At 41.3% G+C, this 62,877-nt stretch overlaps 5 protein-coding genes across 5 annotated transcripts; 3 read left to right on the top strand and 2 right to left on the bottom strand.

Annotated features, from left to right (window-relative positions):
• The first annotated feature begins 1,512 nt into the window (after positions 1 to 1,512).
• Positions 1,513 to 11,133, top strand: LOC141001543 (transcription factor 12-like). Its single transcript, XM_073472650.1, has 13 exons — positions 1,513 to 1,581; positions 3,819 to 3,918; positions 4,997 to 5,139; positions 5,227 to 5,350; positions 5,446 to 5,516; positions 5,890 to 5,986; positions 6,078 to 6,151; positions 7,254 to 7,430; positions 8,105 to 8,222; positions 8,361 to 8,514; positions 9,933 to 10,162; positions 10,811 to 10,988; positions 11,095 to 11,133. The coding sequence occupies exons 1-12, from the start codon at positions 1,513 to 1,515 to the stop codon at positions 10,951 to 10,953; spliced, it is 1,500 nt and encodes a 499-aa protein (XP_073328751.1). The 3' UTR covers positions 10,954 to 10,988; positions 11,095 to 11,133.
• Positions 11,134 to 13,786: 2,653 nt separating this feature from the next.
• On the top strand, positions 13,787 to 27,125 carry LOC141001096 (cingulin-like protein 1). Its single transcript, XM_073472053.1, has 19 exons — positions 13,787 to 13,806; positions 15,763 to 16,697; positions 16,771 to 16,865; positions 17,809 to 17,872; positions 18,020 to 18,115; positions 18,211 to 18,359; positions 19,455 to 19,596; positions 19,686 to 19,898; positions 20,822 to 21,028; positions 21,124 to 21,228; positions 21,440 to 21,592; positions 21,802 to 21,972; positions 22,264 to 22,416; positions 23,885 to 23,974; positions 25,143 to 25,226; positions 25,937 to 26,061; positions 26,304 to 26,412; positions 26,503 to 26,666; positions 26,760 to 27,125. Exons 2-19 carry the CDS (start codon positions 15,768 to 15,770, stop codon positions 26,827 to 26,829), a joined length of 3,120 nt encoding a protein of 1,039 aa, XP_073328154.1. The 5' UTR covers positions 13,787 to 13,806; positions 15,763 to 15,767; the 3' UTR covers positions 26,830 to 27,125.
• Positions 27,126 to 27,533: 408 nt separating this feature from the next.
• Positions 27,534 to 32,130, top strand: LOC141001119 (aquaporin-9-like). The gene is made up of 6 exons (XM_073472087.1): positions 27,534 to 27,611; positions 27,780 to 27,906; positions 29,325 to 29,462; positions 29,612 to 29,730; positions 30,663 to 30,880; positions 31,869 to 32,130. The coding sequence occupies exons 1-6, from the start codon at positions 27,534 to 27,536 to the stop codon at positions 32,074 to 32,076; spliced, it is 888 nt and encodes a 295-aa protein (XP_073328188.1). The 3' UTR covers positions 32,077 to 32,130.
• Positions 32,131 to 37,922: 5,792 nt separating this feature from the next.
• On the bottom strand, positions 37,923 to 53,480 carry LOC141000686 (disintegrin and metalloproteinase domain-containing protein 10-like). Its single transcript, XM_073471468.1, has 16 exons — positions 53,313 to 53,480; positions 50,935 to 51,085; positions 48,706 to 48,824; positions 48,417 to 48,575; positions 47,768 to 47,868; positions 46,800 to 46,949; positions 44,981 to 45,073; positions 44,715 to 44,898; positions 43,829 to 43,992; positions 43,528 to 43,711; positions 42,644 to 42,794; positions 42,368 to 42,551; positions 42,152 to 42,260; positions 41,844 to 42,064; positions 41,623 to 41,749; positions 37,923 to 40,985 (listed from the first exon to the last, which is right to left on the bottom strand). The coding sequence occupies exons 1-16, from the start codon at positions 53,377 to 53,379 to the stop codon at positions 40,762 to 40,764; spliced, it is 2,388 nt and encodes a 795-aa protein (XP_073327569.1). The 5' UTR covers positions 53,380 to 53,480; the 3' UTR covers positions 37,923 to 40,761.
• A 203-nt stretch (positions 53,481 to 53,683) lies between these two features.
• fan1 (FANCD2 and FANCI associated nuclease 1) lies at positions 53,684 to 59,786 on the bottom strand. The gene is made up of 13 exons (XM_073471466.1): positions 58,348 to 59,786; positions 58,125 to 58,265; positions 57,399 to 57,600; positions 57,082 to 57,315; positions 56,855 to 56,986; positions 56,654 to 56,762; positions 56,435 to 56,554; positions 56,161 to 56,325; positions 55,906 to 56,068; positions 55,718 to 55,821; positions 55,440 to 55,634; positions 54,871 to 54,999; positions 53,684 to 54,721 (listed from the first exon to the last, which is right to left on the bottom strand). The coding sequence occupies exons 1-13, from the start codon at positions 59,534 to 59,536 to the stop codon at positions 54,584 to 54,586; spliced, it is 3,021 nt and encodes a 1,006-aa protein (XP_073327567.1). The 5' UTR covers positions 59,537 to 59,786; the 3' UTR covers positions 53,684 to 54,583.
• Positions 59,787 to 62,877: the final 3,091 nt, after the last annotated feature.

Raw genomic sequence — 62,877 nt, forward strand, 5'->3', positions numbered from 1 at the left:
TTTGCTTATGTAGGTCATATAGAGGCATCAGTATTAAACCGAGACTGTTTCATGACCAGTTACAAACCTCTTGTAGTAGCTTTAATTTACTGTGTTTGTTCAGTTTGTTGTCCTTGTTCCTGACTGTACGTCTATTTTGTGTAAGTACACTGGGAGCAATGAAAAAGCGACATCAAAGTCCTTGTATGTTTGGCCAATAAATCCAATTCTGATTCTGATTCTGATGTCGTGGACAGATTCCAAAGTGTTGTTAGCTTGGCCACATTACGCTCAGTCCCATTTGGCTTGAGTGTAAACACTGAAGCTTACTGAGACAATGTGTTTAGGATAAAGACTTTAGTGCCGTCTAAGTGGGAATTATTTGATTGGATTCTTGTGAGGTCTCTCTGGGGCAACATGCCTTGCCAGGACAGTGTGGCACACTGCAGGTCGCAGCATCACGCCAACTGCAGTGTTGTTCTCCTCGCTGCTGAATTTATGTCACATACAGAGAACGTTGCAGAAAAATACAGCAGGTCAGCTCCTTGTGCTGTTTGAAACAGCCTCTATTCTGGCTGTTGAAGTGTATTTTAATTGCAGTTTTAGCTAGTTATAAAAGAGATTTGTAAAGAAGTCATTCTTTGATCATAAATCTGAGTGATTTGTTTGCACATGTAGGAGGTCACTGCCAGTGTGAGCACCAGGGCAGCAGACAGTGGATTTTACCTCACAGGATGTCTGGTTGTGAAGGTGTTTTACGTTCACCTAGACAGTCTACCGTATAAATAACCTGTAACCCAGCGGCTGGAGGAGCTCGCCACGCCACACGTGCCTACAACTTAAGACTTTGTTCTATTTGTAAATGTAGGCCAGACAGGGGTGTGGTGTCCTCTGTTTACTGGAAACCTCTACCTGTCTAACACAAGATAATCTTCATGGCGTCACCGGTGCACTCGGGTGCTTCTGAGGAGGGGTTTCTGAGCGTGCCTGTGTATGATTTTACACAAACAGAGGATGTCATAGGAAAAGGATGACAGCTGAACCACAAAATGAACAACCCACACTGAGGATTGCTTTTTTTACTCTTTGCTTTGGTGTGGTCAAGGTGGTTGGTCATGTGTGGGTGGGGAATTCCCTGATTATTACAAGTCTCTATTACTTTTCTTGATGCCATCGTGCACAGACAGACTCCTTACAAGTCAACACACACTAAACACAAAATAATACACTGGCTTGGTTTTTTATTCTGTAAGTGAATTTTCTCTAATAAAATAAATAAAAGGATGCTCATAATAGTCTGGACCAGGCTTGTAGTACAGTAATAGCATCAACCCTTGGCCACCCCTCTCTGCTCTCTGGAATGGTCCAGCCCTTATTTGCATAAGTTGTCTGCGGGTAGCTGCATGACCAGCAGGGGTAGGTTAGGGGAAGGAGTGCATGTGGACTACATACACATGAGTAGAGACACGAAGAGGCGAGCTGTGTGTGGACTGTATCGTGAGCTTGGAGTCTTGCACTGAACCAGACAGAGTTATGTACTGTGCTCATCCTGTGTCCGGCACAGGCAACAACTCATTGATGTATTGCTACAACATGAAACCAGTGAGTACATTTTCTTTATGTTTATCTCTCTTTGATTTTCCAAGAGGATGTATGGCACTGTGAGTGTGTTTGGTGAGGATGCTGTTGCACTCTTTAATTGTCTTCAGAGATGTTCTGATTGTTTGTTGACTCACATAATGAAGTTTCCAGCTCTGTCTGTGAGGTGATCGGTGTGATTTCAAAATGAAATTATGCAAGATTTCATGCAGCCTGTATAAAAGTTAAGAGTGTTATAATTAAATCTTTGGTGAGACGTTTCAGAGTTGATGCTCTGCACACATTTGTTGGGATGTAGGGTTGTTTCATCTGGCTGGTTTGCATGTGTGACTGTGAAACAGAAGGTGAGAGGAGGTTTGTTTTTTTTGTTTTTGAGAGGTCATGTCTGTAGTTTGTGATGAATGTGTGACTGATATGAAGCTTACCCTTCCTTACAAGGTTGCAACTTGAGTTTGTGTCACCTTACAAGTTAAAAATCTCTGAGTGTTTCCTGCTCATCTCTTGGTATATATTTGATTATTTTGGTTCCCCATTAAAATCCAAAATTAAAACCAAGTTCAACTGAGAATATCACACAATAAAAATCACAATTAGCCACAAATCACACACCATGCAAAGCACCTAAATTAATGCAAACATTCAGTTAGTTACCACTCCAACAGCTCACTCACTTGTGGTTTCATGTTGACAAACCCATGCTTAAAATGCACCGGTGAGACTTCCTGTCAAGCACCATGTAGTCAAGCCTCGCAGCAGCAAACATCTTGACATGAAGCAGATTGCTGTTATTTCTATTTGATTTAACCCCGCTATGTTGGAGCAGTCCCTCCACCACTGCAGCCATTATCAAAGGCAGCTTTGATCTCTGTGAGACTAACCATATCCAGACATCGTGGATCACAGAGGCAGAAAATTGGTTGCATGTGGCTGGAGTTGGCCATGGTGGAGCACAGCATAGGTCCTGAATAGCAAGTTGATATTTCACTCATCTGGCATGATAATGCTGTGTGTGTTTACAATAGGAAAACAGTACGGATGTTTGTTCTTTTTGTACATAGTTTTAGAGTAAAATAACTTAAGCACAGGAGGTAGTAGATTGTGAAAAAGAGCTCGATTATTTCAGGCAAAAGATGAAGATTTTATAGTGTTTGAATTCTCTTTTAGTGGAGGTTTTTATTTGCTCTTATCGTGTGTGATGCCATGATTGATGGTTCTTAAATCAATGCTATGCTAAAAGAGGATGCCATGGTGACGGCCCCTCTCCAGTGGGGGCCAGAGAGGGCGTGCTGGGGCGGGGGTGTGACCATTATTAACGGGTCGCCTGCTATGCTGATGGTAAGGAGGACAATTGGCTTTATCCTCCGCCATATGCTGCCCATGGCGGCTCAGACGGGCCCAGTGTCGGCAGGGGCTCCTCTGTTTGGCCTAGCCCACAATCACCATGGGACTCATGCCAGCCAGGGTCATGGCTGCGTGTGTGTGTGTGTGTATGTACTTAAGTGCGTGCGTGCGTGTGTGTGTGTGTGTGTGTGTGTGAGCGTACTCAAGAGAGTCTTTAATAGCCTGCTTTACAGAACTTGTCGTCCGGGTAACTGACACCCCATTGATGCTGCGCAGGGAGGTTTATTTTCATTTCCTGGGGCACATCAAAGCAATAGAGGGATGTGCAGGTGCAGCCCAGACCTCTTGGTGTGTTTGAGTGAGCGAGCATGTGTTGGCGTGTTTTGTGTGCATATGTGCAGTTTCCAGCCTTGAGCTTTACACTTAAAAAAAAAAGAAAAAAAAGAACCAAAGGTATCTTAAGTTTAATGTTAAATCTGTTTTCTATTTACTATATTTTGTTCACTACAGGAGGGGATCATTAGCCTGAGACTCAGCTCTCTGTTGGGTTTCTCTCTGAGGACAAAGTATGAGAAGGCCTGTAATTCAATTTTATTTGGAAATTGTATCCCAGTCTTCTGAAGCCAGGCGAACCTGATCACGATTAGAGCAGGGATTTCTCATGGTGAATGGTTCCTAAATCCGGATGAGGAGGTGCATGGATCTGCAGCTTATGGATTATCGCAATAGCTCTAAGTGTGCATCAGCTCTCTGCTTTGTTTTCGTAATACTGTTGCTTCAGCTCGCGCTCGCAGTATTCACGCTTGTGTCAGTAAGATTGGTCCGAGTGATACAGGCGCATGGAAAAATCACTGCTTGTGTTCATTATGTTTTGGTTCAAAGTTGTTTCTTCTCTTTAGGTTTATGGGCAGTCTCCCACTAATGACGACATCAACCAGAACTCATCTCCACATCCATCCATCAAGGCCCCCAGCAATGTCTTTGCAAGCACCTTCTTTGGTGAGCTCAAATAATCTAAAATGAACATCTATCGCCATAGGGTGGAAAGCACTTTAATGAGAACATTTTGCATTGGTTTCACACCCGTCGTCCCTTTGATGGTATAAAAAAAAAAACAGTCATCAAGTTCAAGTTCAACCAAAAAATGTACCCGGATCAGAACACAGATGAGCTGCTTCGCCTGATTAGATGTCTAAATGGGAAATTAACTCAGATCAGCTGCGTTGCCCTTTTCACAGTGTATTATTTTATTTTATTTGTATTTTATTTCTCCTTCACTTTACCAGTCACATTCCCTTTGAGATTCAGAATATCTTTTACAAGGTGAACACGCTGATGTTAAGCAGGTTTAACCATCTTAGTTTAGTGTGTTAGCATGCTGACACTGGCTAATTAGTTCAACTGAGGCTGATGGGAATGCCGTCAGTTTTGGAGAAATTTGGTAGGAAACCAAAGAAGGATCACCAAAGTTATTAAAAGATTACATTAAAATGAAAGTTAAGGAGACTTAAATGTGCTGATTAATAATGGTTTAAAGGCTCAGTGTGTAGGATTTAGGGAATCTATTGGCAAAAAATATAATTATATATTCATAATTATGTTTTCAGTAGTACATAATCACCTGAAACTAAGAATCATTGTGTTTTAATTATCTATAGAGGGAACAGAGTCCGCCATGTTGCACTGCCATGTTTCTACTGTAGCCAAGAATGGACAAACCAAATACTGACTCTGAAGAGCGTGCTTCAAGATTTTTAGCAGTCACTGTAGCGTCTCCTGCATGCTGGGAAGGGGAGGGTGAGGAGAGGGGTATTCAGTTGGTTGCAATCTGCAACCTCACCACTAGATGCCACTAAATCCTACACACTAGTCCTTTAATAAGCCTTCAAAAATGGTGCATTCCTCCTCACATAAGGGTTGTCACATCAGTTATGTATGAATTAACATCGCCCAGCCAGTGACTGAGTGATAGGGCTTTATTGTTTCCACATAGACCGCCGTAGAGCTTAATGACATGACAGGCTGCTTGAGATGCTGTTCCAGTGCAGGCTATAACATATCGTTAAATCCATTTTAGAGGGGACCAGCAATTCTCCCGACATCTGGAATGCTGTAAACGGGCTGAACCAGCAGGGCTATGAAGGTGCGTTGGGAGCAGCCACAACCCACCAAACACAGCCGGGGAGCTACAGCAACCTGCCGCCGCCACACAGTCACCTGGTGAGATTTACCTCCAGGACCTTGGATTTTGACAGCACAGCAGTTTTGAACCCCTGTGGATTAAATGTGTGTTTATTTACTGTGCAGGACTACTCCCCACACTCAGCGATGGCTGCTGATATGAACAGGGGCCTGCCACCCATGTCCACTTTTCACCGAAACAACTCAGCACCACGCACCCCGTCGATCAACACCTCAGAGAATTCAACAGGTGAGGACATGAAGAGACTAATCATCACTGTTTATTTTAGATCATATTTGTCTGTTTTTTGTTGTCATATTTTACAACTGGTGTTTTTCTTTCAGTCTCAGGGAGCCAGAGAAATGTGTCAGGAGGATCCCAGACAGGCGATACCTTGGGCAAAGCTCTGGCCTCTGTAAGTATGCACCACCTTAATCCCATTAGACCGGCTCATCTATGCCGTGCTATGTTCAAACAGTCAGACCAGAGCATAAAACCACGCCCTGAGAGCCCCAGAGCTATAATGCAAAAGGAAAATAGTTGTTCGCCCCTGGCAGTAACAGACTAGTGCATAATAACAAAGTGCTGCTGGACTTTTTTTTATTGGCTGTTGCTGACTAGTAAAATGACCAGAATTGATGAGTTTAGTTCAGGTTACGAGCCCTGCTCCAAAGGCTGTGGCAGCGGCTGTAAAACCTTACGCAGAAATGACAAGTTGTGCTTTTAAAATGATCCATGTCCTGCTCCCACTCATGCCCCTCCTCCCCTCTTTCCATGTCTGCCACCAGATTTACTCCCCCGATCACACCAGCAGCAGCTTCCCCTCCAGTTCGTCCACACCGGTGAGGTCTCCGTCCCCGCTGCCAAACGCAACTGAGCCTGCAGGTGAAATGACGTTACATGTCAGAGTGATTTTTTATTTACATTCTGTATTTTCCAATTCCTTCATGGACTAATATTATTTTTCTTCACTCAGGTACCAACATGTGGCCCCGGAGTTCAGCTCAGGCACCAGTCTCACCACACTATGAGTCTTCACTTATATCACTGGTAAAGACCTCATTTGATCACATGCCTGAAGTTAGTCGGATAGAGATAATGGATTTATGGACGGATATCTAAATAAATGATAAATTAGACTCATTGCAGCCGGCAGCAGCAAACATAATAAGGAAGAAAAAGTAGAATATATTCAATATTAAATATCCCAATGTATATTATATAAATCCATAGAAAGTATATTCAAATAAACAAACAGTCACATTTATAGGCTTAATGTGTTAGTTTGTATACAAACCTGGAGAAATTTGAACGCTTGTGAAAAAACAGTATAATAATAATAACGCTTGCTCAGCACAAGGTTTGCAGCAGAAGAGAGTTGCCACATCTGGAAGAACCTGTAAACGGCTCCAAATGAGGGGAAACATCAATAGGAATAGTCTGATATGTTTGGAAACAAGCTTATTAGACAGTTAGTTAAGAATATTGGTTTCATTCATGTTTGTCCTGTAAACATACAGCTACAGCCAGCAGCCGTTAGCGTAGCTTAGCATAATGGAATTGTGATTGGTTTGTCAAAACTGAGTTAAAAAAAATTGCAGATTTTTTGAAAGAAAAAAATTTAAAGCTGCAATTCGTAAAACAAAATGTCCCCTTTAAATGCATTTTATTTAAAGATATAATGGATATAATATGTAACATTTCTGCATTAAAACATCTTAAAATCACTATACCTGTTTTTTGAAGGGTTGTGTACAAACATTATCCCAAATGTTTCCAACAATGTTCAAACCCAGAGAAATCTGTATCTTTACTGAAGATAATGCTGCGATTCATTTGGTCACCTGTCGCTATAACTTCCGGAAGAGACTCAGAGAGTTAGGACAGCAAACGTAATGTGCATAAAACTTTCACTACCTCGTCCATTAAAAGTTCTCCCTGGATCACATAGACAGATTTTCGTCAGCATTGTTGGTTGTTTAATAATAAAGACAACAACTCCCATGATTCCACGCTACTTGCGTCTTTTGTTTTGTTTTGATTGAGAGACCCTGAGCGGCAGAAATTACATACACTGGGTTTAAGTCAGAAGATAAAAAAACTTTTGTTTTACATGCACCAATTTGAACTTTTTGTCTGTTGGTGTTTGCAGTCTCAGGTGGAGGACCGACTGGACAGACTGGACGATGTGATCCACGTCCTGAGGAACCACGCCGTGGGCCCCACAGCCGGTCTGCCAACTGACATCCACGGCCTGCTGAACCAGAACCACCACGGCCACCCGGGATCTGCCAGCACTCTGCCGCTCACCTGTCACACTCCAGCCATGGTTAACAACCATTTCTTTGAAGTATTTAATGAAGGACAGGGTAGCATGTGTGAATACCATGTGATGTGTGTGTGCGTGTGTGAGCTGGTATTCAGTTTCAGGAATTTTCCGTCATTATGACTGCATGTTTTCCTCATGTAAAGGTTGTTGTCCTTTAAATAGGAAACTGAGCACAATGGGAAAGCACGTCGGCCTTGTATGGAGAGCGTACAGTATGTGCCGACTCTAATTCCACAGTGGGGTGATGGGGGACGCCTGCATCGTGCACTCCCATCCCCAGCATGTTTCCCTTCCAGCAGACCGGGGGATTTTGGCCCAGCTGGAGTGGAAGTATATGCAGGGAAAAGGGTTTTTTAGTCTAATCCTTTGGGGGAGGGGGGTATTAAATTCTCTCACTTTTATTTTTCCAAATGATGTGTCTGTTAGACGTGAATCATTCCTAAAGAGAATTAGTGGTATGTTTAGGGAGTGTATAGTAGTTTTAAGGGAAGGATTAAGATTGTCCGAGATTAAATTAATTCTGTAGAGCGAGAGATCTACCCGAGAGGGCAGATGTTTGTGACTTATTTGCCACTGGTTGGATCTAAGAGTTGTATAATGTATACAACTAAGCCAGGCTCGCTGTCTTGTGAACACATGATCTAATTTTTTTTTTGTGTGTGTATGTCATAAAGGTTGAGGCTGTCAATATGAACAACAACCACTCAGCCTTCCAGAGCCGCACACAAAATGGCCACCCGTACCCAGCCAGACAGAGGGCCACGCTGCAGCCCATGCAAGCTGGAGGCAGAGGCGAGTTCTTCCTCTCATCTGTCCGCCGCTGCATATATTTCACCTCCTTAATCTGCACTTTTGACCCTTTGAACTATCAGGACCGATGAGATGTCACAGTTTTAACGTTTGCTGTGTGTGTGTGTGATCTCCCTACAGGAGGTCTGGGAGTTCAGGGTAATCTGGATCTGAAGATGGAGAGCGGGGATAGGGAGGAGATGATTCACACCAACCACAGTCACAGCTCTGACAGCCAGAGATCAGATGAGGAGGGTGAATTCAAAACACACGGAGAGAACAGTGGAGAGAACAGGTAAACAGGCCCACTTCCCTGTTTCCACTAAGTATAAAAAATGAAAACTGTCCCGGCCTCATTGGGCTGACATGTTTCTGGTGTGTGTGATTAATAACCTGCAATAAAAAGAATAAATGAACAGAACAGACTTCAAAATAAAAGTCCCTCACTGAAAAGCAATTATTAGGGCTTTCTTGCCGTTCAGTTTCCCTAATTTAAAACGCTGTCAGACCCCCTGCTGTGACGGACAGCTGTGTCCAGGCCAGCCTATTTAGCTCTGCCTTGTATTTCTTCTTCATGTTGCATTAAGTTGCAGTGAATTAAAGAATGAAAAAAAAGGCGCTGTCAGGACAGTAAAGACATCAGTGGGCAGTGCTGTAAAAAGTACCCATAAGTCATTCTTGAGTAAAAGCAGAGATATTGTGTTAAAATATTACTTTGGTGAAAGTAAATGTCACTTAGTACTTGAGTCTTAAAGTAGTAATATTAAATGTAGTTAAATATCAAAAGTACAAGTAAAAGTAATTATACATATATTTACATGTATGTATACACTGATTATACTTTATATACTTTCTGATTATTGGAATATATATATTTTTTTTTTATCCAAATACCGATAAAATAAATAGATTTTAAAATATGGTACTTTGGCTATGATGCAGCATGTAATCTGCGCAGTAACTAGTAACTGAAGTTTGTACAGTGGGGGAGTATTTGCCTGGAAGTATAAAGTAACAAAAAAATGAGGACTTCATCTTTGACTTCATCTTTGGCTTTGGGAAACACTGATCTGCATTTTTCACCATTTTCTGACATCTTATAGAACAAAGAACTAATCGACTAATCAAGAAAATAATCAACAATGAAAAAGAACGTTAATTGCAGCCTTAATTAGGGTGCATGTCCTGATGTCTGTGGTCTCAGCGGTCACTTTAGGACAGAGCTCTTCATGACATCAGCTCTGATGCTCCACTGTATGTTTTCTCTTTATCTAGATCTATAATCTAGTTGAGAGATATTGATGTTGGTGTTTGTGGAAGACCCTCCAGCAGCAATTTGACCACTGGACATTTTTATGTTTCTGTAAAAGTGCATCTCTTTTTGTAATCGCTTTTTTTTCGAGATTTATTTGTATTTTATTTTTTATGGATTCATAATTAATAAATGTGCACCTGATCACAGTAACTTGTAGTCAGTGTACTGTGTAATGTTTCAGCAAACAAATGAGGACATATCAAATGACCTAATAACATGATGTCGGCTCAGTGACCAGCAGAGGGCAGAGGAACACAGTGTAACTCAACACAGTTATCATCTGAGTGATCCGCTGAAGCTTTCAGCCAGATCCATGCGTCAGTTTTAGCAACATAAATCTGTCATTTTTAAAGATGCAATCAATAATTGTGTTTTGTCATACCTTGTTGATGTTTTAGTATCCACGAGGATGAAGATCTGAGCCCGGAGCAGAAGGCCGAACGTGAGCGCGAGAGGAGGATGGCCAACAACGCCCGTGAACGTCTGCGTGTGCGGGACATCAACGAGGCCTTCAAGGAGCTGGGTCACATGTGTCAGCTGCACCTGAAGAGTGAGAAGCCTCAGACCAAGCTGCTGGTGCTGCACCAGGCAGTGGCAGTGATCCTCAGCCTGGAACAACAAGTCAGAGGTCAGTCATCACTACTGTACTACTACTTATTATTATTATTATTATTATTATTATTAATATTATTATCATTATTATCAGATACAATGATGCCTAAAGGAATGAAAACAGATGTTTTTTGTACGAACAAATGCATAATTTCACAAAATATTATGTCCTGACAAACATGAAACTTCATATAAACTTGAAGTGTAGGTTTCTACAGACCACAGATATGTTGCAACTTTACTTGTCTTTAGATGAAATTGTGCCTACAGTCTAGTTAGGTTCAGGCACAAAAAACACTTGGTTAGGGTTAGGAATAGGTCATGTTTATGCTTAAAATACCTGGTTTTAAGCATAAACTCCGCCACCAACCACTTCGCCTCGAGATATGAAAATCAGGTCAAAAAAATGTAATGTGAGTGTGATGTTTAACTTTAGCTGAAACATGAAAGTTGTGAACCATAAAATCAAAAGAAAAGGCTGAAAGACGCTAAATTAATGTAATGTGCTCATTATATGAGATATTGTCCTGCAGTTTCCTCAGAACTGAAATGTCTGAATCTGATATACACATGAGATGGAAATGAATATCATCCGTGTACTACCAGACGTCTTCAGTTTCTTTATTTAGTCAAATACTAACCTATTGTTTGTTGAATCCTGCAGAGAGGAACCTGAACCCGAAGGCAGCATGTCTGCGGAGGAGAGAGGAAGAGAAGGCGTCTGCAGTCATGACGGATCCGCAGTCCATGCACCTCGCTTTCCATCCCAGTCTGACAGACCCAGCAAACCCCATGGGCCACCTCTGAGCATCTGATAGTGACTTCATCAGACGTAGAATCAGGTATGTAACATTAACCTGCACATTTATTTTTAATGCATTAATAATATTTACATTAAAGGTCTTATTTTTCCATTATCTCTGACGCCACTGTGTCTTTGTCGTCCAGATGTTGAGTGAAGAACATCCCAGGAGCATCCAGCTGTTTTTGGACGTCCAGCGTTTCTTCTGAATTCGGACCAGACCTGCGGAGAGGTCGACCTCTCTGTCTGTAAAGTGTGATGCAGTTGAACAATCATCTCCTCGCTTCCCGAACAGACTTCTAACTTTGTGCCTAAACTTACTTGTAACAGACAAATGCATTGTAAGCTGCAGATGTTTTGTACATATTTTGTATATTTATTGATTATCTGTCTGTTTGAATATATCTGAACAGTAGTGACAAGGTTTCATCTGCAGAACCTGACTGACTTTTACAGTGTATCACTATTAAACAAGTACACTCGTGACTTCCACCGAGCTCAGAGGACTGACATTCCCACATTTGTGTGTTCAGATTTCATTTGTCCTGTAGTGTGTGTGTGTGTGTGTGTGTGTGTGTGTGTGTGCTGCTGTGTGAGAGTGTGTGTTGCAGGAGTTTGACCATTCTGTGAATGAACAGATCTCCGAGAATGTTCTTTAACATCATCTGTTATTTGTATATTTGTTACAGATTTGTGTTATAGCACTGTTACTGCACTGGTGGACAGGATCCCTCTTCTTCTTCTCAGTGTTGCTCTTCAGATGTAGTCGAAGCTCTTTGCATGTTTAAGTTTTTAATGGAAGATTTCAGCTTTTTATGTAACTTATCTTTTATACAAATATTGTGAATTTCATAATGTCTCTATTTACTTTTATCACTCTGATTTTACACAAGAAAGCCCTTTTTGTGCAGTTTTACTAGACGTAGCCACATTTCATGCTCTGAGCATTCCAGTATTACAGAATAATTGATGTCTTGTTTGCATATCACACTGCTGAACAAATAATAAATAATAATCAGAAATACTCCTATCATAACATGTACAGTATGTGTACAGTTTGAAGTAGCCTACAGGCATGTGTCAAAATGATAATGTAGCAATAAATGTCTTTTTTTCAAATAGTTTGAGTCTGTTTCTTCTGTAATATATTTTAGTGGGATAGAGCGCACACACCTGCTGTATATACAGTACTCAGAACATTTACTTAAGTGAAACCAACAACAATACAGCTACTCCATACAAGAAGACAAAGTCCTGCATTCTTAAGTTTAGGAAACACCATAAGTGAATTGGCACAATGAAACTTTCCAGGTTAATTATTAACATTAACACAATCATTTTTTTGTATTACAAGTTTTCTAAAATTTGGTGTTTAAATGTGGTAAATGAGGCTTTCTCGAATGAAATTTGCAGATATTTCCAGAACATAAGATGAAGCCAGCTTCAAAATTCTTGTTTTTGATAAGATGTTAGAGCTGAAGGTCTTGACACTGGAGGGTTTTTTTTTTTTTTTTATCAGCCCAAAAATCAGAAAATAGTGTCAAGAGCCATAAAAGAATCCATAATTGCCATGTTTTTTAAAAACCTCTCTGTAAAAAAGTTTATTGAATGTATAGTAAGAGCAACTGAAGTGGAGATTTCTTGCTCAGCGTATCAAAAAAAGAAAACTAACTGTGACAAACGACCTTTAAAGAGATGTAGATTTTTCATTTTTAGACAAATAATGGTGAACGTGGGAAAGAACTTTAACTAATAGACATCGCCGTCGTGAAAAGTGTCTTGTTGATTATTTAAGACAATACGCCACCTAATTAAATGTGTGTTCATTTGCATACATTTCAAGAACTGACATCTGAACTAAAATAAACACCTAAATGTGTATTTTGGATGTTTGCTTTCTGAAAGAAGTTCAAACTTAAACTACTGCATAAATATTATCATAAGTATAGTAGGATGGAAGGAAGTAACAGAAAATGGAAACACTCAAGTCAAGTACAAGTACCTCAAAACTGTACTTAAGTACAATACTTGAGTAAATGTACTACATTTCATCACTGGTTAAAAGTAACCCTATGCCATGTAAATGTAACTATTTCTCATGTAGATTAAAAGAAAAGCAAGTAAAAATCACAGGAAAACCATGTGTTCATAGAGGAGGTTAAGAAAAGATTACTAACAATTAATGAGTACAATGTTGTGTCACAGAGAATTGCAAGTAAAGGTTACTTGAGTACTTTTGATAAGAACAATTCTTAGCTGCGAGTAGAGTTTATATAAGAATAGTCAGTGCGATACTAAGAATTTCTATCTTTATGAAAATAAATGTAATTCTGCATTTTTTCCAGTGCAGTTTTAGCTCATTTTAGAACAGAGTAGGCTAAAAGTACTTAGTAACTTTCCACCTCTGCCTTAAAAAAAAATGTTACCAGGAACAAGAAGCATGAAAGTGACTGTAGACAGGACAGGGGGAAATCCACTAGAAACCACAAATATGTGACAGCATTACTACACCAGCCTTGTTGGCTCCTGTTCAATTAAAACAAGAGACTCCTTTCTCCCTCTGACTGTCTTTGCATCCTGCTGAGACTTCATTATCACAATATCATAGTGTGATTAATGGACTTAATGTTGTAATCGTTATTAGTTTCCCATAAATTCATATTAGTCCATCATATGAAGCACTGAGGAGCAGCAGTCATATGGTTTGAATGTCTGACACGGAGGAGTCAGTGAACGCCTCTCTGGCTGAGAGATCGTGTCCGGGCGGAGGCAGGACGCTGTGAGCGGACACAGGAGGAGGAGGAGGAGGTGGAGGAGGTGGAGGACTCTGTGCAACACTCAGACTGGACACACAGCGGGTAAGTTTCAGCTCTGATCGATGTCTTTATATCTAATGTTTCCTTAAAGCAAGAAACACGGCATTTGCTTCTGTAGCGACGTGTAGTGTATCTGCGGCGCTCAGTGTTGACTTCAGGGACCTTAACGTACTTTTAAACTTTGTCCCACCTTCACTTCATCTCTCGGTATGTTGTGTTCCTCCTGTAACAGCCTACAACACTGGGGCTGAGGGTATCCTGTCAGCGTTTATGTTACTTAATCTAAACTGTAAACTATTTGTTGAAAGTTGAACAATGTAGGTGAGGTGAAGTCATCAAAAACAACCGGATGGGCTCAGATACGCAGCAAACAATCAACTCGTTCCTGTGTGGAGTTCATTGATAACTTGAGTTGTACACATTAGTAAAGTGTTAGTGAAGTTAAGAAAAGAAAGAAGAGTGATGAAAAAACAAAAAGAAACCTGTAGGACTAGGAACCTTTTCACACTGTAGAGGATTTAAGAGCTGTAATCAATTGTGTTATTAAAGGTTAATTATCATTCCCTGTTTCATAGTAATGCAATAATTTGGGTTGCCAGGTTTCAAGGCGTCCAATTTTAGGCAAAGTAACGGGGGGACATGGATATTTACATGGCATATCATTGGCCAGATCAGTAGCTGGCTTCAGCAAGGATATAACCACTGCCGGCTCCTCAGCGGTATTACTTTTGTCCTTTATCCTGCACCATATTTTTCTTGGCACTCTGAGCACTTTAAGCCGAGTGCCTTCTAGGTCCATTGTATCAGAGAGAAGGCAGACATCTAAAAAAAAAATCTGTGACTTACACCAAAACAATCTAAATGGATAAATATCACTACAGGTAAGAGGAAAAATATGTTTTGATTTTGGGGTGAACTGTCCCTTTAAACTGACTTTTCGACCAAATACCTTTTGCGAAGTATGAATGAAAATGTTTACGCCTTAAAAAGAGTTTGCTTCGCTGAAAAAAGTAATGTTGGAGGATTTTCCACAACCTGGCAACCCAAAAGTTATATTTGTTAATGACTAATAATGACTATGTAGTTTTGGTAAGAAGTTTTATCAGTAGAGAAAGATCTTTATTGACTGATTTTTTTCAATGCCTAAGCAAACTACATAAACAAACTCTTCCTTTCATGACTGAATAAACTGAATAAACAAACTGACCTTAAAGGACGACACAATTTCATGCTGTTTTACTTTGTTTATATTTGGCGGACCCTGCCACCTTTGTAGCTTCGAACAGTGTTCTGGGGACCTTATTTTCCTCTGAGAACAGCTTGTTTATTCAGTTATGGGAAACATACATATTCCTGAGTTTGTATTATTACGTCATTAATATTGTAAATATTAAAATTCTGAGTTTTAATTTCTTCTCCAAAACTACATAGTGCCCCTTTAATACAGCCATGATATTAAAGCCTTATAAAAAAATAAGGCTTCAATCAGTTGTGTTATCAGTTTAAGTGACCACTCTCAGGATGGTGCTCTGAGGAAGACACCGTATTGTCTGCTGCACAACACCTCTTGTGTTCTTGTGTTTCAGCCTCACAGTAACACATTTGTTGACAATCATTTTCCTCGAGTGTTGCACCATGAAGTGGGTGACGACACCTCGGAGACCTCGGTCGGTCAGTCGTAGTCGTCATGCAGTTGGCTCAGCCCTGGCTGTACAATAGTACACTGTCATGAGCACACAGAAGGAGCTGTTTTCATTGCGCAGCAATATCAGGCTCTTGTCAGTGTCTATTTATTCTGTCTTTTACGTCGGCTGAGTGGCTGAGTGCAGCTGTGTGAGGAGCTGTCTGTCGCTCTGTCCCAGTGTGGCTCTGACCCAACTCCTATGTTGTGTAAACACCAACTTCAGCTTGACCAACCTGATGCCTCAGTCCTCAGTTCCCATGCGGAGTCAGTCTTCTTTAGTCTCATTTTTAACACACCGGTTTATGTTTCCACAGTCCCGATGGAGTCTCACAGACTGAGCATCGTGCAGCAGCACAGTCCCAGAAGCAACCAGGAGAACTTCTTTGGAGTCAGAGTCGCGGTCCAAGGGATTAAAGGTCAACCCTACGTGGTTCTGAACAGTTCTGGCCAGGAGAGCCACAGGGACATCTCTGTCATCACTCACCAGTCGGGGTACAATCCAGGCATGGTGAGGACGTCTGTGGATGAAAGACAGTCTCCCTCTGAGTCACAGAGGACTGCAGCCTCCTCCGTGTTTCATTATCAGAAACACCCTGAGATTCTGAGACCGTATGACCCTGAGAGTAATAACCTGAACCGAGTCGTTCCTCCACCAGCGTCTTCAGTTGCTCAACCCGGACACACCGACCTTCCTCCTAATGTGAACAAACCCAGGATCCCCCTGCCTGCGGAGAGCCTGGAGGTAGATCAGAGTGAGGTGGCTCAGACTAAGACACCTCCTTCAGGTCGACACCTCCCTGCAAGGTCCCCAAACTCAGTGGATACAGACTCCATCGTATCTGTAGGGAAGCTAATAAGCCAGTTCAACAACAGCCAACGGAGGGGAAGGGGAGGCCCGAGGAACAGGTTGGATCCGGAGCAGTGTCGAAGGTCACGCAGCGCAGACAGCGGTCGAACTTCAGACTCCTCGTCTTCGTCCACTTCCTCCAGCAGAGCCTCGTCTCTGAAGGCCGTAAGGGGTGAGACCCCAGGCGGGATATATCCTCCAGGGTCAGCCAGGGCAAGACTCCTCAGCGGAGAGGTCTCTTTGGCGAGCAGGAGGGAGGAGAACAAGCCCAGCACACTGCTTAGAGGACAACATGGAAAAGAGACGATGTCTCCACATGCTGTTAAACTGCTTCACAGAGCAGAAAAACCCTCCAACTCTAGTAGTGACCAGACTGATGACTCTGATGAAAGAGACATGCAGGTAATGAGATTTGCACTGGGGCACAGTTTTAACTTAAAAGAGTGTATTTATCGGCTGTATGTTCTCTAACCAGGTCACTCCTGATCTTCTGAAAGGACAGCAAGAAGTCTCAGTAGATCCACCTGAAGACACAGCAAAACAGATACTGTTTACTTACCTCAAGGACGGGTAAGTGCCCCTCAACACTGAGCACTTTCAGTTAAAGGACATTTTGGTAAATACGGCCTTCTTGCTGAGGGTAAATTAGAAGATTGATACCACCCTCATAACTGTACCTAAAATATGAAGCTACAGCCAGCAGCTGGTTAGCTTAGCTTAGCAGAGAAAGCAAGGCACCCGCAGTTGTGTTGGACCTTTTAAACACAGAGACATTTCAAAGTATTTAAACAATGCATTAGTACAACTTTAAACAACACGATAAACAGTGAAATAAAATCTGTAATTTTACTCAAGGGTTTCATTTGGTCGCCTGTCGCTATAACTTCCAGGAGAAAGTCAAGAGAGTGAGGAAGGAAGTCGGCGAACGAGAACTTTAAAACATCACCTCGTTCGTGAACATTTTTGCCGACCTACCGGCACCTCTACAGCTAAATCAACATTTTAAATTTCATTTGTTGAATATGCACAAAAACGTTTTCCCATTGGTTTTTAATGCAAAGATAAACTAAGCTAAGCTAAATTCGCTGTAGCACAGACATGACAGGTATCCTGCCTCCCTCTAACTCTTGCATAACACTAAAGCAAACTAAAGCAAACCATTTCCAAAATGCTGAGCTATCTCCTAAAACAGCTTGATGAATGAACTGTCTGTCTTTCTCTTATTTTTTTAACCCCCAGCCACCTTTTGGTGATGAGCTTGTGGTTGTGTTCATGTAGTTCATAGTCAGATAAGGAGGTGCTGCTCCAGCTGTGTGAGCTCAGGCAACAGTCAGGAATGCTGAGAATGAACTCTTTTCCACTGATAAAATAATTCCTTCACACGGAAAGTTTGAAGATCCAGTGTCTGCTGGAGCACAAATTGTTCTGCCGTGTCTTTATTTAGGAGCTGACTCAATTTGACTTTGCCTTTGCACTCTGTACTGTCAGTGTGAAATATCTTCTTTCTTCTCAGGACGACGGATGACGACTCCACCACTCAGAGGAAAGTCACCCAGCTGCTTGAAAAGGTCAACAAGGTCTGCTGAAAATGTGGAGGAGGAGAATGTGTGTGTTGGGATGAGATGTCTGCCAGTGTTGATCCCTGTTCAACAATATTTTAATGACTTTGTCTAAAACTCATGATGATACTGTGTTGTTTGGCATCTCCTTCTCCGCTTCTCCAGGATTGTGCGGTTGAGGTGAAGCTTTTGCAGGAGAAACAGGCGGCGCTGGAGAAAGAAGTGTCCGAATTAAAGCAACAACTGGAAACTGAGATGAAGGTGTAGTGCAGTCACATCCTGCTGATTCACCTCCAAAACATTCACTTCCTATTCCTGTGACTGATGACGTTCCTTTGTGTTGTTGCGTTGTGCAGAATGAAAAGACTCTGGCCAAAGCTTGTGAAAAGGCCAGAACGGAGAAGAAGAAACTCCAGGAAGAGTTGGCCAGAAGTCAGGAAGAGCTCTTCAAACTCAGGGACAGACTGAAAGACATCGAGGCAGACCTTCAGTCTACCAAACAGGAGTAAGGGTCCGACTTCCTCGTCATTCAACAAAGTTTACAATCAAAACCGTGCTGTGTAAAAACAGGCAAATCATACCTAAAAGAGGGCTGCAGAAGAGAAAAGAAATAGTCTGACACTGATGTGTGAGATATAGCCAGAATTTTAGCATGCTAACCAGCTAGCCCCAACTTTGCTTGACTTTCTCAGCTAGTTCGCTATTTAGTCTAATAAGTAAACAAAGTAATGTCACAAAATGTCAAGAAAGGAAATATTTTTACACGTATGTTCCTTACCAAACGGAAAAATACAACCATGCACTTTTTGGATTCAAGTTTCTTTATTTTCCAAAGCTCAATTGTCGCCTCAACTCATCATAAAACAAGCTTCATAAGCCAGACGTAAAAGAAGAAGAAAAAAAAAACTTCCCAAAACAGTAAATATGAAACTGGAGCAAACAGTCGAGTTTAGCTTAGCATACAGACTGGAAACAGGAGGAACTGCTAGCCTAGTACTGGCAAGCTATTTCTCAGCTACTTGAAGTCGCTGCTTCAAGGTCAGCACATGTGTTTGTGCTGCTAGGTGGGTTTTGTTACCTTTGGACAGAGCCAGGCTAGCTGTTTCCACCTCTGTCCAGCCTTTGTTAATGCTAAGCTAACCGGCTGCTGGCTGTAGCTTCATATTTATTGTACAGTTGTGAGAGTGGTATTGATTTTGCCCACCTTTCAGTAAATAAGCATACACCCTCAAATGTTGAACTATTCATTTAAATTATTACAATAGAAAATATAGTTGGATGCTTTCAATGGACAGCAAATGAAATCGTTTTGACAACTAAACTAAGCTCAACTTCAGCTCAATGCCATGTTGCACTTTTCTTTAACTGAGCTTCTGCTCACACTGTGAGGTCGTTCAAGTGAACTGTGATGTATGATCTGATGAAAGTCATTTGACCGAGCACAGAGTCACATACCATTTGGATTAAGTGTGCGGAGATCCTTTTTTGTTATCTAGTCCCATCCAGCATCTTTCTAAAACTTGAAAGCAGGCTTCTTTCTTTGATATAAAATATGGACAAAATCTATCTGTCTTTCCTGCATATTTTCCGATGTTGTCAGGCTGAATCAGATGAAGGCAGAGAGAGCCAGATCTAAGACGGAGATGAAAGACCTTCAGCTGCAGCTCTCGGAGATGCACGATGAGCTGGACCGAGCCAAGAAGGCCGAGGTGATAAATACACAGAAAGAGGTCCTTCTGAAGGTAAATGAAACCACATGAACAAGACACACTTCACAAATCAACAGCAGCTGTAACGCTCCTTTCACTGGGTTTTGATGGATGTTTGTCAGGATATGGCGCAGCTGCGTTTGGAGTTTCAGGAGGTGCTTCAGGTGAAGGAGGAGCAGGAGGAGGTGCTGCACCGCAGGGAGAGGGAGCTCAGTGCCCTGAAGGGGGCGCTCAAAGAGGAGGTGGAGACTCATGATAGCTACATGGCGGCCCTGAAGGAGGAATATGAAAATGAGCTTGAAAAGCTGCTCAGGGACTTAGATCTGACTAAAGAGGTAACAGAGAATACACACATTTCTATGTTTTATCAGACATCGCTGTGTTGGTGTCGTTTCTACAACATCATAATCCATGTTACTCCGGGACAATCTTTACAGCTGACCAAAATGCAAAAAAAATTCCCATAGGGAGCTAGAATAGACACCATTAACTTTTGGTGCGGATCTGGATAAAGGGACGGATCCAGGAATTTTTTCTCACTTTCACTAACATTGCCCGACAGAGCGCAAATTTTCATTAATTTTTTAGGGAATCATGCATGGGTTTTGATGAAAGAGAAAGAAAAAAAAAACAAAAGCCATTTTCATTTGGCTAGTATCTGTGAGTGATATGAATCATAAACAATGTGCAGCTGAGATCATGAGGATTCAGAAAGTTACCAATGGTGTTAACATATCTTTCACAGTTTAAGAAGTATATCTAAACAGATGTTTTAAATCTTGCACCCAATTAGATTTGCTCAAACTCTGGTTAAGCAGGTATGAGTGGTTTATAATTTAGAGTAATACGGGGCTGTCGAGTTTGATTTTGGATTAGGTTTGATTGAATTAAAGGGAACTGTTGGACCATGACAGAGGTATGCGCTCTACTGAGTGCCATTCTGGTTTTAAGACCAAGCTGACTTATTATTTTTACTTAGTTTTTTTCCCTCAGTTTTCTGCTGCAGTTTGGTCAGGCTCAGGAAAATATCATGTTTTGGGTTGTAATAGACCCTTTCACCTTTTTCCCAGGTCACACAGCTAGGAAATTACAGAAACCTGACTGGTCAGTTGCAATGACGATCCTGGAACAACATTAACCACCAACACAGCGATATGAGATTGTGCCATTTCTACTGTTTCTTATTCCCAAAAGCTAAAACTTGTTGTTTTCTTCCGCCTCTCATTTTTATCGTGCATTATTTCATCCTGTCTTCCAGAACAATGCTCTGCTGGGTAAAGAGAGGGTCGACGCAGAGGAGGAGACAGGCGCCGCCAAGGTGCAGCTGAGGGAGCTGAGCCAGGAGAGAGATAAGCTGAGAGAGAAGGTGCAGGAGCAGAGCAACAAGGTGGATCAGCTGAGTCAGGCCATCCAGGAGTGTAAAACCACAGAGAGACTGCTGGAGCAGAGAGCAAAGCAGCTGGAGGTGGGAAACAGGAGCAAATATCTGATTTACTTGATCTGTTTCTTGATGTGTCTTTGATTTTCTCTGTATATCCCTATTTTCTCCTTGCTCTACAGAGGGAAAAGCAGCAGGTTGAGGAGGCGCTGAAAGACGTGAGGAGGAACGAGGAGGAGATGTGTCAGTCCAACCAGTCGCTGCTCACTCGGCTGGAGGACGTGCAGGTAAAGCGAAGCTGCTGTTAGCTTTAAACTCGTAAAGTCTAGTGTCCGATTGACAGCTGCTTTTCTGAATATTTAGAGAAGTGGATGCTCACCATTTAGCAGCACCGTCCCATGTTTCATGCCTCTGTGAAATGTCGAAATAGAGTCATGAGACGCTTTTTTAGCCCTGATCGAAGCTCACAGACTCCCCTTTTCTTTGTTTTGTTTCCAGAGTAAGCTGTCCAAGTTAAATCATGAGCACAGGGACCTAAAGGAGAAGCTTAAGGAGGAGAGAAAACAGATAGAGGAGCTGTGGAACGCAAAAACTGAACTGGAGGATGAGAGGAGGCTGCAGGACAGGACTGTGGAGCAACTACAGAGAAAGGTGAGGGGTGGAACGAGACTTTGGGTAAATTCTGCATTTTTTTTAAAGCCAAATGAGACCTGAAAATCTGTTTTCTCAACCCTAAAGCCACATGAGATCAGCAGAAACAGCTGATGTTTCTTAGACTGGGATTAGATGAATTATGACATATTTTCTTACACCTAAAGAGGTCCACTTATCTCACCGTAGAAGCTCTTTGTGTATCTCAGATGAATAGCATCATGGAGGATTGCGAGGCGTCCACAGATGTACTTCAGAACCAGGTCGACGAGGCCAGAGAGAGGAGTCAGAGGGAGTTGGACGAGCTGCGGAGACAGCTGCAGGAAAAGGGAGCAGAGCTGGAGAAATCCCGACTGGCGGCCAAAAAGCTGCAGGAAGAGGTGTGGTCCTCATTGTCTTTCTGATTCATTAGTATGTGGGATCAACTGTCTTAGTCACCGAAAAAATAAAAGTCGACACGAGGATGGAAAGGAGTTATGTCCCTTTGTTTCAGTGTTTTTCTTCTTGTGCTGAAACAAGTTTTAAAAATGTTTCTGTAAGATAAAACAGAAACATAAAAGTGTCATCTCAGAGTCGATAAATTCCGCATTTGTTTAATAACGTCTGACTGGTCGTTGCCTGTTACCTTATCTCGCGGCGTGTGTTTGTTCTGTGCTCTGTTCTGTGTCCAGCTGCTTCCTCTGGAGGAGGATCTGCACCGGTGTCACAGGGAGCAGCAGGAGGCCCTTCAGAGGGGCCGGCAGCTGGAGCAGAAGGTGGAGGAGCTGGAGGAGAGGAACGCAAGCACAGTGGGAGACAGAGAGCGGCAGGTCAAACTCATGGAGGTAAACCTTAACTTGGGAAACTTGTGGAGCTGAAGGTCGTACTCCAGCAACTTAGTATTGTACTTCCACATTAAAGATCAATGTCCTTTCAAGAGATGAATTAAAAAGATACAGAATTAAAATGTATACTGAAGCAGAGATATTCAAACTCATTGACTGTGTATAAAATATGGACGGAGCTTCCGGATCTGAAAATTGCCTTAAAGCTGCGTTCTTTCTAATGGCCTGCAGAGGGCGACTCCGCTGGTTTCAGAAAGATGTCTGATCGTATGTGAGCTTATGAGAGAATGACCTTCCTTCTCACTAGATTTACTACCTCAGTGAACAGTTTCCTAATGAGTTTATGATCTCAGTCGCTAGTTTCTTCAATGCAACATGATGTTCATTTTGTAAATCATGGTCCCATTTATAGTAAAATGCACAATAAAGGAGGGTATGCTTTATGTTATGGCCCACTTGTGATTGACAAGTTGCGACTGTGGCGTGTTCTGGGGTTCTCAGTCAGATCAAAACTGTAATCCACAAACCAAAGGGTGATATCACTGGATCCTAAATTTCCTATATTACAGCTAGTTATTGTCTCTCATTGGACCGTCTGTGACAGACCATTCCCAGTTTGCAATGCAAGGTTTCTCTCATAGATTTGTACTCTCCAAACTCCAGCTGACCTCTCAGACTTCCATTAAGAGTCACAGAAGACATTATACGTCCATATAATGAGGTTGGAGGTCAGGTCAGCGGACCTGAATATCTCTGAACTCGCTGTGAATCTCATCCTTTAATTACAGTTTTAAAATAAAAATCTTTCAAAAGTCCATAATAATGTGTTCAGATGCTCTCTGACATAATGACACACTGTACATATGTTTACTAAAAAGCTACCATCCTAAACTGATGATCATCGGGAGCTTTGAATTAGAACGTGAACTCACTCTCAGTCGAACACACCTCAGGTTATCACATGTTTTGAGGTGTTTATTTGTTCAGGGGCCAGTGTTTGCACTCACTTGTTCCTGTGAACTATAAGGGCGCTGCAAAGAGCCGTGGCCAAAACATCTCACAGCTCAGCACTGTTTGCCTTGCTGATGACAAAACATTACACAGTGACACCAGTATTCACACTGTTGACACTGCGTATCGACCGAGGAAGCTGGTGTTTACTGTACAAAGTTATCAGACCTGTCTGGGTGTTCTCGGGAATCTTCTTTCACTCTTTTCAGTGTCGAACACTCAGATCCACTCAGCAGTGAACGAATGCATAAAATCTTTACCTATTTGTGGTTATTATCTTTGTGTTACTGCATTATTCTTCATGTACTGTTTTTTACAATCTGAGTCTGTTTTCTAACCCTATCCTCAAGGTTTAGATTCATCATGTCCTCTGTGCTGGTAAACACGACAGAGTAAAGAAATATATATTAACTTGACGATGTTCTGACACATTTTTCGTGTGTTCCTCTCCTCTCAGGGACGTATCAGTCAGCTAGAAGAAGATCTTAATGATGAGCGCGGCAGTGCTGACCGCCTGATGGAACGATTAGACAAAACCAAAGCGCAGGCAGGTTTACTCTCTCACTTTCTTTGTTTTTCTTCTACACAAACTCTCATTTTGTGTTTGGTAACGTTCATACATTTCCCAGACGGTGAAGAGATTAAATTATTCCCTGTCATAAGTTTGAAAACCCAACCCTACATCTGTTTCCATCATAAACAGATTTAGGGTTGAGTGCTCAAATTTCTCCTCAGACGCCGAAAGCTGCTGATTGGCTGTTTTCAGCCCGGCTGTGAAACAAGTTTTGTTTTTCTTTCTCAACGTTCACATTCCCCTGAAATATGACTGAACAGCTCCACCATCATATATATTCCTTCATCTCTGATGTCACCTCACATCCTCAGCGGGGCTGTAAAGTAGGCCACCATTCGTGGGAGCAAAGCGGTGCAGACTAATTGACACAAAACACTGTTTTGGGTGCAGTGCAAAGACAAAAAACAGCTAACTATTGTGAGCAGCTATTCACACTCCCTTCTCTGGGCCTCTGGATGTTATTAGAGAGGAGAGAGCCTTCAGATCCAATGTGGCTGCTCAGACCAGACAGCATTTCCTCTGAGTTTAGGAGTTAAGCTGAAAACTTTTCATTTAACCTGAACGTGCCTTTGAACGGGCGGTGCCCTTTTAATAAGGATGGCTCTGTTTTCAGTCAATATGGAAGGCAGACATAGAAAGTACAATCCCATATTTATATAGTTAGAAATTGGCATAAAGAATTAATTAGTGGTTCAGTGCCCACGTAAACATTTACATTATGCTATATTTTATATAACAATCTTATAACATTATAAGAGCTCTGAACTCCAGAGGTTCACACTGCTGGATATCTGGTAGTTTTAACAGCACAGTGATACACACTGAAACACTAACCCTTAAAAAGTTGTTTAAATGAAAATGTCTGTAAAGCTTAGAGGGAAAATATCTGCAACATGACAAGAGGCTCCAACCACACACTCTTTTTTTGTAAAAAGTCATAACACGAAAAGTTTGGAAAACACTGGTTAAATCTTTTCTCTACAGCTGTCAGGGAAATGAGAGTGAAAAAGTACAATATTTCTCTCTGAAATGAATAAGGAGCATAAAATGAAAAAATGCTTGAGTAAATGTACTTAGTTACTTTCCACCACTGCTGAATGTTTAAACTGTGTTCTCCTCCTCTCTGTTGGTTGTCTGACAGATGGATCAGATGAGGAACGAGCTGATGCAGGAGAGAGCAGCCAGGCAGGACCTGGAGTGTGACAAGACGAGCCTGGAGAGACAGGTACTGACCCCTGAGACAGGTACTGACCCCTGAGACAGGTGCTGACCCCTGAACAGCTAGCTACCTCTTAGTAACGACAGCTGTGATATTAGCCCCCTTTAGCCTGTCTGAGAGCAGCTTTCTTAGCTGACTGCAAAGAGTTGGTGTCTATTTTATTATTTAGGTCTAAAGCCCTTGCCAGCTCCCTCTTTTACTTCTCCTTTCTTGTCTGGCACCCTGATTTATGTGCAGGTCCTGTAGTAATTGTAAGTAATTGTGAGTAATTTGGTTCAAAATAAAATTTGGTCATAACTGCTAATTTAGGATGAACTTGATAACTGCAGGCCTGAGAAAGGCCCTGCTGACCCATGAGGCAGGTACTGACCCCTGACCTCACACAATGCTTGGATATATTACTACGCGTGATGCCATTTAAATGTTTGCGTAAACCTACTTAAAGCTGCCCAGAGGACTTTTATTGTATCCTTGAACGACCTGCGTTGTTTACCTCCGTGTTTACTAGTTTTGTTCTTCCCTGCCTTTTCTGGGACAACGCTCTATTTCTTGAAGCATGAGTGTCCTCATGTTCTTGCATGTAAACAAACAAAACAGGAATGCCACTCATTAAAACATTCATTCATAGCACTACTACTCGTCGGAAAATGCCTCGAGGGCACCTTTAAAGTTTGCCTAATTAATAACAGTAATGACTGTTTAATTTCCTCCATCAGAATAAAGACCTGAAGAGCCGAGTGACTCATCTGGAAGGATCTCAGAGAACCAACCAGGATTCACTCGTCTCCAAACTTAACAGCCGCATCCAGGAACTGGAGGAAAGGCTGCAAGGAGAAGAGAGGTGAGCATCAAATAATTACCTTATAGCTGATAGATGTATACAGAGCGTATATTTAGCAGGATAACACTATGAAGAACACTTTGGATAATGGTCGCATCAGATACTTGAGCGGTGAACCCACTCATATCAAGTTCCCTGTGGTTGTAAGAGTGAGAGTATCTCTGGTCCCAAACACGCTAGGAAGGTGTTGAGTTACAGGAAGCTGCAGGAGCGATGTGATCTCTTGATGCTTCTGCCCTCAGAGACAACAACAGCCTGCAACAAGCGAACCGCAAGCTGGAGCGCAAAGTGAAGGAGATGAAGATGCAGGCGGACGAGAAGCACGTCAACCTGCAGAGCGACAGAGACCAGGTTAGACACAAAGAAAAAAGTTATCATCCTGCAGTTGGGAGCGGCAGCTTTGACTCGTGATTCAATATCCCACTTCTGTGAACTCTGCAGCTGACTCAGAGGCTGAAGACGGCGAAGAGGCAGATGGATGAAGCGGAGGAGGAGATCGAGCGTCTGGAACACGCTAAAAAGAAGCTGCAGAGAGAACTGGACGAGCAGATCGAAGCCAACGAGCAGCTTCACGGCCAACTGAGCACGCTGAGGAACGATATGAGGTGACCAGTCACCTTCTGCCACTTCTAGAGTTTCTTCTAAATCAAACCTTGTTGTTCTTTATCTCTTATAATTACAATTTTTTGAATCAACAGGCGAAGGAAGAAATCCCCTCCTCTCATTAGGGACGATGTGAACGAGGTGGATGACTTTGGATCTGATTGACTGACTGGCGTGTGATGAAAAACAGTCATCTCTGGACTTTATGAAGGAATGTTGGACTGTGAAGAATCCTTCATATCATAATTCAACATAATGCCATTAACAACTCAGGTGTGATTTCATTGTTTCCAGTTATGAGTAGCATGGCACCTTTCCAAGGCTGACCTCTTGTGGCACCATGTAAAACTACAATATCTGACAAACTGTTTTACAATGCACCAAACCAGCTTATTTACCTCTACTTTGTTTTCTAAGTTATTTCTTTGCCGTGTGAGTTAATATGATGCAAGCTGCAAATCTTAAACTGATTAATAAACATATTAAAATGCATTCCCTGCACTCAGTCATGTTTATACGCCTCCAGAAACTCTAAAAAACCTTTGAAATAAATCTAGTTGTATGGTGTTTCTGTAAAGCTGAGTCTGCCCCGCACACAAAAGAATCAGAAAATCTGATTTGAATTTGATTGAGATGCAATAGAAACTACACGTGTCAATCACTCTGCCCGCCCTCTGCTGTGAAACTTTGTGTTGTGCACAGTGTGATGATGGTTGTGCAGATGGATCAATTGTCCATGCTGAATGGCCACCTCCAGTTAGAGGTGGAGATTTGACATGAGAGCTCAGAACTCCAGAGGTTCAGACTACTGGATATCTGGTAGTTTTAACAGCACAGTGATACACACTGAAAAACAACACGAGAGAAGCATGAGGCAACACTGTGCACTCAAACATGGAATATTCAAGGAATTCCTGGCAGAATTCCTGGGGACGTTTGTCTTGGTCGTAAGTAACACTTTCTATTAAAATTATATTCTGTTGTTTCAAGTCTGAAATGTTCATACACTTGTTTCATGTTCAGAAATGTTCTTGTTCTGCATCTGCCTTTATTATTCTATCTTTGAAAAGAGACTTCTGTGAAAAGTTGCTGTTGTCTTCCTCTTTGTTTGCCAGCTGTTTGGCTGTGGCTCAGTCGCTCAGACCGTTCTCAGTCGAAACACCCTGGGGGAGCCTCTCACCGTCCACATCGGCTTCTCCGTAGGACTGATGATGGCAGCGTATGTGGCCGGTGGAGTGTCGGGTAAATGTGGTTTCATGAACTCCTGAAGCCTGATTGTTTTTTTGCAGTCCAGTATATCACATGAGCCACCGCATCCCAGTTACGGTGTTTGATATTGTAGTTGAAAGTTAAAGGAACAGTTCACCCCAGAATTAAAATTCAGTCATTATCTGCTCACCCTCATGCTGATGGAAAGTTGGGGGAAGTTGCGTAGTCTATGAAACATTTCTGGAGCTCCACAGCAAAACAGCGTTGCAGCATTCTCCTAAATAACTGAAATAGATGGGGACTTGTTTTAAACATGAAAAAAACACAAAATGGCTCCATGCAGCTCATCCGGTATAATCCAAGTCTAATGAAGTGCTAAGATCCGATTTTTTTCTTAGTCCCCATCTACTTCAGTTGTTTAGGAGAATGCTGCAACACTGTTTTGCTGTGAAGCTCCAGAAATGTTTTGAGGACTACAAAACTTCAGTCAACCTTCCATCAGCGTGGGGGTGAGTAGATAATGACTGAATGGTCATTTTTGGATGAACTGTTCCTTTAATGCCCCTGCAATACAGTTTTTTTAAATAATTGTTAATGGATGTTGTTGCTACTGGGCTTAGCTTGGACTTACTCACTTTTAATAATGTAGTTGTTGCATATTCAGCTTCTTTAATCTACTGTTGAACTCTACAGACTCTAGGCTGCATTAAAATAATTCATAGTTAATACAAACAACCTGTGCCAGAACACATAAACAGTCTGACACAGCTGGCCTTTATCTGTTGTAATGAAAACACTGTTACTCATGAGGCCTGCAGCTTGTAATAATATAACTTTATGGCTTCCTGTCCAGCCATGTGCCACCTCCGTGGCTCCAGTGTCAGCAGGAACGTGCCAGCTCTCTGTCCAGATTCAATGAATGTGCACTGAGCATTGATTTGTTAGTGCTAGTGCACAGTCTCTGTGGGGTCATACATAACCCTGGGCACTGAATGTCCTGCAAACGCCATTGATCATAGGCCACGTTCATCAGTCTTTGACAGAGAGCAGGCTCAGTCCAAACCAGACTGCCTGCCTCATCTGAGCAGCAGCTACTTCCAATTTTACATCAGAGGGACAAAATAGATTTCATTAAGACTGAACAGATTTCTAATTTGTTTTTAGAAGTAAAAGCTAGCAGGAGGAGAGCACAGCTGGAATAAAAGGGAACAGAATAACGCTCCCTTTGTTTTTTTTTTTTTACTTAAAGGTTGAATTTCTAATATGTGACCATTATTCTGCCTCTTCACTTGTGAGCATACATAACAAAACCCTGCACCGCCCCAGGGGCTGCTCTCCTTCTGCTGCCCCTCGTAAATGTGACAGCCTCCCTAATGATGGAGAGGATATCATGCCAGCCACCTCCACCCACATCAACCCTCTCTCACTCTCTGCTTTGTCCTCCGTCCCAGGGGGCCATGTGAACCCTGCTGTGTCTCTGGCCATGGTGATTCTGGGCAAACTGAAGATCTGGAAGTTTCCCTTCTATGTCATTGCTCAGTTTCTTGGTGCTTTTGCTGGAGCCGCTGCAGTCTTTGGGCTGTACTATGGTGAATACACTGAGCTTTATTCTCTTATATGTTGAACCATAACAGCTGGTACAGACCTCCAAATGCTTCTCCAAAACTTGAAAAAGAGCCAACACTCTTAAAGCTAGTGGTGTATTCAGCTGTCATCTAACTGTTCGTCCTCCTCACAGATGCTTTCATGGACTTCACCAGTGGGATTCTGTCGGTGACGGGAATCAATGCAACAGGTCACATTTTTGCTTCCTACCCTGCGAGACACCTGTCAATCCTCGGTGGCTTCATCGATCAGGTGAGGTCCGGTCTCTGTGACCCAATGACCCCGCCCTCCTTTGTCGCCGCTCCCATTCAGGCTCTAAATACTGCGAAGTCTGGCAAATGCAGCTAATGCAACATTGATTGCCCCATTTTGTCTGAGAACACCCCCTCTTTTTGCTCAGTTTTTGGGTCTAATGACCCATTTCCTGGCATTCTCTGGAGGGTCAAATCTATACCTAACAGCATTTTCCGTCTTTTTAGTTGGTGCAGTGATCCAAAAATAACACGTCTACTGTTGAAAAGCACATCAGGTGAACCACTGAGATAAGCCTAATCAGAGGGGTTGTGCTCATGTTAATGTTTCCTTCCCTTTAACCTACCAGTTAAAAGCTAGATTTGATGGTTCAAAGAATAGTTTTTATGATTTACATATCCAGATTACAGTGGAAATGTAATTTTAATTTACCCAATACAATTTGACCACTATGCAGGTTAATTCTACAGATTTTATTTTGTTAAATAAACATTATTAAAAGAGATATACTTTGTCCACAAAGACATCACATATATACAGACACACTTTTACCTACATATACTCAGATATATTATTTAACTGTTGTTTTAGCAATTACTCAACAATTCATTTACATTATACATCATACAATACATTTTTTATTTATATTTTAGTTTATATGTTTTTATTTTTACACACTCTTTATCTTATATATCTTATAATTTATCTTTACTGAAACATAATTATTTCTGATTCTGACTCTGATATGGATTTAAAGAGGAAGCAGAGAGCTAAAAGTAAAGGCAAGACAAACAAAATAACATTTAATAAAAATAATGAGAGGAAAGAAAATCAATCAACGCTGTAATTTGGAAGTTACTGATGTTTGTTATGATCTTCTTCACCTGCCTGAGCTCTGTTGTTTATTAAACAGATATGCTGTCCTTCTGCAGGTGGTGGGGACAGGTATGCTGGTCCTGTGTATCCTGGCTATCATTGACGGTGGGAACATCGGCGCTCCCAAAGGTGTGGAGCCGCTGGCTATCGGTCTGATCATCATGGCCATCGGTGTGTCTATGGGACTAAACTGTGGCTACCCTCTGAACCCTGCCAGAGACCTGGGACCCCGACTGTTCACAGCTGTAGCAGGATGGGGGATGGAGGTCTTCAGGTAACTGTAGTCACCATAGCTGTAGTAAGACCCTTACATTGAGGTTATTGTGTGATTTCTCTCATGTACCTGGGTTGAAACGAACACAGGAAGTTATACCATGTAGAGGTTTAGTGGCAATGATCAGGCTGGTCCTGCTGCACTAGCTTGACCGTGTGTTGAGGGTTTAATTATCCATCATTTCAAATCAATTTGGGATCTCAGGGATTCTGGAGAATTGGATTACAGTGAGAAGATAATGATTAAATCTTCAATTTGGGGTGAGCTTATCCAATAACAAATATTACAGTTCAATGTAGACAGTTAATGATTTTGTTAAATTTAGTTTAACAACTCTCATATGATAAAGGGGCACTGTGTAGTTTTGGAGAAGAAATTCAAATTTTAATATTTACAATATTGATGAGGTAATAATACAAACTCAGAAATATATATTTTTTCCATAACTGAATAAACAAGCTGTTCTCAGAGAAAAATAGGGTCCCCTGAAGCTAGAAAGGTGGCAGGGTCCGCCACATATAAACAAAGTAAAACTGTATGAAATTGTGTTGTCCTGTAAGGTCAGTTTGTCTATTCAGTTTATTCAGTCATGAAAATGAAGAGAGTTTGTTTATTTAGTTTGTTTAGACATAAATAATCTGTCACTGAAGATCTTACTCTTCCCATTTAAATTTCTTCTCCAAAACTGCAGAGTGCACCTTTAAAAGTCTATCATTTTTCTTTACATATATAGTTTTACTGCTTGTCAAGTCTTTTAAATTAGATCCTTTTATTTAATTTATTTATTGAAACCTTTATTGAAGTAAACTGATGAAGACCTGAGCTGTTGACATGGACAATGATAGTGTTATATAATGTCACATGCACTCAACAGATGCAGTCGATGCTTGTGAATGATCCAGCGATCACCAGTGGCCTGCAGTGGCCCCAGTGCCAGCTGCCCGTGTCGCTGCCAGAGAGGTATTTAACTCTTTCCTCTTGCTCACAGTACTGCAGACTACTGGTGGTGGATCCCTGTGGCGGGGCCCATGGTGGGCGGAGTGGTCGCAGCCGTCATCTACTACCTGCTGATCGAGCTGCACCACCACCGTGATGAGCCTGAGAAGCCCCATGAGGAGGAGGAGGAGGAGGAGGAAGACGAAGAGGACGACGACAGCAGTCTGAAGGACAAATATGAGATGATCACCATGAGCTAAAGAGAAAAAAAAGACATTAACCTCCAGGACTGACTGGTCCGATTCTGTCAGGTGAAGAGCAGCCAGCACAGCTTCCATCTCTGGCAAACCTGTTAATCTCAGGATAGGCTGTAGTTTCTCTTCTGATTGAAATGATCCTCCGCAGAGACAAGCTTTTCAGCTCAGTGATGACAACATTAGAACATTCACGGGTGAAAACACAAAGTAAAATCAATTAGGAAACTTTTTGGATGAACAAACTGCAGCTCTGTTAAGCGCAACAGAGATTGTTTTGGTCTGTGCTGTCAGACAATGTTGCACCGTCTTTGTAAAATATTGAACCTGTTATCCAAAACAATACCGGACTGTCTCCTTTGCAATTTAACTTTTGATGTTATATGTTTCATAAACACACAAAAATGTCACTCCTGTGTGCTTTACAATGTTATGACTTTTCATATTTATGTTGTAAATACTGCATTATAGATATTAGAAGAAAAATGGCCATTATTTGGATATATTCACTTGGTACTGAAATAATAGTTTTAGATTTCTTCTTTTAAATTTGCTCCTATTTTCCTCAGTGGTTGTGATATTATCTGTATATCCACTTAAAACATTTTGGGTTTCTTATATTTATGTTCTTCTTTTGCAAGCTGTGAGGAATCCTTCCTTCTGTTCTTTATTAATATTTGTATTTTACTCTGTGTTGTTTTGTCTACATTAAAGTTTCTATAAATATGGACTTGTAGCAGAGACTCCATCATCCGTTGCATTTATCACTCAGTTAGTTGATGTAATTTTCCTCTCTGCATTCAAACTATACATCCTCAAACGCCCCTTAAATTGTTCTGTACGTAGGCTTTAATACTGTGTGATGAAGTGAAAGAGGACAGAAACTGCAGACATAAATCCTTTCAGTAAGCCTCACCAGCAGACAACCTTCAACGATACAAGAGATGGATCATTTGTGTTTAGTTGACAGGGTTGCAGAGGATGATTACACCTCTGTGTCAGCTCAGAGCACTCTGCTGTTAAATATTTCCTCGTTATTGTCAAAGATGATACGAGTCACAGTGTCTGCCTGGAGCCTCAGGAAGTGACTGCACTGTTTGAGTTGAAGATGTAAAAGCAATGTGATTTTACTTGAGGGAACCTGAAGAAGACCCTCCTCAAACCTTAGAATCAACACCACAGTGTAAATTTACTCCATTACAAGAAAAGGTCCTGGCCTATATACTATGTTTTTTTTGCAGCTACTTGATCTAGAGCGAGAACAATGGCGTATTAAGGTTAATAAAGCACTGGAGTAGGGCTTTATAGTTGGACAAAATGTACCTTGAAATTGTACTTGAATACATGTGGTTAGTTGATTTCTGTCACTGTCTTTAGGCCACTATTGTGTTTGGCTGCAGGCAAATGATAAACAAAGGGTCTGAGATGCTTTCAGTGACACTTAAAACTCTCAGAGAGGAAACACAAACCCCCATTTCAACACTTGTGCTAACTTACTTTGAGTGACTGTGTAAGGGTCACTAACAGCAGCAGACAAGAAGTCTCCAGATCCTCAGCGCTGAGTGGAGAGGTGTGTGATGGACTGAATCGGGGCGTCGCAGGGCGAGTTCATCTGCCACCAGCCTGAGGGTGAACGTGCAGATCATGTTACTGTTCATGTCAGTTTGTCATGCAATCATTGCCTGATTGCATACATGGAGCAGAGAGGAAAATCACTTTGTATGGACTGACTGGCTGCTCAATAACGATACATGTGCAGGTGCATGTGATTCTCCCCTTTCTCACCTAGGTCAGAGATGATGTAGGACGACGTGGCGGTGCTGAGTCAGAAGCACTGACAGACTTCTTAGCATAAAAACATAACAGTCTCCTGAGATCTGGGCCTGTAAAACTGCATTCTTACTGCTTGTCTCTGTGAGATCACATGGACACACCAAATAAGCTCAATTTGAGAAATATTGACTTCACTCTGTTGCATTACATCACATTTATTTAGCTGATGCTTTTATCCAGAACAACTTACAATAAGTGAATTTAGCCATGAGGACTCAACCCAAAAACTACAAGAATCTTGCAGGCACACTCATCTCATTAAATATGTTAAACTGCTTCATCTGCCACAGAAATAATAAGGGGGAAAGGGTTTGTTTTATCGGCCAATATCTGCTGTCCTGGAGCTCGTTCCACCATTGTTGCCTGGACAGCCAACAAGTCATGATTTTGTTGAGCGAGTAGCAGATCAAGGCTGTGGAGTATGGTTTCACACAGTCCTGGATGTAGGATCACCCTGAGCCATTTGCAGCACAGTAGACAAGTACCAGTATTTTGATTCAGATTCGAGCAGCCACCAGTAGCCAGTGCAGGGTGCGGAGGAGCAGCTTGGTGTGGGAGAACTGCTGCATTCTGGATGAGCTGCAGAGGTCGGATGACACATACAGGCACACCAACTAAGAGTACGTTGCAGTAGTCTATAGGCGTGAGAAGACAAGAGCCTGGGGAAGGGACATATCCTCCTGATGTTGGTGAGAGTTATTCTAATGGAGCAGATTGCTGCAGAAATGTTGGCACCAGCTTTTGGAAAACTGCTGGGGTGAAGATATTCAGAAATGCTGTTTTCAGTGTTTATGTGTAGAAAGGAAAACCAGGCTTTTTTGGCCTTTTTTTTTTTTAGCCTGCGTTTGTGTTTTCATACCGTGTGTGTGGACAGGAATTTGTTTTAAACCGGAGGAGGAAAAAAATGCGTATTTAAAAAAACCTTTGTACGTGTGGACTAGGCCTGACACTGGCCTTTGAGTCTGTCCTAGGTCAGAACAAAGAACTACAGGGAGGCAGTGTTTGATATCTACGGTCCTCACTTCTGAAATAGCCTACCAGAGGACCTGAGGGCTTCGCAATCTATTAACACCTTTAAAAGAAATCTTAAGACTCACCTGTGTATTTTTGTAATCTATGTTTTTTAATCTAACCTCTTCTACTGTGCTACTCTGGTCTCTATATTGTATTTCACTTGTGTTATTTTATTGTATTTCATATATTTCAAAGTTGGATCGGAATAAAAAAGCAACAGGGTTAGATAGATAGATAGATAGGATCATAGATAGGATTAGTTGAGAGTCATCTGCATACCTGATGTGACTTGGAGTAAAAAGAAAAGAGGAAGGGATCAAGAACAGAACCCTGAGGGACCCCAGTTTTGAGTCTGCAAGGTTGAAACACAGATTAAGTTGTTTCAATTAAAGGAAAATCCACAGCAAATTCTGTGATTCCTTCAACTGGCAGCACATTTGAATGTTTTTTTCTCGCAGCAGCCAAAGTTTTTATGAGACCAACAAACTAAATCCATGCAGACGGGCTGAATGGAGCGGCCTTGACAACCTCACAGGCAGGATACCGGACAATGAACTGGGAGTTGTATTCTTTGCTGCCACTGTGTTTCCAGCCTGGGTGACACTCAGCAGGCTGGTGCCACTTTCACAATCATGCTTTGTCACAACGCTGAAACACAAAAGGTGCTGCTCGCTTATATAGGCTGTGACGTCAGCTCCTTGCACAAGGCTGAAATTCTAAACGCAGAATATTGATCAGGGTTAGAAACACAGTGAGTGACATCAGCTTATGGAGAAGTGTGACAAAATGGACGACGGCATCTGTAGCAATAATGTGAGCTTACTGGAATACAACTCAGCAGCTGCATTATCCAGAAGATATTGAACCTCAGCCAGCGACTGCAGCAGAGGATCCACATTGAAAATCAATAGCGGGCCACATTCCACTGCATGTGCTAATGCGTGCTTCCAAGACCTGACATACACTCTCCTATGGTTGTTACATCATCAAACACGTTCACGCTCATCAGTAAGTATTGACAGTGAATAATAGTGTGTAAAAAACTCATTGATGACACTGTGAATAAAGTGTTGCGGCTCAGGAAAATAAAAATGTCTGAATTTGCTTTTCCTTCTTCCAACGTTACTCAAATAAACCAAACTTTTCTGAGCTCACACAATATTTGTAATTCAGTTTCTTGATTGCTGAAGGCCTCTTCTGTGGAACCAGAGGGGATGAGGAGCTGCATTTTGCTTTGCACTGCTGCTGATGTTGATGTTGATGACTCCAAAACCTCTGGACCCAACATGTCACCCTCAGCAGCTGCTCCCTCTGCTGTGGACGCTCCTCTACTGCATTCAGCTGAGTGAACAAGTTTCCTTCACTACTTTATTGAGGAGTTAACCACAGTAAATAATATATTAAAGATGCAGCTTTTAGAGCCCAACACCAGAGGAAAGGCGGATCAGACGTTTGAATCTCTTCCCACTGCTACAGTTCCTCTGAATAAAATGTACTTCATCATCTAACATCCTCTCATTTAACCCTTACACTTCTTTATTGAGCAGAATTTAAAGTTTAAAAGAACATTTCTAAAAAATCTGATTAATCCCATCCTTAATATTACCCTATGAATGTCCAAAGTTTATCATTTCTGAAGATGAGCGATTTTTTTAATGAATGTTTTGTTGTTTTATTTCATTGTTAACAGAAAATGAACCTTGTCTGCCAATTAAGGCATGAACAATATGCTCAATCAAAAAATTTTGATTTTGTCATGTGAAGCACAGCAACAGAAAACAGAAAGGCTTCTCCTGAGTCAACATGTCGTGCCGTTTTTAGTCGTTTCTGCAAAGAGATCTTTAACCATATACTGATGCAACACAAAATGAGTGTTGGGTACATTTTTGTAAAATCGGTGATATGAATAATGAAAAGTTAGGGGACTTGTGAGAAACAGATTACATGTAAAAAATAAAATGAATTGAATAAAAATAAGAAAAGCATCGGCACACTTTGATCTCTGCAATATGAATGTTGTTGAAGCTACTCTTCAGTCAGAGACCTTCTTTAAACATAAACAGGAAAGAAGTTTGATGCCTCAAGAAGATCTCTGACTAAAGGCTTGTCTCTATAAATGATAGTGTTAATAACGTGTCACAAGTTGTTAGGTTCATTAGTGTAAGGTCAGTCTGAGCGTTGCCCTTTCACAAAGTTCGACAACTTACAAAAAGAATCTATGTACATTCAAAAAAAGCTGAAGCATTCGTACATTCAGAGTCATGCTGAATTATTGTATGTGGCAAGTTGTCAGTCAATCTTCAAGCATCACCAGGAGAAAGTGAGAACAACAGAGAATAGATACTGACAGCTGATGCTTGAGGATCTCTGACTCGCCTCAATAAATATTACACAGATTGTTTGCACAGATGCTTTTCTCGGCTTCAGCAGCTCCAACAAATGCTCCTGAGGTGAGCAGTGATCCTGATGGAGAAACTGGTCAAAATGAAAGCAGCAGCAGATACCTAAACATTTAAAAAAAAAAAAAAAAAAGTTGGAACACTGCGCAAATTGTAAGAAAAGACAGAATGCAGCGGTCGTTTAACAAAAATGGTTGTACAGCGTTCCCGAGCCCATGTAGCAACATCCTTTATACAATCATGTTTCACAAAGTGGTGAACCTCGCCCTCCATTATGTTTTACACAGTGACCCAACATTTTTTTAACTGGGTTTTAAGTCGAAATCCAAAGCAGTTAAACTTCCCACAATGCAACTCAACAGCATCTTTTCTTAGAGTGGAATCTGAAATAGGTCTAATGACATCACCAGGGTCATCTTCTCCTCCAGAGCCCCGGAGGACATTATGCAACGGTTTTCACAGGCTGAGTAGTACTCTCTGGGATGAGTAATGTCCATATGTAAAATGTGTGGAGTGCCCTTTTAAATTCCTCCGCATTAAACCTCTGCATACACACAACTAGAACTGCAGCAAAGGAAGAGAAAAAGCCAAAGAGCACACATTACAGACAGTAAACAGGGGTCTATTTTATTTTGAACGAGTCTTTTAATTAATGCATTTCAAGTACTCCAAAAATTACATCTCTTTGCACAATACAATTTGAAATCTTTTTTTTTTTTTAGTAAAAATGTTCAAAGTGAACAAAAATTTCCGATACTGTATAAAACACAGTGAACATTAAAATCAGACAGTAGTATTACTTTTTAATCTTGTGTTCTTTCGGCCTACATCACCTACAACATTTCAACTCAATTTGGACATTTTTCAGTGCACGTTTATCTAAAAACTTTTACCAAGACTACGAAATTAAAAAGAAAGTAAATTTACAGGCATTATTCTTCTGCTCGTCTACCCAAACCATGCCACAGGATAACAAAGACAAAAATGAGAATGTAACATTAACTCCATCACCCTGAATTGTTTTTACCACTGATGATGGTGGAGAAAAGTATCATAAGCAAACTCCATTTCAACTAGCACATATAAGAACATAAATAACTTAGAAGAAAAGGAAAGTTTGTCACATATGAACATCTTTGAACAACTTACTCTGGAATTAAGAATACAAAAAATGGAACAGATGTATCAAAATGTAATTTTCATTTTCAAATGAAATGCAAATTTTTCCCAAGTACTGTACAAGTTTACATGTTTAATTCTCCAGGCTTAACAGGTGTGATCCAGCCTGGAAGATGAAATTTTAAAAAGAGCTCCATTTTGTACAGACATGAGAAGTTATAGCAACTGCCGACCCGCCTAGTTCATCTGCCATGTGAAATAAACTGTTAACTGTGAGACACATTGTTTCTAACGTCCCCTCCAGAGCACATGTGGGATCGTAACAACCATCAGGACAGTGTTGTGAGATATTAGTTGTGATTAGTATTGCATACAGTTAGAAATAATAATGCCAGGATCAAATAAAGTCAGAGCACAAAAAGTGGAATACGTGATGCAAGATTCCCAAGCTTTTTAAGTCCGTGCAAAACCTTTCGCCCACGTCCCAAATCCTATTGGTGGGTGAAATATTTGCAGGGTAAATAAAATCCTGGGATTTATGACCCAATCGTGAAATCTCTCCGTTAGTGTCATCATGTTATAATTTTCCAAAGTGCCCCTCTTGCTCTGCTGCGGCGAGGGGAGGAAGAAAACACCTGAGGTCAACCATCCTTTTCATTTCTTCCATTTAAAGTGGCTCCAGAAGCTTCACAGGTTGCTTCCTGTGTTGAACAAAACCTGTGCACAAAGATCAGCTGTATAAAGTTATATGGCACGCTGACGTAAACTCACACGGACGCCTGCACTCATGAGCTCTAAAGGGGATTCAGTCCAAGAAGAGATCTGACCAGGAGATATCTGTAGGTGAGTTGCTTCAGAAGAAAAACAACAACAAAAAAAAAAAATCAAGAGTCGCTTGTTTCCTGTGAAACTAGTGAACACACTGAGGAACGTGTGAATAGTGTGACAATACTGCTGCGTTGCACTGATCCTTCCACTTGTTTTAAGACTAACATTAATAGCTGTCAAAGAAAAATAGTGTTGAGTGACATACAAACATTACAGACCTTGGTCAATTAATAGTCACATTTAATAAATGTGTCTGCATGCCCACATTGAAAAGTTCTTAGATTCGCTATCTGAAGAATAACAGAATGATTTAATTTTACAAATTTTTTTTTTTGTTTTGTTTTTACATCCACACCGGAGTCATTTTTAAATTTGTTCCCACACTCATGTAAACTAACTCTTTAACATGATACACTCTCACTTCTAAACTAAGCCACAGCAGCCTTCACTTCCCCTTGTCTTCATATCCGAGCAGGTAGAATCATCATCATCATCATCATCATCATCAGTTAGTGGTTATTCATTCTTCATCATCAAAAGCAAATCGGTAAAGACAATTAAAGGTGTACCAAACGAGGTCATCTTCCCTTTCTGTTCCCACATGACTCCTTACCTCATCTAGCTTGTTACACATGATGTTAGCAAGACAATTAAAAAAAAAAGATGAAAAAGGGGATCTTGAACAAAGAAGGCCTGAAAAGTGGGATATGGTGACCTTGTTTAAAATTCAAAATCTAGCAATCTAACGAAAGTGAAAGAGATCCACCTGATTGGACGACTGCGCAGAGAACTCGCTAGCGTCACATCCTCAACAGCAACGTCCGAGGACCTCATCACAACCATCATTCCTTCAATTATGTGTTAAGAGTCCTGAGAGCACTAACCGAAATAATAAAAGAAAAAAAAGTGAAGAATTACACATTTACAGTAGAAGAAATAGTTTGTTTTCACTTATGATACACTAAATATGTACAGTCACATGCAGAAAGACTGTCTGCACGAGAGACCGGAGCCTGTGTCTTTTGCCGTTTGACATGTGTAAATCACAAAAGTGCCGCAAATCCCCACTGAGTGTCTCTCAATCCTGGCTAGAATGGCGAAAAAGAAAAAGCACGGAACAATTCACCAGCAGCCACGGGCGTGTCACTCAAGAAGACGTTGCAATAGAACGAAAAACACATCACAGAATGTACTAAAGCTACACATGATTCCTTAACTCCTTGGCACTCCTTAAAGAAAAAAAAAAGGTGGAAAAAGATGCTAGATCACACTGCATTGGAAATGGCTGATGGTCGAGTCCACTCCACAAAGAGCCAATAAAGTTGCTAGATAATTGTTTTCTCTTTTTCACTGTGTCTGTTTTGTCTGTAGATGGAGGATATGATGATGAGTAACAACCATGTCAGGCTTTTCTTTGGATGGAGTGACGCTTTTGTTTCCCACTGTAGGCACAAGGAGGAGCCAAGGCATTGGGGGGAGGGGAGCGGGATGCAGGGTCTCAGCGTCTCATCTGGCCCATCTGATAGTTCTCTCTGGGCTGACGGTGGTGCCTCTGGGGCTGCGCCTGCCGCTGAGGCTGCCTCTGAGCTTGCCGCTGGCCACCGTGCCCGCCGTGTCCACCGTGCCCGCCGTGTCCGCCGTGCTGGTGGGAGTGCGGGTGCTGAGACTGGTGCTGCACCTGGGAGTTAGCATGCTGCTGCGCTCGCCGCCTCTTCAAAGTGCCTGTTAGGAGAGAGGCAGTTAATTGAGCTTGTTAAAAGACAGACATACTGTGGGTGCAGCTAAATTGCACCTAGTGACACTCTGCTACCGGTGCTCAAACTGTGAAAGATGAGCCTATTAAAACCGTGGTCACAGACTGTGTCACCTGTGCGATATCAATTTGGATGCATGTCAGATGATATGACGCTACTGCACCGCTCTCATGTTATGTAGCAAAGCAATAAAACAAGCTATAACTGTGGTGCTGACACCACCATGACCACTCATGGAAAAAGAGGGCATCGATGCTTGTTGATGTATTTTGTGTTATTTCATGTCATATTCCAAATGGTTTGTTTCTTTCCTCTGGGACAGCCTAAAATCATACAGTGTACACAGGCTTTAATGAACATGGCAATAAAGAAGATGTTACTACAGAGACTCAAGGTGTCTTCATTAAATTCATTCCAAAATAAAGAACATGAGTGCTAAAAGGAAAAGAAAAGAAATACATATAAAATAATTTAAAAAACACTGTGACCGTTGGAATCCTCGCTGTGAAGGCCGTCTCCACACATACACAGACATTTTTTGGAAACGTTTTTATAAATAAAACCACGTTTCTTTGGTGTGATTCTTTGCAAATCTCTGGACTCACCTGGAAGTGGTTTGGGAGGGGGTAGTTTGGGGTTACTGCTCGGTGTGTGCACACTGCAGATCTTAATGAAGCCAGCCATGAGCATGATGAGGGCAATACCCATTAATAACACTGCCCACCAGTGGGCCTGGAGAAGAGAATCAAGCACAAATTAACCACAATCGACAGAAAAACTCCTCATAATAATAAACTCACCATCTAATCAGAATCAAGATACGTACCACGATCCACTCTGCAATGTTCTCATAGAGCTCTGGGTTGAAGATGGCCTTCTTCAGCCTAGCCAGTGGTCCGTCTGCGTCTACCAGACGGCACTTCATGAACACGTCGCAGTATCCCTTGAAGTCGTTGCAGGGCGAGCCGGCCGGCAGCGTGGTCACTTTCTTATTGAAGAAACGAGCCAGGCGCTCTGACCCTGTGCTGCTGCACGTGTTGGGATTCACTGAGGAGATGAATCACAGACAGTCAACACAATTCAAATGACAAAGATGAAAAAAGTAGTTAACAAGGTGGGTAAAAAATGACTCACTCTTCTCCATGCAGCACACATGGCAAAGCTCAGTCTCGTCTTTGCCATCTTGGCTGGCACAGGTGCAAGCCTCGAGCCCATACTTCTCACAGATGGAGCCGGAGCAGCCCTGTGGGGGAGGAGCATGAGGGCAGGCGAGATCAGACACCGACTGTTATCAATATAAAGTTGCTATGACAACCAGTTCTACCAGGTGCTAAGTCTTCAGCCACTCACCCCGTTGAGGCAGACTTGAGTCTCTCCATGGCAGGCGGTGAAGTTAGCCTTGGGCTCAGACGTGGGGCACTGGGGACTGACACCATTACACATGCCCTGGTGAGCGCACTCCGACTCCTCTCTGCACTTCTCGTTACGACCCTTGTAGGAACACTCAGCTGTACAACAAGGACCCTGGCTGGGACTGGTGGAAAAGATCAGACAACAAATTGTCAAAAATGAGCAGGTAGATCATCAGAGTATTCAGGCAAACAAAAACCGAAAGCGATGATCTACCTGCAGACTTTGTTGGGCTTTAACTTGCACTTCTTATTGTCTGCCTGGTTGGCGTCATAGCAGCACTGATCCCTGCACTGATCACTGTAGCCACAGTCGCACTCCTCTCCTGGCTCCACCAGGCCGTTACCACAGATGGGCTGGCCAGACTCTGTTTGTGGAAGGAAAAATAAACAGTCAGAATCCCAACACCGAACATGTTGTTTTTATACTTTGACTTCTTGTACTGAGGACAACAAGTGTAGGGGAAATCATTTACTATGAAAACTGTCATTACAAAACCAACCAAACAAAGACAAACTACAAAGAGAATGAGCAGCTGAAATAAACAGGAAACATCAAAGTGTTTAAAAAAAAAAGACAGACTCTTCAGAGAGCCCAATAACAATACACTCAACAAACACTCCTCATCAGTTTGTTTGAGGAAAAGTGTAAAGCAGTACGGGTGTACCAACAGATATTGGCATCCAAACACTTATATTTTCCAGTCATATCAGCTAAGACGGATGTGCACAGGACTTTGAACAGAATGAGCAAAATAAATTAAGCTTTTAAGGAATGCAAGTCAGATGGTAAGCAAGTGAATGAGTGTTTTAAGAATGTTTTTCTATGATAATGAGTTGACTGTTGTATTAAGTGTGAGAAAAGTCTTTTGAAAATTCCACAACACTGTCCAAATTCAGTCAGTAAAAATAACACTGGACTAAAGCCAAGACTGCTTTTCGAAGCTAATAACAGCCAATATGATTGTGCATCCCTTGCTGCCTGAATTAGTTCAGTAATAAAGGCACTGGGGCTAAAATATCCCCTCAGTAAAGGGAAAAAGGAGAAACAGAGTTATAATGTGATTTGAATTTATAAAAAAGATGAACAGAGGAACGTACCGACAAAACAGTTGCCCCTCTTTTTCTCCAGAACCTGACTGATGTTGCGCACGCTACAGATGGAGAACTTATTATTGTTGAGCTTGTCTCCGGACGTAGCTCTTGCATACATGATATAATTGCCCTTCTCCTTCTTGTCTTGGCTCTTGGATTCTCCCGGGGTGCACTCGGATCCAGAATCGTGCTGAGAGCGAGAAAGGAGAAGAAAAATCTCAGGTTAAAAGCAGAAGGGACAAAGCGTATGAGCCTAATAAAATCCTTCTCACCGTGCATGAATGTGTGGCACATCTAAGTAACTCACCGGGGAGCCAAAGTTGTGTCCTACTTCATGTGCAAAAGTGATATGGGAGACTTTTGGAGGTACGTGGGAGGCGTAGTTCTGCACAGTGATTATACCAGTGTTGAGAGATTTCTTTTTTCCATCCGAGTACAGCTTGCTTTTTTCACAGATGCCTCCAGAGCTCCCTGCGAATGAAAAGCACAAGTTGGAACAAACCTTCCAAACCACAGCCACGAAACATGAAGGGTTTTGCTCACTGGAGAGGGAAAATCAGATTAATGTCACAACAATTTTTCAATTACACGTCCAAGTGACATAATGGCTTACTTCAAAACCTAATGAGCCAGATTTATCAACACGGTTACAGTTCATGCTAAATTAAAATTCAGTTAGTGGTCCCCGGCAGGAGACACATAACCTCCCACAGAAAATTACAATTTTCAACCGTGCAATATTTTTAAAACTTCAAATTACGGATGTAGCACAGAGAACATTTTAGTTGTGATTTCAACACATCAATCACAGAGTGCACGAAACCTTTGGGAATCATCGCATCTGCATGTTGTCTGAGTTGATATTTGAAGCTGCAGTTCATAACAATCTGAATCAATTAGCATTTGAAATCTTAAATATGACTGACACTTTTTCTTGTCGTGGCGCACAATGCAGATAAGTTACAATTAACTTGTATTGTTTTTCCTAGAATAATCTTGGGTATAAAGATCAGGTATCCCTGCTTATAATGAGCCTGCAGCCCAGTACAAACAATACGATGTGTTGTGTAATGGTTTAAAAATGTCAGCTTCTGTTTGTTAGGGATGCACTAATGTCTGGCTTTAAAAAAGGGACATTTTTTTGCACTCGCTTTTCACAGATGACACACTGACTGTGTGTCATCATTCAGTACCTGAGGGGGCTCCAACCCAGGCCAAACCCAACACCCCGTCATCAAAATCTCTGTCTGTGAAAACGTAGGCCAAACAGTAGTCGTCGTGGTTCTGCTCCGAGTTCAGCTCCAGGAACTTCTCCACCCCGATGTTGGCGAAGCGGAACGGGTTGGACCTGTCCCTCTCGTCATTGGTCATGTTTATCTACAAAAGAGGATCAAGATGAGTTCAGGTGGAAGAAAGGACCAAATCTTGAACATAAACTTAAAATCAGTAAGAGACTTACCCTGATCCTTTTCACCATGAAGCTAATGTTGCGAATGCCCATGAAGTCTGTTCCCTGATAGATGGCATCAATGGCCTTGACATGACTGGAGATCTGAAAGAGTAAAACACAGATTCAATCTATACTGTCTGCAGCTATGATGATGAAAACGATAAGTGTAAAGTATACATGTAGATTGAAGAGGTAAATAATAAGAAATTGGTTTCACAGCTTGGTCTTGGCTAAAATAAAACCTGAAATGAATAAAAAAAGCTTTCTTTACCATACTCTACAGTGTTTTGAATGATTCAGCCTGATAGTGTTGCAGCGTTGCTCTGCTTTACCACCATCCTCTCGACAGTACAATTATTCTGCGAGTGTGAATGTGAAAAATCATTTGGGTGCGCAAGTAATTGACTCTGAGTTCAGACAATGAGGTTGGCAAAATACACAAATTCACTGAGCTCCTAATGCAGCAAACCAGTCATCTCTCCACTCTTTTTCTCAAAGAGCAGTGTACAAAACATTCAGGTTGCAGCTTGTCATTTTTAGCTTGCACAAACAGACGCATTCGCTGGATAAAATGATGGGTCGTATCAGCTGTCGCTATTTAATGCTTATTCCATGAGTAACCTGATCAAAGGCAAGCTACTGTCTGTGCTCGGGCAAAGATTGTTTATGTGGAAAAAGCCCTCTGTAAATACACAGAACAATCAGCGTGGACTGAGTGTTTCTGCAGTTGAACAACTCCAAAAGAGTGATACATCTTCTCTCTGGCAGATCGCGTCACGTCACTTTCAGGAGCAGAAACCTCCTGATTAAACTATCATTCATGTCATATCAATGATTTAAGCTGATAAACTTCATAGTTTTGAACCGCAACCTTCAGTATTTGGATCTGGTAGCTCAAGGATTATAATAATAATAACATTTTTGTAGTCTGCAACTGTTGTTTCAATGTGTCCGATACACATTTAAACGTGAGTATTAGATGGAACTATATCATCAGATACACAATATTAGTAACTGTGTGATAATTTTGTAAAACCAGTTAGTAAATATTATTCTCTTCTTCTCTGCATAGTCAGATTGTTTGACACAAACATGACTATGTCCGTGTCTCTGTATGATGTGCACAGTCAGTAGGTTAGCTTATGTTAACAAACTTAGACATGTTGACTTGATTTATATAAAGTATTCAAGGAGTAGTAATGCCACTTTTTTGTCTAATTTTAAAGAAATTGTTTTAACTTTTGAGAAATATACATATAGGCTTTCTAGCAGAGTGTTAGATGAGAAGATTAACATCACTCACACGTTAACATAAAGCAGGTAGTTTATCATGCCTACCAGCAGCTCTAAACCTCACAAAATAACAAGTTATATCTCATTTCAAAGGGTGGTATTGATCTTCTGATTTAACACATATAAATACACATTTCCAAAGATGTCAAAATACTACTTAAAGACACCATATTTCCATTGGAATGATACTTTCGTGGACATTTGCTATGTGTTCTGTTGTGTGCTTCCAGGCTCTGAGTTGAAATTTCACACAGAAAACCAGGCATTAGTGTGTACAACCCAAATTTAAAATGATGTTTTTTCTGTTTGTTGTTTTGTTCCTCCGTTGTAAGCGTTATGAGTCACCCCTTGCACTGAATAAGAGGTGTTATTATTCCAATACTAATTAGCCTTTACACTCTCAGATGTGAGTGCTGGTTAAAAATAAGCCTCTCCACCAACATCAGACAAAAATCCAACATACTGACTGTGTAAATCTAATTCTAATAGCACCAGAGTGGCGTGTGTTAACTGAGCGACAGTGATTGTGTATTACCTGAGCAATGACAGCCTCTCTGGTCTTGTAGTACTTGAAGAAGAGGTGGTCAGTCTGAATGAAAAGCTGGCAGGTGTTCTTCTCGACCTGGGCCATCCTCCTCTTCCTCAGCAGCACGGGGTCATTAGAGCCCGCCTCAGTGTGGAGCTCCTGGTGTGAGTGGAGCCGGAGATGGAGAGCAGCAAATACACAGTTGAATAAAACATATATATAGCATTTTAAACCAAACACTGGCTAAATAAATAATGTCCAGTATTTTTAGGCTGTGGTCTTTCCGCTGCAGTATGTTCATGAAGTGCAACTCTGCTAAGAACATACTGTGCTATGTAAGTTACATACAAGATTATGGTGAGAAGAAAGGAAGGAATTATCAGAAAAAAGCACAGTAAATGTTAAATTAAAGGAATGTTTTCGTTTGGAGAAACATATATTGGAAAAACCATTAGCATATATTAATCTACCTAATATTACGTTTTTTAACGAATGTTTCCTTATGTTAGAGCTGGGCGATATGGCCTTAAGATAATATTGTGATATTTTCTGGCTACATCATGAATGCAAAATATAAATCTCAGTACTTTGAAATCAGGATATATTTGACCAAATACCTTAATATTGATATTGTGACTATACAGTAGGGATTACTACTGGTACTTTCACAATATATTAATACGATGATATTTTTTGATAAATAATTTTTCTCACTTTCAGTTTTTTAAGGGGACTGCTGGGCCTTAGCAGAGGTATGCGCTCTACTGCTACATTCTATTTTTTCCTTCAATTGAGATGAGCTTCTTATTAGTCATGCAGGCATCCATTTATTGCACTGAGAAAGATTATTCTCATCAATCAATATAACTTCAAACTGCAAACAGAGACCTAGAAAGAGGCATCCATGGGTATCTCTGACCCTGACTAACTGCCCTGACACACTGTAAGGGTTTACTGTGGTGTGTGGTGATTTTCACCTTGGGTGGCTCGTGTACGGCTGAGGTTTGGTACTTCTTCATCCTTTCAAACACTGAGCTATCAGCACAGCCTCCCTCTGGGCCGTACTTGTGCGGGTAGTCTGAGAGAGAGAGGCAGACAAAACACTGTTAGGATTATGGGAGACAATGTTAGCTACTTAACCCCCTGAGTCACTCTATTTCTGGCGCTATTCATGATCAGCTAATGGATGTACTTACACGCCACTTGAGCCTAGCACTGCTATGTGAGCTGCTACTTTCCTGTCGCTCTCATTAGCGATTCCTCTCACATTTCTGTTTAATTTGCCCCTCAGCCACATACTATATGTACACAGATGATTTCAAATTAGGGGGTGCCAGTGTAGTGAAGTTAGCTTTGTGCTCACTATCAGTACCAACATTGTAAAGACTGCTAAAATGAGCCAGTAGCCCCAGAGAAAGATTGTGTTACTCAGCTAATGAGCACCTCGGGTATCTGTGCTACCTGGAGGGCGATCTCACCAGTCTGCCTCCATCAGCTCAGCTGTCCTAACCTTGCACTTCCTTGATGATACATTTACATACACACGCGTCCAATTACACATTCTCTATGATGACAAGAAAATAGCCTGTCAAATTATTTGTGTAGCGGAAGTTGCTGGGGACTCACGTATATCGTCTTCATGATAGATGACTGAGTGGAAGGGTACGTCTTTTCCCTCCAGGTATCTCTCAGCAGGCTCCACATAGTAGGTGCCCTGGTAACTCTGAATGAAGCCCTCAAACTTACCATCCACAATGGCACCATGAGTCAGGGTACCTTTTTCACCTGGGAATCCAAATTACAGAGTTATGAGTATCAGAGGATTCACAAAAAGATCAAGCATTCATGTACCAGAAAAACATAAAAAAGCAGATATGTAAAAACAAGTTTATTAAAATTTGAAGGACTGTCTTACCGAAGATTTCTCCAGTGTAGATATGAGAGGTATCAAATGGAATCTCTTCTCCTGAAACTTCCACCTTTAAATCTTGGGCAAACAAGGTTGTATCCCTCTTCATTCGTAAGTTAAAATGCCTGAAATCAAAGAAATTATATTATAGGCGACAGGAAAACAAAAGACAGTCAGTTGTATGTGATGACACAGGTTACAATGTAGGAAAACAGTGCTATCTATACCGCAAGAAGTTTGTTTCTGTGATGTCCCAAAACTGTCTGCTGATATTATTCATGTCACAGAGTGTGCGCCTATGGATTTGGTTGCGGATCTGAATTTGGGAGGTAAGCAATATTCATGGACCCTTTGAGGAAAAGGAGAATGCAAATGAAGAATTCGAAAGAAAGGGGGAAAAGGGTGAAAAGAAGGGCATGGTTTTGCTGAAAGAAAACAGCTATGCTGTTTTTTGTTACACAAGGGAACTGCAGTCTTTATCTTACAACAGAGGAAACTGAAAATCAGGACATCTTGAAACAATGCTGTTTTTTGTTGATCATACATATGTCAGGGAAACAATGATGCTACAGTAAACCTTGGGTTTCAAATAACACCTACACAGTGCTCTTATGGTATGCTCATTTTGTGTGTAAGTTACTGGTCTGTAGGTTAGGCACAGAACCTAAATTAACAGCAAAAGAAAAACAGACGTCTTTGTAAAATTAGATGAGAAGAATATGTTCAAACCTCACATGGAGACACACAAATCTGCCCCTGTACGTATACAGAACCTGCTGGACCGCAGTTATTTTCTGTTATGACTTAATCTCAGTGAAAATGGCAGGTACATACACAAAACCAGCAAGTGAAGGGTAGATAGGGTGCTGCAAATTAACTGTAAGAATTTGACTTGTGTCTCCAACTTTGTCATGAATTCAAAGGAAAAGAAGCTGACACATTCCTGATTTTCAAAGGAACAGACATCTTCCTTCCGCGCGTTTGTTTGCACAGCTCTTATCGTTCTCTTCCCTATTAAGCAGCATCAGAGTTTGGGAACAGCAGGCCTGCTACAGGCAGGACGGTAAACAGCCTTTGCCAAGCTCCCAGCCAGATGGTCTTGACTTTGTCATACAGAGTGTAGACACTTTCTATCACACAACACCAAGTCTTAATAAAGCTGTACGATATGGTTAAAAAAAATCATATTGTGATTGTTTTGACAGAGTCACGATTAGTGGGAATGATCATATTTTGCATCAAAATTTCATTTCACTGAAAAAAACTATTTGTTGCGGTCTGTACCAAACAAAAATGTTTTCTTACATCTGGAAACACAATTTGTAGACCAGAACATCTCTGCCGCACTACAGTACTTCATTATAATGATCTTTTATCACAAATTTTATGATTTGGAAATTGCACTTGGGCATTTTGTGATTTTGATAATATTTCTCTAAGCTGTGCAGCTCTATTACTGGATAAAGAACCCTGACATGGACAATAGGTGTTCATCTATTGATCTTGTATACCTTGAGGGGGTTCCCACCCAGGTATCAAGTGTACACAAACGCTCTGAAAACACCTAGTCCATCACAGGGCTAACCAACATACACACAAACACTTGAATAGTTTCTATTTCACCTGACCTGCATGTATTTAGATTGTTGCAGGAAATCAGAACAAATCCAACTGGGGTGTCAACTAATAATCATGAAACGGCCGACTAATCTCCAAAATAAATCAGTCAATTGTTTGGTCTATTAACACCAGAAAACTGTATAAACAAATGCCCACTCAAATTCATGCCTTCAGTTGCTTGTTTTTGTTAAACCAACAGTCCCAAGCCCAAAAATGATCAGTTTACTATCACACAAGACAAAGGAAAGCAAATCCGACCATCTGAGAAGCTGGAACTGGAGACTTAATATTCGATATATCAGCCATAATTAATCATTTTAGCGCTAATGGAGAATTAAAATCCGTCTTTGCCAAGGACTGAATGTGATGCCTCTGATCTGGTCTTTGATTTCATAGAACAGGATTAAATGTAAATAACTTGCAACCACACTGCAAATCTCTGCTACAGCTGGCCTCCATCTTTAATAATAATAAACACCATAAGCATATAGGATGAGCTTAGCAAAGAAATAAGCAGACAGGTAAATAAAAAGTTAGATGAGAAGAAATAAAAATAGACAGAGATCCAGACAGAATTTCCCTTCAGATTAATATGTAGTAAAAAAACTGACAAACCTTCCATGGGCATGAAAATCTAAATGAAGGAACTTGTCTTCATGAGAGAGCGCCCTCTTGGCCCTCTGATGGTTGCTGTGCACAAGCTCTGTGTCATAGGACAGGCCTTCATAGTGACGGATGTACTTGTTCAGGGGGTTTCTATAGTGTCCTGAGGAAAGAGGAAGAGAGGAACTCCAGTTATCAGCAAAAAGGAAAATACATAGAATTAAAGTAAACACAGGCATCCCCAGGTGTATGGATACAATTAATGAACAGTAATATAAAAGACAAACCATACACTATCAAATGTTTGGGAGAAGATACTAACATCCAAGTCCGTAAGTTTGTAATAGCTTTGGTACAACAGTGTGTTTGTCCCATCAACACATTTTAGCAGATGGTACTCTTGTTTTGTATGTTTAGCAATACATCTCAAGCATCAGACACACAAATTTGATTCTCTACAGTGATATTAGAGTAAAAAAGCTACTTGTAGAGTAATAACTGATGCATGGTACATGTTAGGAGAATTAAGTGGCTAAAAAATAGATGATCAGACAGGACAGAATAAAATAATGGAAACTGGCAGGAAACCAGTATGGTCCGTGTTTTAACATTTTAGCAAAATCCTTTCAAGTCAAATGGATGCCAGTTTGTGAGCTGTGCTCAACAACAGCCCTCAGCATCACAGCATTATTATTTCGCCACCAGAAGAGTGGGTGGTGGGCTCGAAGGCAAAAGATTCTCAAGCACCTCCACCCATTTCACTAACTGCTTCACATGGAAAAGCAGTCTCTTTAGGAAAAACATAGTCATTTTGTGTAAGCCATTTAAACCCTTCTGAAAGTTACTTTGCTTTTTGATGTTTACACAGCACTGGTGTATCTGGAAGGACAGATCTTTGCCCCATAACATAAACCAAAAAGAAAGCACTTTCAGTGAATACTGAATATGTAATTAGTACTGTCTGACAGGTAATTATGCCTGACTAGTGAGCCATAAATTACAGGATTCAGTGTAACCAGTGCACAAAATTAGCACCAGCCACACAAGTCAAATGCTGGCAAAGTATGTAAGCGGCTGGTTGATTTTCTTCAATCACCAGACAAATAAAACAATAGTCTAATGAGTTGCTGGTTAAATGAGAAAACCCATTTGGCATATAGACAAATAAATTGCATTTTGCACCGTGAGTGTAAGTATGTAACAAAGCTGAGTGAGCAGACCAGACCAGCTAGTTCTCTGTTCATGTGCAGTATGAAATATTTAGGTGCTAACATTAAATTTTTCATTAAGGTGACTATGAGAAGTGAAGGCCATGACTGCACTGTAATATCTTAATTTAATCTGAAGACCTTCAACAAATAAGACAGAAATACTTTTCCTGGTGCCTACATTTCTGTGATCACACAACACCACCAGAATTATTCAGAAACCCACAAAAACAACATTAAAAAGGATAAAACTGTGTGGTAAAGCACAATCAAGTTCATCTTGAGATGTTAATTTTCCATCACAAGAAGGCCTTACTGTGTGAAAAAGTTGTGATTGCTACTTTTGTACAGTTTGACAAAGGCTCCAGCTTGAGATAAATATAAACTCTACAACTGGAGACTTGTGCAGAAGCAAACTGGAGTCATATATCGCTCATTTCATCATTGTGGTGTAACATTTGAAACCACAGCTGCGGTGTATAGCAGGTGTATGAAGCCATACGTACATCACCAGTCGATACAGCATTTTTACGAAGAGGCAATGTCGTCGTCCCAAGAAAACCACATTATTACACAACGTTGAATCCGGAGTTACTGTGGCTCACATTAAGTTAAATCACTGAATACCGAGGACGGCACAGATCGCAGCCTTGACCAAGCGACCAGCACACAGGAAACTGAATTATGCCAGCAAACCTTAAAACTTGTGCCACATAAATTATAAACGCTGACACGGAAACAAAATGTCAGTGGCTAACTTTCACATTTCGGGACAGAAATCGTTACGTTAGCGCATCCAGTGTTAGCTAGCACAAAGCTAACGGTCCGTTCAGCCAGTCGGCATCTCCCGTCTTCTCATAACAATGGCTGTCGGCGCTATTCGCACGACAACAACACCACCGATCCAACCCCGACAGCAAAAACGTTGACAACACGTAGAAACAACTCAGCAATATCGGTTTGTTTCAATCGACTGCACCGATCCGCGTACGCCTGAGCGCCGCGTATCATTTGTTAGCTTCAAGTAATACGGCAAAAAAGGGTGCAGTCCTCTTCATAACAAGCAGGCCCTGCTGATCCCTCCTGTTAGCTAGCGGGCTAGCAGCCTTTCTGCTCCTCTCAGCCGCCGCTTCGTGGATTCAACACAACTTGTAGGCTTTTCTGTGAAAATGCCTCACTCACCTTGGGTGTAGTTTAGTAAGTAGACGAAGAGGAAAACTTTGAGAAGAAGCATTTCTGCTAAATCCATTGTTAGAGCATTGATACCGTTTTCACTTTATTGTCCTACTTAGATAGGCGCAGACGCCCTGTGTGTTTATTGCACCTTCCTCTCATCGCCTCCTCGCTCTCCAGCGCCGTGACGTCAGACGCAGGGCAGCTTGGCATCCCTTCCCCCAAATGCATCCATGATCCAGGCCTGCATACATTACAGTCCGCCCAGGCACAGCTAACCACCAGAGCCTGGGTGGGATGAAATGTAATGCAATGTATACATCTTTTCTTTCCGCCATTACAGGCACATCAGAAAAAAAAAACACACAGATAATGCCAAAGTTGTCTTTTAATAATTCAGTGTCCACAACACAACATCAAAACAGTTCTTACATTTTACATGTTAAAAAACAGCTCAGTGACAGGTTTGTTTCGACACGTTTTGTTGATTAATGGGTCAACAGAAATTAATTGGTAACTGGTTTGATGATTAATGAATAATTTGAGTCATGTTTTAGCAGCAAAAATGCTAAAACATTCACAAGTTCCGGCTTCTCAGCATGTGATGTTTGTTGTTGTCAGCTGCATAATTTGGGTTTTGGACTGAACAAGTAATGATATCATGAGGTTATGACATCGTGGGCTCTAGCGCACTGAGATAAGCTTTTTTTTTTGCTATTTTCTGGCATTTAGCTCGACTGTTAATTCATAAATAATGAAGATAATCATTAAATGCAGCAACCTTACTTTATTTCTTTCTTAGTATCCAAGGGATGTTTTTTCTGGCAGAGGGGTGGCAAAAATGCATATTTATAGACATATTATCACAGTAATTACTTGTATAACAAACTCATAGAGCTGTCATACATATCATAAACAGCTAACTAAATGTGATTTTTCGTTGCTTGGCAACCCAAGATCGTGAGAATATAGTGTTGCCAAAGAAAAGGAGACACCATGAGTTTGGCGTTGTGGTTGGATCCTGTCATGCATCAGCTCTGATTATCCGAAGCAAGCTATTTCTGATCCTGGCAGCTCTAAATGATGATCTTCATCTCATGATGCACCTTCTTCCTGTTGAAGGCAGCAGTTTCCAGAATGATAATGCCACGTGTCACAAGGCGCACTGCTCGACACAACATTCCCTATACTCATAATGGCTTAAATTTGAGTTTTTGAGACAGATATATCGACATCCGTTTTAGCAGCAAAGTCTTATCAGTCAGTCGTTCTGTGTCTGTTTATTCCAGACGAGCTCCTCTGGCTCCAGTAGCCGCCACATGACACACCTCCACGTCAGCCCCCAGTTTCTGAAGCTCATCCAGCCAGATCTGTTGCTTCTGGGACAGCCGGTCGCTGGGTCCCTTCACCTCCACCACCTACGACAACAAGATATCACATGTCACGTTGCATGCAGCAGTATAATCCATGTAACCAGACTTAAAATAATCAGCGGACCACAGAGTGTCTGAATCCATGCACAAAGGAAAATATCTAATTCAAAGAGCCGGATGTGACGTGATCTCACCTTGTAACTGTTGTTTGACGTGTTCCACACAACTAGATCGGGCAGACCTGCACGGCAATGTCTGTAGTCTTTTGACATTCGTGAGATCACACCTCCCAAGAAGGCTCCACCCATGCATGATACCAGAGACTGCAAATAGTATATAAAAGTCTGTATGTTAGTACTATGTTAGAACATGCATTAGCACATGTAAACAAAACACCTTGTCCAAGTTATTTATCAAAGCGTATCAAGGCATACTTTGCATTATCTATCGTATGATGTGACGCAATGTATAATATAGATATAATTAATGTAACATGTTTATCAGTTTAATGTGTTTATAATATTTACCCCTACATCCCCCATCCCCATGTTTGTCAATGGTGAGGGAAAACACTAAAAACACCTCTCATTATAATTAAGTCCAGTTTAACTCCACTGCAAACTATAATTTATTTATTATAGTGAAATAAATACCTCACTGTCAACGTAGATCAAAACCCATTTTTGTTGTTGTATGGAATTACATTCAATTTTACAGGTGCGCCTAATAAAGTGGCCACTGTGTAAAGAGTGACAGTAAATACCTTTGCCTGTTGAAGGGATGAGAAACGCTCCCAGCTGACCAATGAACACACTTTACCCTCCTGGGAGGTCCAGACATCTTCCAACATGCCATGCAACGTCTCCACAGATGCCTCGCTGAGTAACTGCACACGAGACTCGATCGCCTCTTTTCTGTTCTCGTAGAAACAATCAGTGTGAAGATCCAGTGGACATGTCTGGGAGAGGAAAGGAAGACGAGTTAAACAGGTATAGATGCACAGATATCTTACAAATATTGTATACGCAAAGTGTACTTTACCTGGTATAGATTTCTGAAAACATCAGGAATACCCTCCATAAAAATGATGTCCCACAGCAGAAGAGCAAATAATGTTGAGAACGTGGAGCCCTCTCCATGGATCCCTATTATGTAAACAATAGCAATACAATGTTAATGTGATAAAAGGATAAAGAAATGTTTTTAATAAGTGAAGCAAAACTTCTTACCTTGGTCAAAGCCTTGTTGGCGATAATGTGCTAAGCACAGCTCTTCAACAGAGCCTATTGCAGCGGCACCACCACTCTCTTCCCCTTCTCCATTTGCAGGTATAAGAAACCTACTTTTCCCCATACCCCCCTCATGAGGGAACAGCTGTCCTCGGATAGTCACCTGTAGAGAAAATTACATGTATTATTTAACATATATTCAACAGTTTACACTTGTTTTTTTTCCCCAGAAACCCCAATACTGACTCAACTCACATGCTCGACATCTTGGACTTGTATTGTGGGAAGTTCTTTTAGTTGCAGGCGATACTTCTTGAAGCTGGCAGACTCTTTCATCCTCACAGCTCTCTGATGAAGAGACAGTTTATGTCCAGTTCGCACCAGAGGGTCTAACAGCCCATCTCTGATAGCACAAATTGCCTAGGAATGACAATTTAAGACAGCTATTACTGAGAACAATGTCACAAAGAAACATCGTTGATGAAAATGTCTTAAATTGGCGAATGAAACCACAGAAACTGGTGCTGACTTGCTCAGGTTTTTTAAGGTGCTGGTGGAGGTTTAGCGCCAGTCGATCCCACCACCGCCCTCGGCTGTCAAGACAATAAACGGACTGCGACAGTAAGGACCGGAGCTCCTCTATTGCTTCCTGTACCACAAAAGTAGACGCATAACATCTTTAACTGTGACATACATTTAACTTCAGCTTGAATTTATGTGAGAGTGTGAGCAGATATGTTCAGAAAACCTCATAGCGACGTAGCCTCTGCAAGATCTCCACCCCTCTGGATAAGACACGAGTGTAAGCCCATCCTGTAGTGAAGCTGCGCAGGAACACAGGCAGCTCCTCCTGGTAACTGTCCAACACAATAATGATAAGAATGTTAACAAGTATCCAGGGAATCTGTATCTCTTTTTAAATCTAAGCAAACAAATAGATTTGTGTCACCTGAGGTCATGGTTTTTCCCCAGCTCCTGCCAGGCACTTTTGGCAGCAGTGTAAAGCTCCATGGCCTCTTCCCACTGACCTCCCTGCATAGCTGAGGCTACCTCCAGCAGGGCTCGCATGGATGCTTCATATCTGGTGTGATGGACAGAATCATGAGTATTATTTCTGGCTATCCTGCATATATTAAATACGATAGACCCAATGTATCTCTTTTGGCGAATGTTTACCTGATGAGATCCTCTCTGTCCTGGAACACCTTGGCTGTACGCTGCACTGTGTAATCCGGGAAGGCCAGACGTCCTGAGTTGACCAGCAGGATGGTGAAGAGCTGGTTCTGCCCACCAGCTGCCATCTCTTCCTCATCCATGGTGTCCGTCAAAGAGAAGAGTAGCAGGATGCGAGAAAAGACAGCGCGAGGACCTCGACACAGGCGCACACAGGAGCCAGCGAGCTGCTTTGCCCTTTCAGGTTAGAGAGAACAGGGGTGTGATCATTACTGCAATACTTGTACTGTCAATGAGCACAATGTATTTAATCATCTCACCTTTTGAGAATTACAGCCCCAATGTTGTTTTGAGCAGGAGTCACAGAGAAGAAGGACTTTTGCCTGCTCAGACGTAGAAGTCCATCCACTAGCTGCTGTTTCTGAGTCCCAGAATTGCCCAGATGGAAAGTCTTAGCAAGAGCTTTGAGGTCAGGAGCAGGCAGGAGATCCAGGGCTTCCCCTAACTCCTGAAGGTCACTCTCTTTGATATACAGAAATAGCACAGGAGGGCATTAACAGGAGAAAACGGGGGAAAGGGTTTGGCATGATGTGGTGTTTCAGCATCATAACACATATATTTTATTTGGGAGAACACTGAGGCTGAACGATGAATTTCATCCACAGTCTGGGGAGCCATTGTTGATAGTTATATACCAATTCCATCAATCCAGCTAATGTCTAAGCAGTGGAAGATTTTGTGCTGAGTAGCATGGGGGCAAGAGCCTACCCCAGCATGCACTGGGTGATATAATTCACATACCAGCTCCTCTGTTCCCTATTTTTCCCTCCCTCCCATCTTTCCCTACCACCTTTGTTTAACAGCAGTTACATATCAGGAGGGAAAAAGTATGAAAAAGTGAACTGCAGCCTGATTTTCATGTATTTCTTAGATAAAACTGTGAAGATGTAACCAGCACAATCCTCATTAACTGCAATTACAGCAGTCATGACAAAGAATTAACAGATGCACCGAAATGTCAAATGATATTATGAGGGATCATTTACCTGATTCTAGAAAACCACCTTGAACCAGCTCCTGAGCAACAGGTCCCAGATCACTGCATATCTCTTCATAATCCAGTTTATTTACTTGGAGCCACTTCAGTTTCCTCTGGAAGAGTCTCACGTACAGCTTCTGCCCCATGACTTTGAGAGGAAAATTACATGTTAGGGATGAGGCATTACTTTACATGTTAAATTACAAAAAGTGAGTGATTTTTAAGCATACCTGAAAGCTTCTCAAATGCATGTACAAGTGACATGTCATGCTGGTCGAACAACGCCCTGTCGTCCTCATTCTCCAGGACAGCCTGTAGCACGGTCCGGAAGTTACGGAGGTAGTAGGGAAGCCGTGAGGTATGAGAGTCCTCGACAGCCTGGTCAGTAGTGGAGTTCTCAGCACCAGACTTTGGCAATGAATCGCTACTGATCGCTGCAGCACTTTTTCCCTCTGAACTCCGAGGGGGGTCACAGGTAGTGGTAGTAGAAGGTACCTTAGTTTTAAGCTGGTCCACATCAGTCGTCTCTGCTATACTTTCTGTAGACATCACCTCCTCTGGCTCTCTGCTGCTGCCCTCATATTTTGCTTTCTTTTGGGAATCAGACACTCTGCCAGTGGATGTTGTTTTCTTTTTTCTCTTTGCTAGCTTGGAGGAGGAAGACTGCAGCTTTGGGGTAACCTGTTTTTGAAAAGTGGCTGATTTAGATGCACTGTGTTCAAGATGATGCCTTTTTTCTGAACGCGGCAGATCTTCCACAGCTGTTGGAGTGTCTGTACTCGTTGTTGTCAGGTCAATGACAGAATCTTTCTGGTCTTCTAAACTCTGAATGAGAAGATTTTCTTTCTGTGAGCCGCTGAGGTTCTCAGAATAAACCTCCTCTTCAGGATACTTTGGTGCATTTTTATCCTCTGTCTCTTTCCTCTCTGGTGTCTTATGATATTTCCTAGATAACTTGGAAGAGAGACTTCCCAGGCCAATCGTCCTGACAACAGTTTTACTGTTTATCTCCCGTGGTGCCTGCTGGTGGTTGTTCTTTTTGAAATAAGGGCTGGTCTTGGTCTCTTTGACTTCTTCTTCCTTATTTCGATCCAGCTCTGGGGACTTTGGAAGATTCCTTGTGGGTGACAGCTGGATGCTTGGCACAACACTATTACTTGCTGAGGCGGCACTGCTGTCTTCTCTCTCAAAGTTCTGACATTGCAAATCAATGTGCTCATTGATCTTGAATCTCGGTACCAACTGGCCACACAGGGGGCATGCCAGCTTGGGTGGAGGCTGACTGCTGAAGAACGAGGTGATTGGAGTTGTGGTGGCAGCAGCACTGGCTGAAATCCCAGCTTTGACATTGCCTTTCTTCTTACTCTTGGACAAAGACAAACTTCGCTTGAGTTTGTCTTTGTTGCCTCTCTCGGTCATGACACAAGCGGACGTGTTGTTGCTCGCTGAAAACCTTTTCTCGACACTTTTCTTCTTAGCATACTCAGGAGAATTATAGTAACGCTATGGCTCTGCTCAGCTAACGTGAATGCTAACTTTGCTCAGATTAAAAACACTTAATTATGATTAGTGACACATCCGTAGCTTTTGGTACGTCACACATGCATTTGAAAAGCCCGAAGTGTTAATATAAAGACTGTCAATGAGTGAAAACACAAGCTAACATACCGGTAGCAGTGTCGTTTGGAGCAGCACAATAATAACAAGTCCCGCTTCTCAGGCACAACCAGCGGAGCGCAGAGTGCCTTTAAGGGCGAAGTAATCGATCCCAACTACATCGATATTTTCTCAACCACTTAAAAAGCAAAGGTAAAATTAAAAAATAAATGAAATCAAACAAAAAATCGTAGATCATTTATGTGTATGTGAATTTTTTTAATTAAAGTTAATGGTAATACAATGCAAAATACATAAGAAACACCTCTTTTACAATGACAACCTCCGTAAACAGTGAGTCAAAAATATATAAAAATCTACGTGCTTTAAATGAAAATGATTCAGGTTAGATTTATGAGCGTATGTTTGACCATGTAGTGATTATGCCGCTCTCTGTGTAATTTGTTGGGGGGGAGCAGGGCAGTGAGCACATGATGGGGGGTGTATTTCCTACACAGGTTCCTGGGCTGCTGTGCGGCTTTTATTCAAAAATCACCATTCCGGAGAGCAATCTGATCTGATCAGCACACAAGGCATTTTACAAGGAGGACCGCCGGCAGGACCGATGTTGGTGAGTACCAATCGGAATTATCTAAGCACGGATGTGGGGGGGAAAAAAAAAAAAAAAAAAAAAATGTTGTAGTGATGCATGAGGGCCTATACGGCTGCCGATAACAGGGACTGGGGACAATGCTGGATGTGCTCCTGTGGTACAACATCAGCCCATAAGCTGGATGTCAGCATGGTGCAGTCTCGATGCTTCAAATCAAGGTCGATGTGAATCGCAGCAGCAGGATAACATCGCTTCCAGATGGTGAAAAGCATCAGTGTGTGTGTGTGTGGAGAGAGTCAGCTCCATCACTGACACGGTATGTGCGCAGAAAAAAAAAAAAAAAAAAAAACATATATCCGATTATCTTATCGATATTTAAGCAGATGGGAATGCGGCGTCCACTTGTGGGGAAACCGGAGGCGACCACAACAACCACTCCTGCAGCTGCGGCAAAAGTTCAGCGTAGTGGCTTTATGAAAATACCACCACGAATACGTCAAGGGCAGGGCGAAATGCGTGCAACCCTAATAATGAGCCGTATTGTTTTTAATTAGCACTTTCAGCACCATGGAGAGGTCATGATTAGGTCCCCGTGTTGTACAGTTCAGGGGGAGGGGGAGGGTAGGCTCGGTTTATACTCATAACACCATCATAATCTCAGTTGTATTATCATCCGATCAACACTGGCAGCGGTGGGATTTATTGTGTTTAGTGTGATTCACCTAACTCGTAGCCGAAAGCTTGAGCCCCAAACAATCGAGCTGTTGTTGATGTGGTTCATGTTTAGATGAGGGTGTTGACATGTTTAGACTGGGCGGTGTTCAATGTGATGGCTCTCAGTACTAATCAGATTACTTTATAACCAGGCTGAGAACACCATTATCAGATTTGTGGGGTGTTATTTGGCTATTATGTGGTTTGAAATCATAATAGAGATGATCTAGTTTAAATCACTGTGTTGGTCCTGTATGTGAAATTGATGGTTTCCTCGTATAAAATTCCCTTTGTTGTTGTCACATATTGTTTGTAGGGCTGCAAATATGCAATATTTTGAGGCTGTTTTGTGATACACGCTATTGAAATTTACTCAAAAGCACTTCATAAATGCTATGACGGGGCAACAAAATTTAATATCACAATATTAACTAGTTTTTGTAAATAGATGAGGGTGTTTAAATGTTTTGACTGGGCGGTGTTCAATGTGATGACTCTCATATATTCAGTACTAATCAGATTACTTTATTACCAGATTGAGAACACCATTATCAGATTTGAGGGGTGTTATTTGGCCACTATTTTCTTGGAAATTGATGATTTCCCCTTTTAATTTGTCTTTTTGTTGTCACATGTTATTGGTGTATATTTGTAGGGCTGCAACTAACTTATTATTATTATAATTATTATTATAAGCCATCTGCCAATTATTTTCTCGATGAATCAATGAATTGTTTGATCTAGGGCTGGGCAACATGCAATATTTTTAGGCTGTTTTGCAATACAATATATATATATTGATATTTTGAAATTTCCTCAAAAGTACTTCATAAATGCTATGACGGGGCAACAAAATTTAATATCACAATATGTTTTTTTGACAAAAAGTCGTATGTATGTAAATACTTATCAGTAATGTGGACATAATGACTAAGTTGATGTTTAGATGAGGGTGTTGACATGTTTCGACTGGGCGGTGTTCAGTGTGATGGCTCTCATATATTCAGTACTAATCAGATTACTTTATTACCAGACTGAGAACACCATTATTAGATTTGTGGGGTGTTATTTGTCTATTATCTTGTTGGAAATCATAACAGAGATGATGATTTAATATCACAGTATTTTTTTGACAAAATGCCTCATCAGTATTGCGACAATATTGTGGGGATGACTATTGATACTTTGACAAGTTTTTATAAATACTCATCAGTAATGTGGATGTAATGACTAAGTCAGTAAACAACAACAACATGAAATCTCTTCACTGTATTGCAGCCTTTAAAACCAGGAAAAGACAACACTAATGTCATATCACAAAACAACGATATCCAACATCTAAGATGATATAAAGTCTCATATCATGATAGTGATATAATATTCATATACTGCCAAGCTTTAGTTTGATCTATAGGATTTCAGAGAATAATTAAAAAGCCCATCATACTTTCCCAGAGCAGAAAGTGATGACTTTAAAGTGCTTTTTTTCTGACCGAAGTTATTTGAGAGGCCTTAGAAATCTGAATAATATTAATATTTGAGAGGATGGAAACAGTCAATTTAGATATTTTTGAAAAATTACTTAACTGGAAGTAAATTTTTTGCTGGTTAATTTTTTTGTCAGTCAACAAACAAATCGATAAATGAACTAGTTCAGCTCCTTCATCAGTTCAGCTCCACAGTGCTGTATGATTTTGTTTAATGTAGTGTAACAGTGTTGTGATTGGTATATTTTCCTTTTTTGTTGTTGTTTGTCTCGTTAAAAACAACAGAAAAATCCTAAAAGAGGCCAAGAAGAGTTTAGAGCCAGAACGACACTGGATTTTGGGGGCCAACG

This window comes from Pagrus major, chromosome 8 (genome assembly GCF_040436345.1).
Source record: "Pagrus major chromosome 8, Pma_NU_1.0".
Classification (NCBI taxonomy): domain Eukaryota; kingdom Metazoa; phylum Chordata; class Actinopteri; order Spariformes; family Sparidae; genus Pagrus; species Pagrus major.

Bases quoted from the DNA above. Each gene is read 5' to 3' on its own strand.
- LOC141001119 (XM_073472087.1), top strand. From the start codon at position 27,534: ATGAGGCAACACTGTGCACTCAAACATGGAATATTCAAGGAATTCCTG. The intron at 27,907-29,324 runs GTAAATGTGGTT...CCTCCGTCCCAG, and splicing joins TGTGGCCGGTGGAGTGTCGG to GGGGCCATGTGAACCCTGCT. The intron at 29,463-29,611 runs GTGAATACACTG...TCCTCCTCACAG, and splicing joins AGTCTTTGGGCTGTACTATG to ATGCTTTCATGGACTTCACC.
- LOC141000686 (XM_073471468.1), bottom strand. From the start codon at position 53,379: ATGGATTTAGCAGAAATGCTTCTTCTCAAAGTTTTCCTCTTCGTCTAC. The intron at 43,993-44,714 runs GTACTGAATGAT...TTTCATTCGCAG, and splicing joins CTGGGTTGGAGCCCCCTCAG to GGAGCTCTGGAGGCATCTGT. The intron at 41,750-41,843 runs GTACGTATCTTG...TCTCTTCTCCAG, and splicing joins ACATTGCAGAGTGGATCGTG to GCCCACTGGTGGGCAGTGTT.
- LOC141001096 (XM_073472053.1), top strand. From the start codon at position 15,768: ATGGAGTCTCACAGACTGAGCATCGTGCAGCAGCACAGTCCCAGAAGC. The intron at 19,597-19,685 runs GTAAATGAAACC...GATGTTTGTCAG, and splicing joins AGAAAGAGGTCCTTCTGAAG to GATATGGCGCAGCTGCGTTT. The intron at 25,227-25,936 runs GTACTGACCCCT...TTCCTCCATCAG, and splicing joins AGACGAGCCTGGAGAGACAG to AATAAAGACCTGAAGAGCCG.
- fan1 (XM_073471466.1), bottom strand. From the start codon at position 59,536: ATGACCGAGAGAGGCAACAAAGACAAACTCAAGCGAAGTTTGTCTTTG. The intron at 57,601-58,124 runs GTAAATGATCCC...TGTATATCAAAG, and splicing joins AGGTGGTTTTCTAGAATCAG to AGAGTGACCTTCAGGAGTTA. The intron at 56,987-57,081 runs GTAAACATTCGC...CCATCACACCAG, and splicing joins GACAGAGAGGATCTCATCAG to ATATGAAGCATCCATGCGAG.
- LOC141001543 (XM_073472650.1), top strand. From the start codon at position 1,513: ATGTACTGTGCTCATCCTGTGTCCGGCACAGGCAACAACTCATTGATG. The intron at 6,152-7,253 runs GTAAAGACCTCA...TGGTGTTTGCAG, and splicing joins AGTCTTCACTTATATCACTG to TCTCAGGTGGAGGACCGACT. The intron at 10,163-10,810 runs GTCAGTCATCAC...TGAATCCTGCAG, and splicing joins CCTGGAACAACAAGTCAGAG to AGAGGAACCTGAACCCGAAG.